Below are 72089 nucleotides of genomic sequence, written 5' to 3' on the forward strand. Positions count from 1 at the left end.
CTAAACCACTTTTGATGGGGTTAGAAGTTTCAGATTGCGCTGATTTTTTTTACGAAGTTGATATCCTTGCCATAGAGATCACCCTCCCAAAAAACCAGCTCATTCCAAAACTTTTAACCCAAATGAGACAAAGGTGTTGATTTTGTATTGTTTCCCAAACGTTGTCTGTTCAAATCCGACCCTATATATATAAAAGATAGCATTCAACAACTAAAATTTTGTCCTATATAGTTAAAAGTCTCGGAATGAGTTGATTTTTTGTGAGGATGATATATATGACGAGGAGATCATCATCACAAAAACTCAACTCAATCTGAAATATCTAACCTCATCAAAAGTGGATTACAAATTAACAGTAAAAATTTGATGGTTCACAATTCTTTAACTTGTAAACTATTTTTGATGAGGTTAAAAGTTTCAGATTGGGCTATATTTTTGTGATAATGACCTCCTCCACCATATAGATGGCCTTAAAAAATCAGTCAATTTCGAGACTTTTAATTCATATAGGACAAAACTTTTGCTATATATATATATATATATATGAGTAACGTTTAACAAACAATGTGGGAAAACAAAATTGTCTTATATGACTTAAAAGTTTCAGATTGGATTGTCATTTTTTAGAATATTCTCTATGCTGAGGAAATCATCCTCACAAAAAAATCAACCCATTACGAAACTTCTAACCCATATAGGACAAACATTGTCTATTGAACAAGACCCCATATATATAAAATGAATTTATTAAAAATCTCCCATACTAATTAACTTACCTTAGTTTCAAGTTGCAAAGATTCATTAAAGAGGAGGAGGCGACTCAAACTATAATATTTGTGATTAAATCACATGGAATAGATTTTATGTCGATAATTCTTTGAACAATTGATGATTGTAATGGTAATGTTTATATGATTTGAGCTCCTATCAATTCCAATTCTGATTCTCATATCGCAAAAGATCTCTTTGTTAAAACTTCATACATTCAAGTATAGTTGGCACTTCAAACATCCATGTATTACAAAAATCAGGATTTATGAAAGAGTAATTTTTTTATAATTATTTAGGAATTTAAATAAAATAAAATAATTTTATATCATAGTTTATAATTTAATATATTAAATGGATATTTTTATAATTTAAATATTAATACAAGTTCTTGGGCTCCCCAGCCCAACCCGGCGCATTACATATTGGGCACCCAAACCAACATCCTTACGTCCATGGTTTTGCCACGTCATCCAGTTTATAATCGTAGATATCCACACGAGGGAGGAAATCGGGCGGCCAAGTCGAAAGAATATGCGACTCACTCAAAGGTATCATTCGATTGGATATTCGAATAGAGGGTTTTAGGTGCGAATATACTCTCTTTGCACCACTAAATATAATTATTATAAAAATAAGACGTGCTGATAAAATACTCGAGATTTATCGAAAAATTACGAGCTTGCCATGTCCTCGTAATTGGATAAGATGACGTTTTTACCATTTTAACCTGCAAAGCTTTCGTCTTGGACACGCATGTTAAATTGGATGACGATATATTTGATAGAGATAGGTACGCCTTTGACAAAATTAAGATGAAAAACAACAGATTTGATAGATTACCCCCCAACCACTCATGTTTTTCATTTACATTTTATCCAACTGAAGTTCTTAGAATCAAACCTCTTTTTTTTTTTTTTTTTGCCACATAGATATGCCGAGTTCCATCTCTCATATGTTCATGCACTTTTTTTTTATTTTTTATAACGAAGGGTATTCGGGCCAGCTTGTCCGCACCAGACTAGTCTCTACGCCCCGCACTCAGACTATATCCCACTACGTGAAGCGATGCGTGGCCATCAAAGTTTTTTATGGGTAGTGGGATTTGAACTTGAGAGCATATGTTCATGCATTTTCGTGTATATGTGATCTTTTATCCTGAATAATTTATTATGGATCTCTAAGACAAACATATGAGTTCAATTTTGATGAGTCCATTGATCCCAACTATATATCTATTAGGGATATTTAAAATCGACAATTATTTTTACATAATCACTTGGACCCTATCTATTTTTTCAATATTTTCTATAATACTGTTAAATGTCGTTGAATCTTATAAAATGAAGGACATCTGAGAGATGTAACAATTGAGTTTAATTTAGCCTTTAAACATGTTCAAATCATCTGGATTATTTATTTATTTATTTATGAAGTTTATTGTCTATTGGAGTGACTCTTACTAGTGATATTCAAACTAAAAATCATAAATGACAGCTTTTACGTTGGCTCTTAATGCATCTACTCCTCATACTTTATCGAAAGGGTTATCAATGTGCAGGCTCTAAATTGGATTTGGTTGAGCTTAAATTAATCCTAACAAAATCGATCATGCCTTAAATTATGACTCTATTGGGATCAAGTTGATTAAGTCCAAGCTCAACCCTATTGGATTCGGGTGGGGATTAAGTATATTTTTAAATATTTGAATTTATGCACACTTTGAGCTTTTTTCATATTGCTTTTCATCAAAACATAGATTTTATCACCATCCTACTTGAAAAATAAATCGATAATGATTTTGTAACTAAAAAACTTTCACCGATTTGTACTCAATTGACTAACGTGGCAAGCGCACAAAATTATTGATATTTTTCTTGTATATCACGAAATAAAAGATCTGTGTTTATGTGCCCTTGTCATGTCAATTGCATACAAATCAAGTGAAAATTTTTGAATCAGAAAATACAACTCAAAATAAATTTATTATTTTATAATAAGCATTAATTACTATTTTTATAAAGTCACATATCAAGCCATTTTTAATATATAGCATAATCGTACATATACATACAAAATCAAGCCCAAAAGAAACAATTTTGCTGATGAGCTTACAATTGTAAATGATGGACATCACACACAGACTAGTATGAACCAATCTCCTTAAAGTCAAGCTCAAGAGACCTACCATGCGAGGCAACTCTTCCTAAACCACATACGTGCCATCCATGTCACTCCTCATTACCACTTACAAGTAAATGACATAATTGGACCGTTTCTTGTGGTCCAAGTTATAAGACAATTTTTTCACTCATAAATGTAAATTTTTTTTTTTTTTTTTTGCACTTTATGATAATTAAGAGACCAACAATTATTCTAATGGAATCTAACTAATCACTGGGGGTATAAAATGGGTTGAATATGAGTTATGTGCCTCGACACGACATTACTTTACCTCACCTGATCGATCTGAATCTAGTGATGATTTATCCGAATCCAACGAAGTTTCTTAATATAATTCAATGGGACTCGATTTATGAGTCTGATGGGTTTAAATATGGTCTTATTTAATATGATCCTACTTGGATTTGGACTCTTAATTTTTTATCTAGACCTGAATATTAATCTGTGTTTGACCCATTTTATGCCCAATTAATAATCATATTTAACGAACGTTTGACGGGGGGATTTTCGTCACTAATAAGACGCGTCAATTAAATGGTGAGGATATTAGACAAAAACTCGTCAAACGTCGTTAAATTTGAAGTTTGAAGTCAAATTTTAGTCGATAAATTAAAATTTACTGCTTTGAAAATAGTAAATATCACCTTGTCGACAACACGTTCTTATTGTGAAATCAAAGTTCACTTTTTGGTAATTTAAAGCCACTAACGAGGGTAATTTTGATAATTTAAGATTTTTGAAATTAATGAGCAACAGCTTTAAGAGTCCACTCCTGGGAAGGATTGAATTGGTTCGTTACGCTATATAGGAGAGAGAAGAGAAAGAAAAGAGAGAACAGAGAGAGAGAGATCAGTGCACGAAGGTATGTTCTTCTGAGATTATTAAGTGTTCTCTTTTACATTCAGATTCTCTTCAGTTAATTGGTTCTGTAAATCTGGTGGTTTGTATGTGTGTGTGTGCGTCGATGTGTGTTCTTAAGTTGTTTATTTAGTTTTATTTTTTGATGAAAAATTTTATGGGTATCGATCAGAAAGATCATTTGATGCAAATTTGATTTTTTGTTACTTTCTTAGACGATTAGATAATGGATTTAAGATCATGGGTTCATCTAAGATTGTTTGAATGATTTCTACTAGCAAGTAAAATTCGATCTTTTTTTTTTAATTACACTCGTTTTTTGTTTCTTTGATGTTTCATAAGTTTGAATCAAACGTAACTTTTTCTGTGATCAATCCATATTTTCCTTTATCTCTATTAAATATTAAATATATGATTTTGTTGTTTTTGAATTCTAATGTGAAAACTCTCTTAATCTAATGAACTTGCTTGCACCATTTATCTTCCCTGATTTTAAGCCAATTGAAAGACAGATAGAAGAACTAATCTCACCAATTAATTTGATTTTCAGATCTTCAGTTATAAGTAATTTCTCTGCATTTAAGCTTGGAAATGTTAATGGTTTGATATAAAGTTGGGAGATTGTTTATTTGATGAGTCAATTTTGAGAATTTAATTTTAACACCCAACACCCATTTTAAGGAATTTGAGGTACTTAGTGATCAATCTATATCTTTTTATTCCTATTGAGTCGTCATTATCGATCATATTTGCATCTATAATCCTCGATTATTCTGTATTAATGTTCATTCTTACTTGTTTCTTTGTTTCAGGTGACACACTTGGGTCTATAAGAGGAAGAATAATTAATCCTTGGTTCCATTCCATCTTTCTTAGATTATGATTCCACCCATGGGTCCATTAGAGGAATCGAAACCCGAAACAAGTTGTTCTTCTAAGCCCCTTGGAATTCGATTCATAGAGTACGTGAAAAACTCATCAATCTCCTTCAGAACCTACCAAGCAATTGTTCTAATTCTAACATTTTTCGCTTACACGAGTTACCATGCCACACGGAAGACTACTAGTATCGTCAAGAGTGTTCTTGACCCCGCAAAATCACAATCAAGATTGGGTTACTCCCCATGGTCAAGAAACTTATTCCTTAAATCAAACAACACCACTAAAATTGGAGTAAACCTTAGAAATGGTTGGGCTCCATTTGATGGATCAAATGGTAGTGCCTTGTTAGGAGATATCGATTTAGCTTTCCTATCGTTCTACTCTTTGGGAATGTACTTTGCAGGACATTTAGGCGATCGATTGAATTTAAGGATATTTCTTACAATTGGAATGGTAGGGACTGGTCTGTTCACCTCACTCTTCGGAGTAGGATATTGGTTAAATATCCACAATTTTTGGTACTTTTTGATAATTCAAATGTTTGCGGGTTTGTTCCAATCTACCGGATGGCCTTCAGTGGTTGCCGTAGTTGGGAACTGGTTTGGGAAGAGAAAGCGTGGTTTAATTATGGGGATTTGGAATGCCCATACTTCGGTTGGGAATATCTCGGGTTCTCTAATTGCTTCTGCTTTATTACAATATGGTTGGGGTTGGTCCTTCGTCGTGCCTGGTCTCCTTATTGCCTTTGTCGGGTTGGTTTTGTTTCTACTGTTGCCTGTTAATCCTGAATCCGTGGGAGCTGACACGGAAGATGAATTGACACCTCCCATGAAGGATAGTGAGGGAGTGACGGTGCCTCTACTTGATTCGAACACAAGTGTGAAACAGAACGCCATTGGATTCATAGAGGCTTGGAGGATTCCTGGGGTTGCCCCTTTTGCTTTGTGCCTCTTCTTCTCGAAATTGGTGGCTTACACATTCTTGTATTGGCTTCCTTTCTACATTAGCCGCACAGGTATAACTCAATTTCGAATGCTTGTTATTTGCATTATAGATTTGTAATGTGTTGAGTGTATATTTTCCTCCACTCTTAGGTGTGTCATACCCTAGTTAAGCCCTGGGACCCTTTATATTCATATTTCATTGCTTTGTGCCTCTTCTTTATTAAATTCTGTCTAAATATAGATGGATCTATTTTTGAGCTAAATCACTTGTTACATGTAAGTGGAAGTCGGAATCTAAGATGGAACAAGATAAGCATTGAATCAACGAAGGATTGGCCTTGAGTATGAAAGATTATATTACATTATGTAAACTAAAATCAGGATTAGGGGGTCTTCTTCAGTTAGTATTTTAAGTATTCTTAACAACCCGAAGAACCAAACTGTCTTCTGCTCCATTCCTAGTTTCGCATTTGATACTTTTTTAAGTCCATTGGTTATGGATGTGTTTTTGAGTCTGTTTGCAAAGATAAAAACATGAAGATTCTCTATTTAATTATGTTACATTGTCATCTTACAGAAATCGAAGGTAAATATCTATCCAATGAGACAGCCGGGAATCTATCAACAATGTTTGATGTTGGAGGGGTATTAGGGGGAATTCTAGCAGGACACATTTCTGATCGTCTTGATGCTAGAGCCATAACGGCAGCAAGTTTTATGTATTGCGCAATCCCAGCCTTGTTTTTCTACAGAATCTATGGTCACATCTCCTTATATGTGAACGTCGTCCTTATGTTAATCACGGGCATGCTTGTCAACGCCCCTTATGCCCTTATAACAACAGCAGTATCAGCTGACTTGGGCACACACAGCTCATTAAATGGAAATTCGAGAGCATTGGCTACGGTGACAGCAATCATAGATGGGACTGGTTCACTTGGGGCAGCACTTGGGCCGTTGTTGACCGGATACATATCTGCAAAGAGTTGGAACATGGTGTTTGTAATGTTGATGGTGGCAGCGTTAGTGGCAGGGCTGCTTCTAACTCGATTGGTAATGGCAGAAGTGGCGGCGAAGATCGAGGTGTTGAGGCCACGAACGAGTGGCCAATCAAGATCTGCAACAACAGAACTTGAAGTATAGTTTATTTGGGTCTAGAAGAGATGATATAATTAAAAAAAACAGGTGCTTATTGTTTCATTCGTTGAGCTTTGGTTCATTTCCTCTGATGTTGAGATGAAAATGTGGAATGAAATGTAGCAACTTCTTTTCGCCCGTGTTTGAAGGATGGGAGAGTTGGGTCCTTAGGGTTTTATATGTGTACATGTACATTATTTTGTAAGTTTATAAATGGTTCATTGAATTTGTGGTAGTGACCATTTCTTCTTTTATCTAATTTTATCGGCGAGGAAAAATTGAAGTTTAAACCATAAACATTATTTGGTTTTGATGGCTCATCAAACCTGTGATGGTGACCATTTTTTCTAATTTTACTGGCGAGGAGAAATCGAAGTTTAAGCATTATAAACCATAAACATTATTTGGTTTGGATGGCTCATCGAACCTGTGATAGTGACCATTTCTTCTTTTTCTAATTTTATTGGCGAGGAAAAATCGAAGTTTAAGCATTATAAACCATAAACATGTTTTGGTTTCGCCTTTTCACATCATCCCGAGCTTTATCTTTTGCCCTTTTGTCAAGGCGCGTGCCTTCGAATAATTAACTTGCTTTGAGCATTTCAATCGAGTTTTCTACTCTCAAAATCTAGAGAGTGTGCTCGTTTTTAATTATCTTTCAGAGCCTTTTCACTCATCCATCTCAACATTGTCACTTTTGTGACTTATTCTATTATTATTATTATTTTTTCTAATCGCACAACAATATTCACCTCCACAAAAATGATTGTTCTTATTCTTGTAATTGTTAAAATTTCCATCTTCATTTGGTTTGATGACTAGACATCAACTACATAATAATTTCGAAGCACAATCTTTACCTTAAGACTGCTTAGTACTAACTTTATAGATTACTTCCTTACAAATTTCTCCATCTTTCTAGGTAATAAAATCCTAACATTGAAAATGATTGCTTTAGCCCCCCCAAGGGTTAATAAGGTGGTCAAGACTCAAGGTCATGCCTTGGAGGCGGAGGTCTTGAGTTTGAATCACCCTTAAGAATTTATCCTAGAAATTACTAAGGGGGGAGGGGGGTTGATTAAGAGGCTCGAAACCTTGGTATTCAAGAAAAAAATGATCATTATGAGTACTAAACCTAGAATAACTAAATATAATAAGTTCTACTTGTAGGTGTCAGTTACCTTAGTTGGTAAAGTCTTTAGGTGATGATAGAGACGTGGGTTGAACTTCCGTCAGTCTCAAGTTTTTATTTTATTTTTTATGACAGTGGGGTTACACGTACCTACTACTTTTAGATATATTGATTAGTCAACAAAACATGGCAGGAATGGCTAAATTCCTCCTAATGAGATTATGAAAAATCATGTCCATCGCCATGTGAAAGTGTCGTACGTAATGGACTAAGGTCATATCCATGTTCAATTATTTTCCTATTTCACCATGCACGCTTATGTGTATCTTACCAATAATTGTGAAAACATCATCTAATCCCACATCACCATTTTGAATGATGTTATCCCACACAGGGGACCTGTCAATAATGTGACATTTTCCTAACCCCAATTTTTTTTTTTCAACTCTTCATGTCTATTATACCATGTCATAATCACTCAAAAGCATAGATCGAACAAAATACCATGATAACTAGTCGTTACTTTAATTCATTTAGGATTTTTGACTGTGCAATTAGTGTTTCAATACCTTTTGAGAGAAAATAGGAAGGTTGAAGACAAAGAGATTGATAAGAATTCTAAAAATTAAAACTAGAAAAATATTTGTCGATCATGTGTGGCAGACTCGACTCAGACTATTTATGATCCTCGAGATTAATGTTGTGGTACACTCTCTCTCACCTTTTGGGTTACTAAAAGGTGTACCTACACAACAAACACCAGCTTGACAAATGATACATAGTTATTAGACTTGGGCATTAATGCCCTGTTTCTTGTCCTTGGATTTGATTATGTTTTTTTTTAGGAAAGATAGGGAAGAAATGAGATACTGAGAGGAGGAGAAGAGTAGAAGAGGGTCAAGAGGCGAAGGGAATAAATGAAAAGAAAGGAAAGGGATAAACGTGATTGGACCCAACAAGAAGGCAGAAGGGAGCTTAATTGCAAGACCCACCCGTTGAGTAGGGATGAAAGTTGGCCTTAGTGATTCGATGGTGCCGAGTGGAAGGGCCTTCACTCAACGAATAAAAGTTACTTTAGGGATAACATGTCGATCATCCCCAAGAGTTCACATCGACGAGAAGGTTTGACATTTCGATGTCGGCTCTTCGTTTACAACCTTTTGTCGTTTGTTGGTATCTCTAGAAGGAGAGAGTGTTGAGTTTAGTCCCATACGGGACATTCATTGCCTTGTATCTCTCCTTATAAGCTCCTGAGTCTCTTCACTTATTGTCAATTGATTTTGAGTTGAGCTCCCAAATTTATCATGATATCAGAATGGGCCTTTATCTTCTCCACGTCACCTAATTCATATATACACGTGCTTTGCCCCAGTCCGGCCCACACGTGCAGGGGCGTGTTGAGTTTAGTATTGAATTGTAGGATCTTTGATAGAAAGGATAAATCATTCCAGGAGGTTATTATTAATGTTTTGGACATTTAGTTTAGGGTCGAGTTTCGTTGACTTAAGAAATGACACAAGATCTTGACCATGTGATCAAAATCCAACAATTGAGATTTTATACGTATCTTAACAATACATATTTTAGTGATATTTATCTCTAGAATAATTTTCAACCCTTGGATTTAACGTTTACATGGTTAAGATCTTATGTTATATCTTGAGTCAAACCCAATTTATTTATTTATGTCTTTGTGCAAGTTATTTTCTGAGTTTAGAGGTGTGTTTTTTAAGGATTTCCCCTTTAAAAAAGAATCGGTCGTAAGATGAGTAGCAAAATTTCTCTTGTTCTTTATTGAGGAAATGTGAATAAGGGATAACCTACAACATTGTTTAGATCTAATTGACACCATCCATTATAGATATAAATTTTAAAATATTTATTCATAAATTTTAGAAATTTTGCAATTTTTAAAAGAATTCTTGGGTGGAGTGCTTATGCACTCCACTTGTTACCGCTAAATGAAAAAGCCAGGAGCGGACTACTTGAACCATGAACCCCAGTCTTGGCAAGACTATGCTTTATCATTAAGCTATTTTCTCCAACGAGAGAATGTCAAATAGCGAAGCACTACTTAAAAACAAACGTATCATTTGACACAGATGACTGATTTTTATATTTTTTAGCCAACATATATTAGCATTCCGCCGATATGATGATAGGGATAATTACTCACAAACGTACAGCTCTAGATGAAGGATTATTCGTCAATTAAATCATGTTGTGCCATCTCCTTACCTCTAAATAAACACATCGAAAGTTGACGGCAATGTGGCAAAACAAACAAGGAACCATGGGTGAACAATTGCAATAGAATGAATAACATGGTTTTAAATCTTGTCCGAGACCGAGACAATTCATCTGATATCTCTCAGTATAGTCCACCAAGTAGACAGCATAGTTCATTTTTCTCATTGTTGAATTAGACGACTCAAGTGTATCGGAAAACTCGTTCGAGACGACTTGGTATCGTTTATAGACGAGATGAGATGTCAAAACGAGGTTTAAAACCATGATGGATAGTGGTAAGTGAAGATAGAAGAGGATGGCTAAACATAGGAATGCTTTGGAACCATACCAATCCCACGAACGCAATTAGAGATCGCTTTGCTATCCTATGGCATTAATGTTTCATATTGATATTGGACCATTAATTGATCCATTAACTTTAATGATACAATCACCTATTCATCTGTATTTAAATGGCTTGATTTAACATATGTAGCTTACAGTCCTTAAGATAAATGTTGGTTTAAAGATGGATGGTGATGTAACCTAGGTTGGGCTGGACCGGGCTTTGAAGAGTATCAGTAATTGATCTATAACCCGCCCACTAAGGGACCTCAGAGGCTGGGCTTATTTTTTTAAAAGCTTTTAGGGTATTTATTTATATCCTACTACATTCTAGGGAGTATTTGAGTTAACCCTATGTTTTCAAACTTGTAACACATCCCTTGACCTTGGTCCTCCAATAGGCTTATGAAAAGTGACCTAAAAGCCCTCATCTTCATGAATGGAAGCATACAAAAATCTTAGCTTCTGAATTTTCTTTTCCCTCAAACCAATCATAGGAAAAGTTTTTGGTAGATCATGTGAGTTATTCTGAATCACCCATCTAGAAGAAACTATTATATTATAACCCCTAGGGATTGGTTCAATGGTAAAACTAACGGAAAATTATTTGAAGGACCCTCGCATAAGGTTTTTGTTTTCTAAATAGTTCCTGAGTTTTGCGTATTAACTTGACAAGACATTTAATGGTCCCTCATATTGTCGAGTTCATAATATTTATTGTTGAACTCTACACTTTTTTATTTAGTGTTCAGTTCACATTTTTTACTGTCAAACTCACCACTATTTATTATCGAATGTGATGCTTTTTTAATTACTATTGAGTTCATCGTTGTCTTTTAAAAAAAAAAAATAAATAAATAAAATAAAGAGTGGTGAACTCGACATTAGTAAAACCCAATCATTTTCAATTTTCAAGTTTTTCTAACTAAAATACATGGAAAGATCAACTAAAAGCTTGAGATAGTGACTTCTTTAAATGATTTCAATCCAAAATAATCATTATTGATCGATTTTTATCTAAAAATTAAGAAAAAAAAAATGAAAAAATCCTAATTTTTTTACATGCAACTTCAAAATGTATGAAAAAACCCTTGAAAATAACTTCTTCTTCTTTCTTAAATCCTTTTAGATGAAATTGAATCTTTGAAACTCGATCAAGGTGTCAAAAATTTAATTTTTGGATGAAAACAATGAATTCAAATAATTAGGGCATTCATTCAAGAGAAATGTGGGAGATGATGTTTAGGGACCAATTAAAAAGAAAAAAAAGTTACTAAATGCCTTGCCAAATAACCTCAGAAAACATAGGGACTATTTAAAAAGAAGTCTCTCTGTGAAGGTCCTTTAAGTAATTTCTCTTAAAACTAACAACATAGGTTAGCTTATTGTGTGTTCCAAATTTGGTGGCTTCTTGATTTACAATGTTGCATGTTGGGAAATTTGGAGGGATTGGGACTTGACTATAAGGATTAGTCCCATCCCAATTAAAAGAAGAGATCTATTAACACATCAACTTTTACTTATAACACACAAATCTATTTCTCCATCAGCACCTCATTTCAAAAGGATTGGTGTGTTGTAACTAAAAGATGGTGTGCCAATAGAATTTTTGAAAGAAACGGGAAAAAAAGGAAGAAAACATTCCACGTGAGGGTCATTTTGCCAAAAAAATGACACGTTGAACCAGAAGATAATTTCCGGAATCTTTTTTTTTTCCTCCGAGGAGTGTCTGACATAGAACTTAGAAGTTATCGTCACAGCCCAATTTCCAATTGAGTTGTGTTTCGTGAGGACTGAGGAGTGGAGGAGACATTCGAAGGAGATAACCTGCAGAGTCGAAATCTGCAGAGAGAGAGAGAAGAGCGAAAATGTTACCAAATTAGGTCCAAAAACCTGGAATTTAATGGCTTCGTATCTCAAAATCGATCGATGCAACCTCATTCCCCTCTCTCTCACTTCCCTCTGTGCTTGTCAATGTCGACCGTCCTCAAAATACCTAGTTTTCCCTCGCAAGTCTTCCAAATTCAGTTTAAAATTGATTCTTAATGGATCGAGAAATTTTGTTAGGGTTCGTAGAGATCGGCGTTTCTGTGTCTCCACAGATGGTCAAGTATTCGAAGTTGTCGCCAAATCCGAATCTGATGATGATCTCAACGAAGAAGAACAAAAAGAGGTAAAAATTCGAATTTGCAATTAATCTCTTATAATTGTGTCTGGATTTTGGAATCTGTTTTATAGAGAATTGGATAGAATTCTTGATTTGATACTTATTTTAGGAAGTCAACAAAAGTCAAAATTCAGAATTGGTAGAGGGTTTGGTGTTGGAGGGGAAACAATCTGGGAATCAATTAAAGAATCGGGTAGTTTTCGGATTGGTGATTGGAGTTGGAGTTGGGGGTGTTGTTTTGGCTGGAGGATGGTATTTCACATTGGGATTAGCTGCCACGATCTTTATTGGTGCACGTGAGTATTTTGAGCTGGTTAGGAGTAGAGGTATAGCTGCAGGGATGACTCCTCCGCCTCGTTATGTTTCGCGGGCTTGTTCTGTTATATGTGCTGTCATGCCTTTATTAACACTGTAAGATTTTTCTTTTAGTGTTTGTTTTGTATACTTTAGTTTTCCTCTATTGAATTACAATTAAGAAGTTATTGAAATGTTTTCATCTGATGGAAATGAATCAGGGATGACAAAGATAAGTTATTTGCGTTATAGTGATGTGTGTGAAATGTACTATATCATAGATACGGTGTATCTCATCACATTCTTGAAGATTTAGATTTGCGTCAGTTAATGTGCGATGGTAACACTTCTAAAGTCTGAATGGAGGTGGTCCACCTTTAAAATTCAGACTTCAGAAGCTTTATTTCCGTTTGTTTCGTTTTAGATTTCAGACTTTAGAACCAAAATTCAGAAATTTTGGACCAGCAATGGGGGATGCTGGATGAAACTTCTAAAGTCTGATTTCTAGTTTCCAAACTTCAGATGTTTCCAGACAGCAGACTTCAGAAGTGTTACCAAACATGGCCTTAAGATCAATTAGTTATATTAGATTGGATTGATTGATCATATTTCCATATTGGTGCATCTTTTGAACCTATCTAAACGCAATAGGGTGATGATAACATTACTCAAGAATTTCAATAAAGTTCATTCACTAAATTATCCAATAAATTGAGAATATGAAAATCACATCTCTATGATATGGGCCTAAGGTTGAAACATTTAGAATAAACATTTTTTGTTCTATCACAAACAAGAACCTATGATCCAATTTTTGTGTTGCTCACATTGTTTTCGATATTTCCCCTTGCGTAGGTCATCTCCATCTTTAGACAGCCTTTGTTCTTCGAAAGTTTTTTCCTATAAAATTCTTTAAAAAAATTCAGTTCCATGAAGTGTGATTGCTCTAAGTAGGGAAGAATTCCAATTTGGGAGGATTCTTCCTCTTTAGATAATTACTAATTTGTGTGGGAGTAAATGTGAAAATTGTATTCTAACTAGGATTAGGGTTTCTTTTATAAGTTTTAGGGTTTTTTTCTATTTAAAGGGTTAAAGACCATTGTAAAATGGGGAGAAGGAGGGAGACAAAGGAGGGGAGATCATATAACAAGGAGATTCAATATAGTGGAATGACTTCTGGAGCCCATGGATATAGGCATGTTTGCCGAATCACGTAAAGAATCTCGTCTTCTCTATTTTATTTTATATTTTATGATTTGTGTGTGAGATCTTGACTTTGATCGAGATCTAAAGGTGGATGCCTAAAATCACATCTACAAATTTAGCGTCGTCCGTGGGAATGAATCAAGAACACTCACGAAAACCATGTTTAATCATGCGAGAACTCTATCATGAGTTGGGGGCCATCCCTCAAAATCAATTTCCATCTAATCTCCAATGCATGGATCTACGAATTTAAGTATAGATCGACTTGGTTCCAACGTGGAGAGGGATTTGAGGATTTGAAGGTTTTTGTTACAGATCTATTACGGGCTAAGAAATGATGTAAAGATCAAGACGGGCTGACCCAAAACCAGATAGAAAAAAGGTATAAGTTGCTGTGAAGACGCACCACGCATGCGAAGTGGCATGCGTGTAAGTTATGTGTGGGACACGTGGAGGAATTGAGGACGATTGTATTGTATCGTGTGGAGGAACTATTGGGGTAACATATGGTTGAAGGTATTGCAAATAAATAAAAAAAGAGGGCAAAAATCAAGAAAAAAGAAGAAAAATAAATAATATAAATAAAAAAAGAGATTGGAGGCGAGTTGGAGTTCGGTGACTCTTGGGTCGGAGCAAGTTTGAGTTGATGACTTGTGGGTTCTACTTTCTTTGGTTTTCTGGGTTTTGAAACGGGTTTTTGAAAAGGAGGAACATGGTTAGGATGAGTTGCCCATTGTTTTACATGGTTTGGGGGCTCTCATGAAATGCTAGATCTGAGTATGGATTTACAGGGATTGAGGACAAAGAACTTTGTGATTGGTCATTATTTTTTATTTTTTTTGATAAATATAAATTATATTAATGAAAAAAGCGAGAAGAGGAGGCTGAGGTAGCCCCCAAATACAAGACAAAAACAAAAAAGCAAGGAGAAAAACAAAGAAAGGAAAATCGTCCACTGAGGGATGGAACTAAACACAAATAGCTTCCCAATTAAAAACAAAATCTTGGAAGCACACTCCCTCAAAATCTCTACTCAACTTTGACCAAAGAAAAAGAAGCCCCATAATATCTAAAATCACTGTGTAAGTCGAATTCTCCTTGCTATGGAATACCCTGTTGTTGCGCTCTCTCCAAAGACCCCAAGCAATGGCTGAAGGAAGGATAGCCCAGAGATGCCTCTTTCTCAAAGAGAAGATATTGAAACTCCAACCCTCTAAAAGCGCAAAAAAAGATAAGGGAAGAACCCAATCCACCTGAAAGCGAGACAAGAAAAACATCCAAATAACACAGGAGAAAGAACAGTGAATAAGAATGTGATTGGCAGACTCCCCGTCCCTCGAACAAAGATAGCAAAAATTTGGGGTAATCCACCCCCGGCAAATCAAATTATCTAAGGTAAGGATTCTACCCAAAGCGGCAAGCCAAACAAAGAAAGACACCTTAGAAGGAACCAAAGCGGACCAAATGATAGAAGGAGAGAAAGAAACCTCATACAAAGGAAGCAGACAATAATAAAAATATTTGACAGAGAACTTCTTATCCTTAGCCTTGATCCATTCCCTTCTGTCCTGTTCGTTCTCTCTGACTTTGATCGAGTTAAGGAGATTAATGAAAGAAGAGACCTCCATCAATTCCCAATCATTGAAATTCCTCCTAAATCCCAGATCCCAAGAATCTGTGTTCCCGTTCCGCACCAGACACTGTCTTATCGAATTATTTTTTTTCAAAGAGCAAACATACAACGATGAGAATTGAGTAGACAGAGATGAAGTTCCACACCAACAGTCCTCCCAAAATCTAACCTTATCCCCCAACTCAACTTTGAATTTAATCTCCCTATCAAACTTATCAACTCCTTTCATAATCCCTCTCCACACACTACACCCGTAAGTTCCTCTAGCCTCATCACTATACCAACCATAGCCCTTCTCTCCGTATTTAGCTTGAACCACTTTCCTCCACAAGTTGTCTCTTTCTTCTCCGAATCTCCAAAGCCACTTGCCCAGGAGAGATTTGTTTGTTAATCTTAACCCTCTAATCCCCAAGCCTCCATTCTTCTTAGGAGTGCAAACCAACTTCCAATTCACCAAATGATACTTTCTATCACCATTATTATCATTCCACAGAAAATTCTTCATAAGTCTTTCAATCTTAACTTCCATTGACTTAGGCAAAGAGAACAAGGATAAGAAATAAATCGGCATGCTCGTTAAGGTACTTTTAATCAACGTAACCTTACCCCCTTTGGAAAGATATTTTGCCTTCCACGTACTCAATTTCTTTTCCATTTTCTCGATAACTCCCTCCCAAATGTATCTACTACAGTACGGAGCCCCTAAAGGTAAACCTAAATAGGAGGAAGGGAGCATATCACTACTGCACCCCAAAATAGCTGCTAAACCTGAAATGTTCGGCACCTTACCAACCCCAAACAACTTGCTTTTCTGAAGATTGACATGTAAACCTGAAATTGTTTCAAAGCATCCTAATAGAACCCGAAGGTTTCTCACTTGTTCTCTTGAAGGATCTAAGAACACAATTGTGTCATCCGCGAATTGCAAGTGCGAAATCAATGGGCCCTCATTGGTCACTCTAAAATCAGATAATCTTCCTATCTCAACCCCCCTCCTGAATAGTTTCCCCAAGGCCTCTGTCACTATAAGAAATAAAAATGGGGATAACGGGTCCCCTTATCTCAAACCCCTGGAACTCCTAAAATACCCTGCTGGGCTGCCATTGACCAAGATCGAAAAAGAAACCGAAGTTACACACTTCATAACCCACCCAATCCACTTAGAACCAAAACCCATCCTACCCAACATATACTCCAAAAAATCCCAATTCACATGATCATACGCCTTTTGCATATCGATCTTACCTATGAGCCCTGCCTTATTATCTTTGATCCTAGAATCTAGACATTCGTTGGCCATTAACACTCCATCTAGAATTTGTCTTCCCCTAATGAACGCACCTTGTTCCAAACCAATTAACTTCTTCAGCACTTCTTTCAATCTATTAGCCAACACCTTGGAAATTATCTTGTACACTGATCCCACTAAACTAATAGGCCTAAATTCATTCAAGTCAACCGCCCCCACTCTCTTGGGAATTAAAGCTACAAATGTATTATTAAGGCCATAATCCAAACAATCTTTTTCCTGTAACTCCCTAACCACCTTCATGAAATCTTCAGCTATATCCCAGCAATGTTTAACGCTTTGTTCCCACCCATGGATGCTACTACTGATCTCACTTCCTCCTCTCCAATCTGCCTTTCCAACCAAGTTCTGTCTTCCTGAGATAACATATTGAAGTCGAGATTGTCAGGACGAGGTCTCTTATCCTCTCTTTCCCTATACAGCTCTTTGTAGTATCCCACTACTCCCTCTCTAATCCCCTCTTCACCTTCCACCCTAATACCATTGATCATTAAGTTGGCAATTTGATTGTTTTTTCTATGATAATTTGCCACCTTATGGAAAAACTTTATGTTATTATCACCCTCTTTAAGCCACTTGATCCTAGATTTTTGTCGCCAACTTATCTCCTCCATCAAAGCCACCCTTTGGAATTCTAACTTAAACTCAGTTCTCTTCACTCTCTCATCTATTTCTAACTCCCCCACTTCCTCCTTGGAATCTAAGACATCAATTTCCTTGAGGATCTCCCCTTTTCTCAAATCTATCCTCCCCACTTCTTCCTTGTTCCACCCTTTCAATTTCTCTTTCAAATATTTGAGCTTGTTCCTGAAAACAGCCCCAGGGTCCCCAAACTATGTATCTTGTTATTCATCTCTTGGATGCTTCAACAATGGAATGCAAGGAAGAAAAGATGGGCTTTGGGTGATCAAGGAAGTGAGGCAAGGGCAAATTCTTTGGCCTTGGACAATTAAAAGAGAGGCAACATACTGCCGCAAAATTTAGTGATTTGGTGAGCAAGTTTACATGGTAACAACACCTGTAGGTTCATCTATGGTGTTGGGCAGAGGAACACAATATCTCCACTCTCTAGTTGATCATGCGTACTGTGACTAAAAGTACTCACTTTACTTTTAAACTTCTTAGAAAGGTTTGATGCGCTTCATGTACATCATTTTTTGATGTTCTTTAAAACCAACAATCCTTTGGGAAATCCAAACAGAAGCATCAAGGGGAAAAGGTAAGTATAACAAAAGATTTGATTGAGTGCATAATATGTGCATCATTCTTGATGTATGGTAACCCTTATTTGTCTGAGGAATAGGATTCATGAGAGGGTAATTGGAATTAGGTGTTGAGTATATACATCATTTTTGTTTTGTAATGTTGGTAAAAATGTGAATTTGCTATGTTATGCTATGATCAAGCTTTCATATGGAGGTAATAAGGATGTCATATAGCCATGATATATTACTATAACCTGGTTTGCAAATATTTTTAATGGCTGCCCCATTCACAAAGCAAACCAAGGATGGGTGATGCTGAATTTTTGTGGGCTTTGCAAATCAAATGGGGAATCTTCGAATCACATCTTTCTTCATTGCAACTTTGCCAAATATATTTGAGATTATTTCTTATCCATGTTTGGGATTGTTGGATGCCTTCCTTGCTCAGTAAGAAACTTGTTTGAAGTTTGGAATCAATGGAGTTTCTCTTTTACAAAGGCAAAGAGAATTTTTTGGAGCTTATGCTTCTTTGCCATTTGTTGGGTCATATGGAAAAAACGTAACAACCAAATTTTTGATGGGGGGCTCAAAGTAAGCTCGGTATGTGAGGTAAATTTATTAAATTTCTACTTGGGAGGTTCACAAAAGGAACCCCGTCTCGTTGTTGGGAACACAAAAAAGAACTTGAGCTCACTATTGGTAGGTCGGTGCACAAGGTGGAAATCTTATCCATCGAGTTAAATGGTGTACTTGGGGGGCTCAATGTAAGTCTGATTGTGAGGTAAAGTTATTAAATTCCATTTTGAGGCTCAGTTTAAGTCCAACCCATTAGGAAAAATGACTAATTATAATTTGGGGCTTAATCTGAGTACAATTAGGGGGGACTTGGACTCGGATGTTACCTAAAAAGGTACTATCAGTAGAGTTTTTAAGTTTCCAATAAGGTAAATAGAATCTCTATTTGTTATCTCCTTAATAAGGTAAATGAATGTTATTATGGTCAGTGTTATTAAACCCATGTTATTCAAAATATTTATCAATAAAATACTATTCTCTTTTGGTTCACTTTTATATGATTAAAGTAACTAAATAAGGTGGCTCAGTTCCTTCAAGAAAGATAAGTCTCGGTTCATTTTGGGAATTGAGCTCTACCCTTGAGGTTAAGTAGGTTCTAGAAGGTGAAGTTTCGGTTCATTTTGAGAGCCAAGCTCTACTCTTGAGGTAGAATAGGTTCAAGAAAGTTTTTTTTTTATCAATAAAGATGAATTTATTGAGAAAAAAGAAAACAAGGGGGTCGAGAAAACCCACCCAAAACAACGAAAGGAAAAATAAGCGAAAAGAACAAGGCAAAAAATAATAATAACACACGACCCAAGTTACCTACTTGACAGGGAACGCATTCTTTCCCATCTCACAACAAAATCTTCAAAGAAGATTCCCTTGAATTCCTTGTGAAGTTTGCACCAAGAGAACAAAAACTCCAAGTTAGATAGAATCAGGCCTTCCAACGATGAAACTTTCCCTTCAAAAATGCACCAGTTCCGATATTTCCAAATACCCCAACAGATTGCAAAAGGAGCCAAAGACCAAAGAATCCGCTTAGATAACAAGAAAGAACCTCCCCACGACCACTAAGCTTCCAAAGTCGACTTGACCGAGCGAGGAAAATACTCCACAATACTGAAAAGGGACATGAAATGGGACCAACCGAGATGAGTTACCCGATAAGTCATTGGGGGAATTGAGCCCTACTCTTGAGGTTGAGTAGTTTGAGAAGGTTAAGACTCGATTCATTGGGGGAATTGAGTTTTATTCTTGAGGTTGAGTTGGTTCAAGAAAGTTAAGTCTCGATTCTTTGGTTAAGTCTTGGTTCATTGAGGGAACCGAGTCCTACATTTGAGGTTGAGTAAGCTCAAGAAGGTTAAGATTCGGTTCATTTTGGGAACCGAGCCCCACTCTTAAGGTTGTATAGGCTTAGAAAGTACAAGTTTTTAAGCACGGTTCATTTGGGAACCCTTATTCTTATAAGTGGCTAGAAAAATAGGTAAGTCTTCAGGCTCGATTTAACTTAACCAAGTTTGACCTCTTTGTTGGTTGGTCAATACACCAAAAGAGAATCTGACCTCATTGTTGGTTAATTGGTACACAAAAAGGAAATCTGACTTCTTTGTTGGTCGGTTGACACATAAAAAAGACTTGGTTCCTCCCAAGGAACCAGGCCTGACCCCCCAAGTTGGTCAGTTTATTATACGAAAAGTCTCGGATCATTCTGAAATCCAAGTTCAATGTACAGGTTGGTCGGTTATTCTATTTATCAAAGACTAGGATCATTTTGGGATCTATACCCGACTTTCAGGATAGTTGGTTTTATTATTGAAGTCCCGACTTATTATGAGAGTTTAATCAAATGGAAAATCATATTTGCACTAAACAAAGAAGAAGATAAGCTTGGAAGCTTAGGGAATCATACTAGTTCGGAAATTAGGGATGATGCTCATTTATGAAGGATTGTTAGAAGCTACAAAGTTCTCAAAGGGGGATCTTGATACATCAATCTCCACCATCGAGAGGGGGCAATTGTGGAGGAATGAAATCCTCTCCCATCTAGACCGTTCATTTCACACCAATCAGTGAGAATCTTGAGGGGGGCATGTGGCAACGTTTGGGAGAAACTCTATCTAATTAGGAAAGAATCCCAATTAGGGAGGATTCTTCCCCTTTAGATAATTACTAATTTGTTTGGGGGTAAATGTGGAAATTATAATCTAATTAGGATTACTTTTCTAGGTTTTAGGGTTTTTTTCTATATAAAGGGCTAAAGGCCATTGCAAAAGGGGGAGGGAGGAGAGAGACGGAGGAGGGGAGATCATGTAACAAGGAGATTCAATATGGTGGAATGGCTCCCCGAGCCTGTGGATGTAGGTGCGCATGCTGAATCACGTAAATAATCTCTTGTCTTCTCCATTTTATTTTATATTTTATGATCTGTGTGTGAGATCTTGACTTGGATCGAGATCTTGGGTGGATGACTAAAATCGTATCTACAAGAATCATGGTTTTAAAACCTGTTGTCTTGTCTTCTTTTGCCCCTCAAGTATACCTAGTTGAATCATCCGAGTCTTCTCGTCTTAGATGGGTCAAACCATTAAACGTGGTTTACAAATATTTATTACCGCTTGCAATTAAGTGGTAGCATTGATGATGGTCCTAAGATAGATGCGTGGACATGTCACAATGTTACCACTTGATTACAAACTAAGGGATAGTTGCTTGAAATGGTTTGGTCAATTGCAATGAAGATTGATTACAACCCCGATTAGGAGCTTGGAAGTTGTAGGTTCTAAAATATATATATATATATATATATATATATATATATATATATATATATATATATATATATATATATAGACAAAATACATGGCTTTTGACAAGATTGGATGGAGGAACAAGATTCATTCAACCGACTCTAAATTTTTGGGACAAGGCTTTGGTGATATTCATTTATTGTGGCTTATGGCTAACCTAAAATAAGTAAAATCCGTATCTTTTATATATTGTCAATTAGGCTGACAACCTATATTTAAAAAAAAATTTAATAGACAACGTATTCAATCTTTGCTTTACGCTTTCATCATCCATAAACACTTTTATTTTTAACCCTATTGCAATAGAACTTTCCATTGCTGGTTGTTCTAGTCTGTTTAGTATGATATTCCTTTTAGAAGTGACTAAATACATAGATCGTATTTGTAGTACTGTTTCTAAGTTACAAACTTATATTTATTTTATACTTAAACATGTTAATCTAATTATACATAATTTGTTTCTAACATGTGTGTGTATCTGTTTTGAAGCTCATATGGTGGATTCACAATGCCATCATGGATATAATTTTCTTGTGGAGTATTTCACCCAATCTAATAAGATTTTGGGTAATTTAATGATTTAAATTTATAGAAATTAGATGCCTATCATTTATACTTATTTAACAAGGGCATTTCATTTTCTTAAATTTTTCCTTATTTTAGACACTGGGCCGTACTTAGTGTTGAGGCCATTGCACTTTTCAGCAAGTCTTAATCTTATACTATTTTAAAGTGAAAACACTACCTCACCAGATGGACTTCACTTTTTACGAGAAAAATGGTGCTTCACTTGCCTATATATGAATGATATTCGAGGTTTTAAATTTAAATTTTGATTATATTTCAGTCAGTTTGTTGTAAAGGTTAGTATTCCGATTAATGTCGAAATACTGTAGAATTTCAAAAATTATGGAAATATTATAGAATTTATTGAAAACATGGTTTAGAATTTTAAGAAATGATAAAACAGGCACAAGAGCCCATCCATAATACTACAAATTTTTTATTTTTATAAGTAAAATTGAATTAAAGAGCAAGGGAAATTGAGGAGAGACCCACCCAAGAAAGAACATATACAAAGCCAAGTACACTATGTCTATGCTACAAACCCAATCCCATAAAACTAAACTATCCTCAAAAATCACAACTTTAAATTCCTTCAAATGTTTATGCTGAAAAAAACACCACGTATTCAAATATTTTGTTTCAGAAATTATTTATATATTTTATATGATTTTAATTTATATTTGCTTCTTCTCTAAATTCGTTCTTGTTTTATTGTATATTTAGCATGAACTACCATGTTTTAAAGAATATAATTCTCAACATATATATGTACTGTATATAGAACATACTGGGTCTGTGCGGGTCAATGTGTTAAGCTCTTCATATGGTGTTGCATAAATTCGTACTGTGCTATGTTTACGAATTTTACGTAGTTCCTTAGATTCTTATTGTAGATCTAACTTGAGAGAGTTTTTTTTTTGTTTTTTGTTTTTTCTTTTAATGAGAAATCTGCTGATTGCTATGAAGCTACTTCATGAAATGCAACCACGACTGCTGGGGTGACCAAACCACTGAAACATTGACTAAATTAATAACCTCAATGAGTGATTGAGGTGTGATTAGACACTCAAGTTCCTACTACCTCTGAGATTCGTTGTAGCCCCTAGATCAGGCGATGCCTATTAATTGGTACTCTTATGGTTATTATGGGTATAATCTGTTGAGTGAGCAAGATATTCCTTTGCTTTTATCATGACATGCATGAATAAGTTAATCCAGATCTTGGAGGACTGTATTCCTGAAACATCTTTCCACTTGTTTTGGTCCATATACCTGGCAAGCCAAACTCTAGTTATGCTATCTGATTTTATTGTTCTTAAACGAGAACCTTAATCAAGTTTCTTTAAAGTATGTTTTGGATGTGTTATGTATTTTACTTTAAAGCATTTTGCATACATAATTTGGGAGTTACGTAATTATTCATATTGCTTACAGTGTTTTCTTGCTGATCTGTGTTTCTAATGAATGGCCAGGTACTTTGGCAACATTGATGTTTCTGTGACATCAGCCGCTTTTTTTGTTGCGATGGCATTGCTTTTACAGAGAGGAAACCCTCGTTTTGCCCAGCTGAGTAGTGCCATGTTTGGGCTATTCTATTGTGGTTATCTTCCTTGTTTCTGGGTTAAACTCCGATGTGGTTTGGCTGCTCCCGCCTTAAATACCAGTAAGTTGTCATCTCCTCTACAATATAATGAAAAATCCTCTATACAAGATGTAGCAGGACAGAAATCCTGTTAGATGATCCTGTCATTTGAATGGTTGTATAAATCAGATAGTTATTAGCATCTTTGAAAGGATTAGTGAATTATCCATTCTTCCTTGCCGACGAGTGGAGGAAAATCTTAAGATATATCCACAAGGAGAGGTGACTTAGCCTAAAAGATTTGCTTGGTATTGCAAACTCTCTTTTCTTTTCTTTCTTTTTGAAAATCTATGTACTGTTCTTGGACAATCCTCTCTTACTAGGCAGACAATTCTTAGCTTAAACAGTCTTCCATTATTTTCATGAGGCTGCATTCCTGGTGCCACACTTCTTATTTCCATCATTTTCTTTTAAAATGAAGCTTTCTGCATGATATTTTACTTGGCGGAATGTTTTCAATGTTTATCGTCCTTTTCATTGTCTTTTAGAGAGCCTTCTCCCAGCTATTTGGGATTAGCGACAAGAATCCTTTTTCTCCATTCAGTTCCATCTAAAGCTATATTTCTTTGAACCTATCCAATGTGTTTACAATATTATCTCATTAACCCAATGAGGAGTGAGCAATTTATTAGGAAGAGAAGTGAAGCCACAAAAAAGAAGAGTTAAAAAGGACTAATGGGATTGGGGCAAGGTCCAACTTTACTTGTGATAGAGGTTTCTTAACGAAAATAGTTTCTTTGGGGTATATCTTGCTCATCAATCTTAACTAATTTCTCATCACTATGAATGATGACGTTAAACTTGCGCTACATATATTTTGTCTTGGCCCTAGTTATTTTAAAACCCCACTTTCTTAATTATCGCATTTATCTCTTTTTAGTCTCATCAACCAGCACTACATCGTCATGTATACCAGTAACGTCCCCTTCAATATGAATAATTTTTTTTATAAGTATAATATATTGAAAAAGAGGGGAAGAAGATTACAAGAGGCCGAGAAAGCCTCGCAAAGAACTACACAAAAGAGAAGCAACACAAAAAAACAAAAGCAAAAGCATCAATGATTACAAACAGAATTCCATCTAAAGACAAAGTCATCAAAAGTAGCCCCTTTGAAATCTAAATTCTGTTTGGACCAAAGGAACAGCAAACCCAATATGAATAATTAATCCATTCATTACTACTTCAATAAGATATGGACTCAGGGTTGATCATTGATGCAGAACCATTGTAACTGGAAACTCACTTCTGTTATTAGACTCACCATCAACTCTTTTGTTTTTTAATAAGTATAAAATTTTATTAGGAAGGAAAAAAGGAAGCGGCCGAGATGGCCCTTTTACAAGAAAACGAAAAAAGTAAGAGAAGTTAAGAAAGGAAAAACAAACAAACACAAATTAGCCGGATCACAAGGGAGCTACACATGTCATAGTGAATCCCACTTAAAAACAAAATCCTCAAAAAGCACTCCGTCGAACTCTTTTGAAAACTTGCTCCAATAAAACATCCAACCCAAGATATCCAAAGTGACCTCTTGGAGAAACTTTTCCCTCTCCTTAGATTGCCCTTCTATTTCTCTCTTTCCAAAGCCCCCAACTCATAGCAAAAGGAAGAATGACCCACAAGTGTCTTTTTCTTTTGAAGAAGACATTAAAATTCCACCCAATGGACAAGGATAGAACCTCCAAAGGGAAAACCCAATCTAAATGGAAAAGAAAAAGGAAGTGTGCCCAAATTCGAACTGAAAAAGGACAATGAATATGTATATGGTTCCTTGATTCCCAAACCCTTTTGCGAAGGAAACAAAAATTAGGAGTTGAGAAACCCCATTTTATCAAATTATAAAGAGTAAGGAGTTTACCAAGGCTTGTCCAAATGAAAAAAAAAAAAACTGAGTTTTGAGAGGAAAATAGATAACCAAATTGCAAATACAGAGAAAGATGAAGTGAAAGAAGGCAAAAAAGGTTAGGAAAAGAGCAGACGGTGAATCTTTTGTTGTTACTTACAAGCCACTCTCTTCTATCCTCTTCATTCTCACCAACCTGGAAGGAGCTAATGAGATCAAGAAGTGATTCAACCTCATTGACTTCCCAGTCATTCAAATTTCTCCTAAAACCCAAGTCTCGGGACAGGTCTTGCCCATTGTGAATCAGACAATGATGTACTGTTGATAGCTTCTTTAGAGAAAGAGCATAGATAGTTGGATATCAAAGAGCCAGAGAGAAATTGGCATACCACTTGACCTCCCAAAATCTCACCTTATCACCTTTTCCCTCATTAAAGCTTATCCCCTTGTTGAACTCTTCCGATAATTTGGATATCCCCTTCCAAACACTACAGCCATATGGTGATCTTATAACCCCACTCCCCACCCGAAACTTTTTCCCTCATACTTGGTTGTTATTACTCTTCTCCACAAACTCTTTCTCTCTTCCCCAAATCTTCAAAGCCATTTACCCAAAAGGGCCTTATTTGTCCTTCTCAAACCTCTTAAGGCTCTAACCCCTAATTCTGCATGCTTTTTTGGGAAGCAAATAATTTTCCACCTCACCAAGTGATATTTGTTTTTCCCATCCTTATCATTCTATAAGAAATCCCTCATCAACTTGTCTAGTTTAACCTCCACCGACTTGGGGATAGGAAAAAGAGAAAGAAAATAAAGAGGGGTGTTTGTGAGTGTACTCTTAATTAACATTAATTTACCCCCTTTTGAAAGATATCTCGCTTTCCACGAACTCAACCTCTTCTCCATACTAACGTAGGGCACACCTAGAGGGAGACCTAAGTAGGAAGAGGGGAGAGTTTTTGAATGACAACCTAAAATAGTTGCCCAAGTTGGAAGATTTGTGGTTGGCCTGACTCCAAACAATTTGCTTTTCTTGAGATTAATGTACAAACACGAAATGGCCTCAAAACAACAAAGGAGGGCTCTCAAATATCTCGCCTACTCCTACATGAGCTATGATGCTTCGTAGCCTATCGGTTGATTTTATGTTTGATGTATGTATATATGTACACATACATACATTGGGAATGCTAAGCATTATCCACAATTTTGAATTTCCAAAATATGCCTTTAGCAGTACAAAAAATTAAGGGCATTCTGGTAATGGGATTATAGATATAGATATGGGAAGCGCTCAGAGGCCCCAAAGAGAGCTAAACATTGTGCCAAACATTTTTCAAAATAGGGGTTAGAAGTTTCAGAATGGGCTGATTTTTTGTGAGGATGATTTCTATGGTGAGATCATCCTTGCCAAAAATCAGCTCATTTCGAAACTTCTAACCCTAGTTTACGTGTTGAAGTATCGTGGACTGTTCGATTTTCGTAAACCACTTTTGATGGAGTAAGAAGTTTTGGAATGGACTGATTTTTGGTGAGGATGATCTCCTCATCATAAAGATCCTCACAAAAAAATCAGCCCATTCCAAAACTTCTGACCCATACATTGAACAAATGTTTGGCACTCTTTCGGACCTCCCAACACTACCCTATATATATATATATATGTGGGAAATGTTCAGCAACAAACATTTTGGCAAAACATTTTTCAAAACATGGGTTAGAGGTTTTGGAATGGGCTTATTTTTGGTGAGGATGATCTCTACAGTGAGGAGATCATCATCACCAAAAATCAGCCCATTCCAAAACTTTTAACCCCGTCAAAAATGGTTTGCAAAAAATGGACGGTCCACGATTTTTCAACTTGTAAACTGGGGCTAGAAGTTTTGGAATGGGCTGATTTTTGGTGAGGATGATCTCCTCACCGTAGAGATCATCCTCACCAAAAATCAGCTCATTCCAAAACCTCTAACCCATGTTTTGAAAAATGTTTGTCAAAATGTTTGTTGCTGAATGGGACCCTATATATATATATATATATATATATATATATATATATTCGTAAATATAAAAGAACTCAATGGTAATTTGGTCCTTAAGAAAAAAATGTTTTTTTAAGAATGCCATTGCAAATTTTAACATTTACAAAAATACCATCAATCAAATACCAAAATTCCTTTACTTTTTTGTACTAAAAGACAAGAAAAGGGCATTTTTTGAAAATCCAAGATTTTACCATTTGACTATTGAGGTTTCTAATGCTTAGTTCTCTTTGTTCCTTATTCTTATTTATGTTTTAGAATGTCGTGTTTGCTCTTCTTCACGAACTACATTTTCTGGTGTAATTTTGTCATGTGCATTTTACACAAATGTTGTTCTTAACAAATTTATGTTTGGAAGAAATAGGAGCGGCATGGCCTATTATTCTTGGTGGCCAATCTCATTGGACTGTGGGCCTTGTAGCAACCTTGATTTCTATTAGCAGCATAATTGCGGCAGATACATATGCTTTTCTTGGGGGAAAGGTATTTACTTCCAACTTTTGTCAGTGCAACTTGATGTCAATGTATGATTAGAGTTGCTTGACTGTATTTGTAGTTTAGAAATGGATCTTAGGGGATTAATATTTTACGGAAGAATTCAGATAAGCAATAACTTAAGTTTCTTTCTGCTTTCTAACAATCATTCTTCTCCGCAACACTTCCGGTTCGTCTCCAAACCTCCAATTTCACTTACTAATAGGGATTGATTAACATCTTTAGAATGCCTTAAATCTTAGCCTGTGGCCGTTTTGGAAAAAACAAATTGCTTCCCTCTCTTGCAAAGGATATTTGAACACACTAACTTTGACCTCTAATGAAATTCCACTATAAATTGTTGCAAAATGTCCATGAATATTGCGAATATCAATTACTTTTGGTTTGATTATTTAGAAACATCATATGCATCGATTTTACTTGGGCTTATTATACATTTTTTTTTTCATGTACATCTAGGAAGCATTAATTCATTTACATCAGGGATTGTGGTTGTTGTTGGTTTTTGTGTTCACTTTTCATACATAACCATCTTTTTTCATCGACACTTTTAAAATGATCTGCATGCGGAAGGCATGAGTGATTTCATTTAAGATACTCTTTACACCCTCTCAAATTACACTATGTGATCTTTGAGAGACTTTTGTTTTCCTATGCAGACATTTGGTCGGACACCACTTACTAGTATTAGTCCGAAGAAGACTTGGGAGGGGGCTATTGCGGGCTTAAGTGGTTGTATAGCCACTGCCCTTGTGTTATCAAAGATATTTCACTGGCCAACATCTTTACTAAGGTATCACAATGTTTGTACAGTATATGCTTGAACTATTGATTGCTTTTTTTTTTTTTTGTTTTTTTGTTTTTTTATTTTATCCAAATGATATTGGTTTAATTAAGAAACATATCTCATTCCTTTTTGAGTAACATTAAGGTGCATGCACTTATGGTCACGCTGATATTCTTTCTATCTATTCTATACCCGATAAGTATCAATAAGTAATGGGGGGATTGGTTCCATTTTCTATGAATGAATGCATAGATACCTGTTCACCATTCGAACAGCCCGACCCATTTGTCAGAATTTTCCTTTATTCATTTTTTTGTTTTGTTTTGTTTTTCACGAGACATCAAACACCCATTGAAATTGCAACTAGGAGAAGATTAGTTGACATGATCAAACATGTCTAAGACGTAGAGAACCAAGACCTTTGTATCATAAACCCACTTAAGAAAAGTCTTATGGCCTTCTCAGATTGCCTTTTTCCGACCAGGGGAAGTACTATTTTTGGCTTCATTCTCTTTTTTTTTTTTAATAAATAATTTCCAGTAAGTACTTGGAGGAGAAAAACTTCCTTTGAGTTAAAACACAGTAGTTTTCAGGTAAAAAAAGGTGATTATTTTATGGGTTGGACTGAATGAACAACAAACCCTAATGGCCTAATCCCACCTCCCTTGCATCTCTCTCATTGAGGGATGATGGAGTCCCAGGGGGGAAAATGACATTTTGCTTTGACAACAGAAACAATGTTTCAACAAAAAGAGCATTTTCAAAGAACTCCTGAAAACTCTTCTTTCATAGTAATTTCTCTTTTGAAATGTGATGATTCAAACTGACCCTTGGGCTTTTTTACATTCTTATGGTTGTCTCTAGTTGGTGCCATTGTAATTAACATGGGAAACTAGTATAATAACTCTAGTACAAATCATATCTAGAACTTTACAGTTTGAAAACTGTGGTAGTTCCAAATCCAATCATTATGTTGATTTCTCAAAGATTTAGGATTCCATCAATTTTACCCATCTTCCCTACCTTCCTCTGAGTTCAAATTCTAAGGGGAAGATTCATTTCTATTGCCTTCCAGATATCTGATGAAGAAATGCATTTATCACGTCTAGCAGATGCAAAATGGTCGTGATTTGTTAGCAACAATGGAAAACATAGCTTTCACAGGCTTCAACATAGCCACCATGTATTGTTACAGTTTATTAAGTAAGTATATCTGGGCCATGTCAGTGTGTATTGGGTTAATAAAAACCTGAGATGACTCCAACTAAAGGATGGTTTGGTAATCGAGTGCTGAATGTTTTGAAGTTCATGACTCATGAGGAACATATTCATTCCTGCTATCTCAAGAAATTCAATGCATGCATAAATTAAAGAGACAAAATCATATGGAATTTAAAAGACACTTGGTCTCCTGCATCTTTAGATTTCATAAAATAGATATCGCTTTAGAGATGCCATTTTTATAAATAAAAAAGTATCTATAACTAAGCAAAAGAGTGTATTGACTTGGAATAAAAAACCAAAAGTGGATAAGCAACTTTAATAATTCAACTTAAAAGAAACATGCTGCAACACGGCTTGGAAAGTTGAGATGATTCCTATTGTTAGTCAACAATAACACTTCCACCATAACTCTAGTAACCCATTTGAATTGTACAAGAACAACAAAATGCAGTAGACTATGATTGACACTTTCCTGATTTGATTGAAAAACTATAAATCACTATAACAATTTCGATTCCAGAAATTGGCAAAACTAGTAGAAGTTGATGACTGCTATATATTGCAAGCATTTATATATGTACTTTTGGGTTGGGATCTGTTGACTTCTAAGATTGACTCATGAAAAAAGCACATGATCCCAACCCTTTAAACACAAAATCCAATGGTTGAGATTTATGAGTATCTTGATAAAACATATCTCAGAGATACTTATCCCAAGGATAAATCTCAACCATTGGATTTTGCATTTAAAGGGTTGGGATCATGTGTTTTTTTCATGAGTCATTCTTAAGAGTCCAGGGATCGTGACCCTATTTTTTATTAGTATGTTACAAGCATCATCAGTATCTGGTATAGGGACTGTGATCACATGTACTAGTATAAGAGGCCTAACCACGCAAACTCATGTGACTGGATGCACCTGATTAAGAGGTTTCAAGGAAAAATAAGTAAGGAGGTGTAGTCATTAATTGAGGAATGATTTATTTAAGTATGCCCATACATATGTTGAACATTAGATCTAGGGATGGACAGATCTTGGAATGTTATAAAGAAAGCAGGCTAGGAATAAGATCAAGAAGAAAATAATGATGGAAAGAGATTTTTGAGGCCTTTAGAGCTAGATAGATGTTCTCAAAGGGAGAGAAGGGAGTGTGAATGGACCATCGTGGAAAAGGGCATGGCTTCTAAGCAGGCTGTTTCTATGCTGGGAGATGTTGTATTGTTGGGGAAGGTCCTATCTGAAGATGGTTCCAAACTTGAAGACAGCACACTAATAAAATTTTTATGGTCTTAAGGGCATTCAGTTAGTAGAAAAAATGGAGTATTAGAATGGAAACCTCCTGAGGATGTCTTAATTTAGTGGATTCCAAGAAGCAGAATGAGGACTATTTGCCTACTCGAGGCGAGAAACTGAATGGAGGGGGTCTGGTGTATGTCCTATCCATGCATTTAGGTAATTCATATGCCCCATATTTTCAGCGAGAAGGTGGTGGTCTAGGTGGGCCTACTAGGATGTCATTTCTTGACCCTACATGAACTAGAGTGCAGAATCACTTATGAGGAAGGATTCAGGAAGCATAGGTCGTGTAGTTATTAGAAAAAATCTAAACTAAATATCATGCTTTTACAGGGATTTCAAGTAATTGTGCCAGTGCTATTATTTGTGATGTTAGCTCCGTTAAGATTTGGTAGAACTTCATTGGACAAATCATATATGTTTGGGTACCAAGGACCTTTGACCTTCTTCCATCCAGATAGAGGTTTGTTCTTCATATCTTGTGTTATGGAGAAATTTTGATTTGTTTGCATGGGTGGTGGCCAACTGCTAACACCTTCTCAAAGTCTTTTAGATGAGTGTAGGGATATCTTTTAGGGGGTTTCCAGTTTATCTTTGAACAATGGGAATCTTTGAAGCCTTAATAGATTTTTGAGTATGGTTATTGATTATTCATGGCACCAACTGATTGCCAGGTATCATAGATCTCAAAGGATCTCCAGTCCTAACCTTTGATAATCTGGATTATTGTGTGATATGGAGTAAGCATGACTCGTCATTGGAGGCCCACTCTCTACATGTGCATTCAAATGATACTTGCAACTTAAAGTTGTGAGGTGGATCACACATAAGAAGAAAGAAACTAACACTTTGCAAGAAAGATATAGGGTATTAGGACTGCATGGTTATAATGTTAAGACTGTATTTCAAACATTCACAAAACCTAGTTTGTAACCGTTGATCTAATGACTCCTCTAGACAAACTAGGTCAACTGAAAAAATTTGATGGGGATGTCTCATAATGTTCATCTCGAGGTAGTGCCGAGAAGGACTAGGCCTATGATAGCCATGTATATAATTCTCATCATGGATGGATGAAAGAAAATATTGATAAAAGCAAGAACTTAGATCCTTCCCCCCAAGCTTTTCAATGGTTATATTTGATTTATCCTTTGCCAAATAAAGTCTTGGCTGTTTCCTTCTCCAAGGGAATTGCTCTGAATATTTTCTAGAGGTTTACCTTTTGGGTGTAGAAGTCTAAGACAAAGGCTCAATGCAAGAGCTACATTTATGTAAATTGCTCCTCTTCTTAAAGAAAACTCCCTCGTGTATAGTTGATCAAGCGACAACATTAGAGGTTTGTGCCAAATTAGTGCTTCACGAACAAGGGAATTGTTGCAACCTTTAATATGCACACTCAATGATTAAGGAATCTTAACAATGTAGGCCTTATGCATTCTTAGTAAGATGCACAAAATGTATCCTAGACATTAAAATAAAAATGCAACAAAGTGTGAATGAGTGCAAACTAGGGTTGACAATGTAGCATAACAAGAAGTAATAAATTATTTGGGTAGTCCCAAGGTTGAACCTCAAGGATTGGGGCTTTTGTGTTCAAGAATTAAGATTACTACAATGTGGGGTGGTAGAGAGCAAGGAGTGAAATGCAAGTGTAAGTGAAGTGCTATATGGAGTATGGAGGAGTGAATAATGCAAATGCAAGAGATAAACGAAAGAGTGCAAGAAAAATGTGCTACAAGTGAAAGTGAATGTGAGAAAATCAATAAGAAAGAAGTCTTGGAGCATCAAGATTTGGCTCACACCCTTTTTTTTTTCCTTTTTCTTTTAGGGGTATTCCTAGTAAAAGTGGGGAGAAGTAATAAGTTTCCCACTCAAGTGATCAAAACATTAAATTCAATAGAAGGTAAAGATTAGAGTTTCTCTCAACAAGAGAGATCTTAAGGCATTCAAGCCAGAAATTATAACTAGATGTGTTCTTAGTATATGTGATCACTAAGTGTGAACCCAAAGTATGTGAGATGCACGACATAACACATTAAAGAAGAACTACAAAGTTTCAAAAGAATATTAAATATAAAATATCTCAAAACTTCCATTAACCTTGTGAAGTCAACAATACAATATACATGGCAGTGTAAGAAGAATGTAACAAAAGTGTGTGTGAGGAACCCTAGAAATGAAGCTCCAAATGTAATGGAAATACACCCATGAGATCAAAAAGAGGGGTGGAAGCCTTCTCTCTTAGCTACAACAAGATGCTTTAACTACTTATGGTGAGGGATATTATGAAATGACCAAAGGGAAGAAGAGAAAGCAAAGGAAAATATTTGAGATGAAGAGTGGAGAGCTCTAGGGATGTCCTAGTGTGAGTATCCCTTAGATGATGATCAAATAAGGGGAGAAGGGGGTTTAAATGGTGAAAAAAGTGTGTTGGTGGTGAGTGGTGATGTGTGAAGGGATGAGGGGGACAAGAGACAAGTATGGTCAAAGGTATTTGTCTCTGTTAGAGTTCTTATTTTTCCTGTATGATATCCGATTGATACGGTTTAGTATCCATCGATCAGATAAGATCCCAAATTCAGGAGACAATTGTGGTCATGGGTATTTGTCTCTGTCTAACTTCTTGAGAGCTCAAGATCAAGATCCCAAATTCCCGAGAGTGGGGATAGTGGGTGCTGAGTTCTTACTCAACGAGGACTACTACCCATGGCACCTCAAGCATGTATAGCAAACTTACAGGTCTTTTCTGAGATGTAAATGCTGTCAAGGAGTCCCCTGATGGATGCTGGTATTTGCACCATAATTTTTAGAGATGAAGGGATAAGGTTTGATCCCTGATGTTTCATCGTTAATTTACTGCGCATCTATGGAAATTCTAAATATAGAAACTGTCCTGAGAGCTGAGGCACGGCTTAGGTTCCAAATTAATATGACATCGAGATGATCCTGAACTCCGGATGAAACCTAGATGCTAAATTATCCAACGAATAAATAAAGAGAGATTCAATTGCCACACCAACTTTTGCTAGTGCCACCCAATTCATATTTAAATCACCAAAGAATTAGCACACATCATGGGGTGGCGTTAGCAAAAGTTAGTGTGGCAATAGAAGCTCTCTAAATAAATTGTTTGGACCTTTTTTCTGACTTCCAAAGCATGCAATACAATGAATGTTGGAATCACCTGTCTGGATCCATGTGTTTTCTTGACTTCGATGCATGCGTGCCATGTGGATGGCACGGGGAAGGCACTCTATTTTCATCTATCTACCGACATGAAAGTATTCCCCTTATCATATTTTCTCATTCAGTAGATAATACTCATGCATCTTTGTTTAATGGAATTATTAATCTCTGTATTTTTCTTTCTAATTTAGCCTTATGCCCCCTTTTGCCTGATGACTATCAGTGCAGCAGCATTTGGATTTCTGAATTTCATGGGATCTCTTTTCGGTGACCTTATTGAATCAATGATTAAGCGAGATGCTGGTGTCAAGGACTCTGGGTCCCTCATACCTGGTCATGGTAAAATACCTTTACTCATATCTAATTCTGTGAATAAGGAAAAAGAAAAATCTAATCTAGAAGCTTCATTGATATGGGGAAACCTACTTGCCATTACTCTTTGGTATTTGCCATACCTTAGTTCTCCTTGATCTTTTCAAATTGTTGTTAGATAACTTGATAGCAAGTAATTTTCAAATCTAAACATCAATTGGTTTGTAAACTCAAATTGTTTCTGAAATTCAGAATAAGAAAATGCCGTTAGTATCAGTTCTTTAGGCTGCAGAGAGGAGAAAGAATACTGCACTGAGAGAAAAGACGGAAATGGTGATATCTAAACACCAATTGACTGCAAACTCAAATCGTTTCTGAACTTAGAATAAGAAAATGTCGTTAGTATCAGTTCTTTAGACTGCAGAGAGGAGCAAGAATTCTGTACTGAGAGAAGAGACCGAAATGGTGAAAGCATTCTTCAATGCTTGATCATTAGGACTCCTTAAACAGTGAAGATTATGTCTTACGACTAAGGGTGTGTTCGGAAAATGAAGGTTAAGTGAGAGTTTTGAACTTTCAAGAGTTCAACTAGTGGAAGTTTATTGTGAGAGTTAAAAATAACTATCTTGTTTGGTTGCTGAAAATCCGCCCACAACAAAGAGAAATCCTGCAAGACGTATACACACAGAGATATCAAGATCAAAACCCAAAATTAAGGACAAGATCAAATCCCTAATCACATACACACAGATAATCAAGATCAAACCCCTGGTATCAACATCAAGATCAAACCCCAAATCACACTCACAGATAATCAAGAAGAAGAGGGAGAAGGAGAGAGAAGTTTTTGTCAAGCTTCAGTGGTGGAGGAGCAGATAACAAAGGCCTTCCCTGTAAAATAAAGTCTAAACTCCAAATCAAAGAAACCCTTATCAACTCCAGAATTGAAGTACTGGAGACCCTTCAAAACCACCCAGATTTCCAACCCTAATCTACCCAATCAGATTTTGGGTGTTCCCAAATCCTAAATTTCGTCCATGTAAGAGGGAGGGAGGGAGTTGCAAACTTTTCACCTCTTAGGGTGAACGTTAAAAAGAGTCTTTTGCGCTAGTTGGCAAGTTGCGCCTTTCAAATACCAAGTGTTGAGGTGACTCTCACACGGTGAACTCGTGTTTTTCAATCACCCTAAGTTTGTATGAAGAAATTGAAATCTTGTACATTTTGCGGTCTTTTTCTTTCCTTGGTTTTCTTTTTAACAAGATCCTAAAAGAGGAAGATTGCATGGAGTGAAGGTGGTAGTCTTTGCTTCATTAGACGGGACTGATCTTCAAACTCCAGAAAGTTTACTTAATGTGGAGGGCAGAACTAAGTATTTGACTCGACATTAAACTTTCTATGAATTTATCGTTCTTTATTATTCTGCAATAACAATCATCACTGCTTGAGAAAATTTTTACTCATCTACACTTTTTTGCACTAAGGGCAAAAATATCACAAAATATTGGTTAACCTGTTGAAAAATGAAGTAAACTGGTCATTGCCAACATCTATTTTAAGGAAAAATGAGAGATTGTCATTCGATATCTTATGAGAATTGTTATTCATCACAAGAAGGATAATTTGTTTGAGACTGCCTTGTTCATGAGTATCTATAATAGCTCGTTTATGAAGTAAATTTTAAGGTAGTAGAGTATTGAATGCATGTTGAACCTCCTTGTTTGAATGGCCTTTGAACCTTGGGTTTAATAGCATTCTCTCATCAAATCCATCCAAAAATTTTGAAAATCGAGATTTTCCGTTATTCCCAAGAGGAAAAGATGGAGATTGTTATGTCTTCCTCTCCCTTCACCAAGCCAATTATCTTAGTCCTCAAGATCCTGATAGCTCTTCTCTTGGCATCGACCATTTAATGGAAAAAAATTCGTGTAATTGTCGCCCTCATTACGCTTTAAGATTCCAGACTTCTATTTCCAACTGTTCTCCAGCTTAATTATCTTCTGAAATTCATCTTTAAGGTTATTTTTCCCATTTTTTTCCCTCTAAAGAAATCAAGCTGGTTTCCTTGTTATCAATCAAAGAAATCTTCTCCAGTAGAACATTTTTCCTCAGATAATTCAATTCCAAATTCCCCACCATTCAATTGTTTGATCCTTTCTTTAAAAGCTTTTAATTTTCTTCCAAACTTCATACCCCTCCCCATTCCATTAAATACACCTTTGTAGCAGTATGATTTTATTTATCAGTTTATGTAATTTTAATCTCTAATTAGAATAAAATCGTTCTTGTTCTTTGTTCTACATCCCCATTGAAGCAAAGAGCATTCTCTCATTTTGTTTATGATAAAGAAATGATCCCTTGTTTGCAGGAGGAATACTAGATAGAGTGGATAGCTACGTGTTCACAGGTGCACTTGCATACTCCTTTGTTAAGACTCTCTTGCCACTTTATGGGGTTTGAATTATAAAATTTGGTCACCACCACAAGAAAATAAGAAAGGTAAAACTGTCTGGTATCTCCTTTTTGGAAAAGAAAAATGGGTAATTACAAGCATATACACAAATTACTTGGGAGGAGAAGGTGAGTAAAAGAAAGTCTTAGTATGAGTTCTATCATGTATTTACAATCTCAGAGAAGGAAATGAGTGTATTCTTATCCGGTTTTGGTGGTTCTTTCTAATCGTTGTTCAATAAAATACTTGTTGGATATGCTTATTCTTGAATTATGAGATCAATTACAGTTGGATCGTTGAGCAAAAACAGGGACCTGAAACTGTATGAATGTGTGTATACATATGGGTTGCTGGAACAGATCCACTGTCAGCTATGAGTTCCCAATATTTGTTGCAAAGATAACGCACTAATTGTGGTAAAATTAATTTGCAGCAAAATCGTTTTGTAAGAAAATAAAAAACATAAAAAAAAATTGAGCTATTAATTCAATAGATTGCCCTGGAACTTTAAAATATGTTATTTTATTTACTTAATTTTTTCTTTGAACATTAGACAAAATGGATCAGTTGTATTGTAATTATTGTTGATTTCCTTGTGAAATGGTATTTGTGGAAAAATAAAAAATAATAATAACAATAATGTAATCATCATTCCGTAAGCTTTACGTCATCAAACTAATAAATTGGCAACATGAAACTATTTTACAGTTTGAACAACTGTATTTAAGTACTTATTCTCATAGTTGTGGTTGGTCTTTGTTGTACAATCTCAAATGATCTCAACGGAAATTTTATGCCTTAGGAATACATGTATATTTTCTTTGATTTTTTTTTTTTTTTTTTTGTCTTTGCTGGTTGTCTCACTCATCCAACAGTCTACTTTATCGAGCAATATGTGGTCTTATTATTCAGCGAGAATTGCGCCCACACCCAACTCGAAATTTATGGGCAATTGTGTTCTTCAAGTCCTTTTCATGGATAATTGAACTTAGATAATGAAGATGTATTTCTTGTCCATCAGTCTTAGTCAATTGAGCTATTATGAAAGGAAAAATGGAGCATATTATCTGTTTTGGATACCATGCCATGTATGATAGTTCTCTTGAAACAGTATCAGCTGTCTATCAGATGGTTATTTTGGCAGTTAGAACTTGATAAAGGGGAAAAGTTAGAACATCACAAGAAGATGAAACTTGGTCAAATTCATTTGGGTTTGTTTCCTGCTTGAAGGCGATATCTTCTAACTTATTGTGTAAACATTCTTCATTAGAGGACTAAACATTCTTCATTTGATTTCTTAATGGATCTCCATTGGCCTCAACGAACTAGATTAGAAAGGTTGAACTTGTTTTGGGGAGCACAAGTGCCTTCTATTTTTTTGGGCAAAATCATTTATATTTAACTAGTCAATTATGGCAATAAAGTACCTGGCCGACCTTAGCATTTTAACGCTTAAGGGGGATGGGTAACGATCATTAATTCAAAACTTCTTAGAGAATTCAAGACCACCACAAACAGAGATTTAAGGATTTAGGAATTAGGACACCCATGCAAAATGTTGGAATCCCATTCTTCTTCCATTCATTTCTGAATATTTATATGTAACTTCATCATCCAATTGTTAGCAGAATATAAATATTTTGAAGGTGTCAACTCGGTAACTGAGTTCGATATTTGTCATTAAACCAGTCGCTCTCTCTTCTAATTTCTGAACCCATTCAATAATGGGGCTGGTTGAGAGGCTCAAGGGATGCACAAGTTTTCATTATCTGACATCGAATACCCAATGGACCCTGTCATAGGTGGTTCTGTTAAGGTCCAATTTTGGACCCAACAATTAAATGCGTTGGATTTGAATATACTCTCATCTCACGGTCGCCATAATCATCAAAGCCTTATCTTAAGATTTTTTTTTTTTGTTGTCTAAACAAATGTTGTTAATTATACTCTATGTAAAGTCACGTCTTCTGTTATTAAAATACCTTCATATCCACTTTCACAATCTCACACATGTCCTTTTAGGCCTTTCTTTTGATTGAGATTATAATCAATTTGCTTAAATTCTTTATAGGAGTAACGTTTCCATCCACCTTAGACCAATATGACATGTTTGCGGTCTTGATGAGTTTGCTCTTGTGGTTGCCACTATAATGGATCCTACATACACATGAGAAAACGAGACAACAGACGAACACTTAGAAAACTAGGTGATGACTTAGAACCCTATAGTACAAAATCAAAAGGTGAGTCGGCGAGAACTGGAACGTTGAACTTGTCCAAACCATTCCCAGTAGGTATCAAAATGTTGTATTATTAATTTAGTTATCTTTGAATTATTATTTGATTATGATAATCTTTAATTTCTTTGAAGCGTGAGAGACTAATGGATGAAACCCTCTCAAGGTTGTACATTGACCATGCACGTCCACAGCTCACTGAGTGAGAGAGAGAGAGAGAGAGAGAGAGAGAGAGGTTACCAAGTCGTTCAAAAATAAATAATTATTTCTCTAACAACTCCACGTGGATTTGTCTCCCTAACTTCTCTTCATACCTTCCAATACTCTAATATGTGTCTATATACGTGCATCATTGCTCAAAATTAGTGTGAATTATTAGGACATTGACTTCGAAAAGGAAACAAATAGAAGGAAAATAAAAATAAAAAAACAAAACCGACCTAAGTTTTGATTTGAAGAAGAGGACATAAAAAAAACTATGAAAGAGACATAAGTAGTGAATGTTGGGTTGACATTATAAGGTCACATAAAACTTAAAAATAATAATAATAATAATAATAATGAGATAAAGAGAAGAAAAGAAGGAAGACAAGCCTGATTTGGAAGCTACCTAAGTTGTCCATGTCAGGGTCCCCTTGATCCATACATCCACTAAGTAGTTAATACGGTCCAAAACTGAACAAATAAATACCCCATATTGTAGGGCTCAAAATAAGAAAAATTAAATTGTAGGTCCACTTTTACATTTGAAGAGTGAGGGTGTCATGGTCATTTTAATGTGCTCTATATGATTGTTCTCGGCTGACTTGACGTGAAGTGGTCAAAATTGGTATAGTTAGTGGTAGGCTCATATGATCTCCTGTGTGGCTCACATGTTTAGATAAGTCGTGTACAATCTGTCCCTCACCTTTGATGTGTTCACTAGACAAATGTAACTAATATCAGATATCATGGGACAGTTTTATCTCTCTATAAACGATTTAGGTGTCCCTAGTCCGAGTTGGATCATCGTCATGTGGGGTGGTAGAATAATAGTTTAGGGTGACAAATTGGTATACCATGAAGTGTGACATCTATGGTTTGATTGGATGTGCGATAGGTGTCATGTGACCTTCCTAGTTTCCTTATTACTTGGGTAACAATTCAATGATAATGTCGTGAGTTTCGAAGTCCTCACTATAGTATATATGCATGTTTTCTCCATGTATCAAGCTTGTCTGGTCCTTACGGACTAACTTGGAAAGTAAAATCTATAAATTCCATGTGAAATGGAATGTAGAAGGTGTTTATCCTTTTGTTCTTGGAGGAATAATCTCTCATCATATTGGAGTAGGGACATTGGACATATTAGCGGGCCTATTCCATCTTAGTGTTCACTCACGTCAAAATCTATTGTGAATTGTGCCATGTAATTGACGTACCCGAACATTTTAACCTTGTATTAGTTGGATCGTTACTAGTGCGCCACATGGTCCCTTTGTCCCTGCCGTCAAATTCTCGAGCACCATGACTTGTGTCCTTTACATTTGAAGAGAAAGATAGAGAAAGTTGTAGTAGATGGGCCTACACTTGAATGGCTTTTGACACGCATGAGTGCTTACTTTTGGGTTTTGGTATAAAAAGGAAATTGTGTGTGAAGGGTAAGAGACGCGTTGTTTCTACGCTCACTTAATAGATAGAAAATTAAAAAGAGAAAGAGAAAGAGAAACAATGAAGGAAGCTTAAAGGGTGTTGAGAGGATATGGTGTGGCAAAGCATCTATAAAAGATGGGCAATCAAAAGTTTGCGTGATGACAACCCTAACTTTTCTTGCACACGCACACGCACACCCACACCCATATTGCCTTCCCTCAATCAACCCTACCTTTCTCTTAGCCGTTGCCTTGGATGCTCACATGCTTTGTCTTGGCTTTTTTGCCTTGGTTTCATCTTTACTTTTATCTTGTTTTATTCATCTTTTCGATGGGGTCTTGATAAAATATCTATTAAATGTAACCTACAAGGTTGTGCCCTTATGTTATTTCCGTATGATTAAGACTCAATCGATCAATTTTTTATTTTATTTTCTCAAAATTCAATTTTCACTATGATACGGATGTTCGAGATAAATCAGAGGATGTGATCATTTATACACTAGACTAACAAGAACAACAACAACAAAACCTTATCTCAAATATTTGGGGTTGGCTAAAGAACCCTGACCTTCCACTCAATTTTCAATATAATACAAATAGAATAGGTGAATCGAGGATTTGAACATTTACACAAAGGAGTGTGACCAAAATAATAATAATACAAAAAAAAGGGACCGACTAGTTGTACATCACTAATTGTTGGTTGCATTCTAATATTAAAATTTTTTTTTTAAACCTTGTTTTTAAACGACTAATTGCACTTCATTATGGTAATATTATATTTTAGGGGCTTGTTCATCTTCCCATGACTTTTTTTAATTTAGAAATTGATAAAAGCTTATACTTGAATCTTATCTCTTGAAATTCTATGATCATTAATTAGTTTGAACTATCCACACGGATTCCAACAAGTTCTTTTAAGCCTTGCAATGACTTTAAAATTGTCAAAACCAATGCTTTGGTTTGTCATTCAGGATACATGACTACAAGGAATTTGATGATGTTTGCACATAAATTAGACCATACAACAATGATTGAACCATCAATAATTTACGTGGGCATGGTTGGGGAAGAAGAAGAAAAGGAGTGCAATATTTTTTCTATATTTTTGGAGTGTAATCATCCAAATGAAGTTCAAAGGGGAATTTTTAAATTCAAAGGAATGTAACTAGTCGGTCCCTAAAAAAAATCTTATTTAAAACATTTGGGGGTCCGCTCAATGAGTCCCCTTTTTCCACTCCCCTCGGTTCAAAGCCACGTAGTATGTTATTGACAGTGGGCCATATGTACCTTTTTATCATCATCATCATCGTCGTCGGCGTCGTCATTGTCATCATCATCTTTAAATGGGTAGATGGAATGTACCATATCAACCCTTATCATTTTATAAGTTTTGTTAAAATAAGTGGTGGCCCACTTATTTTTTATTTTTATATTTTTTTTTAACTTTAGAATGAGCTGATTGGTGAAAGAGGGGGGAGATGGGGTTGTGCAAGTAGTAAGGGTTGATTAGTGAGTGACTTACAACTTGGTTGAATAGTTCAAAAGCTGACTCATGTCTCATGAGAGCATCTATGTTGTCTAAACTAAAAGAATCCCTCAGTCCTAGGAGGAGGCTTCACAATGACAAAAGCACTTCCACCATTCCTTAATGAAAAGTTATATATCATTATACTTTCCATGGGTGGGATTTTTGAGGTTGAAAAGTGTGTAACTTTAGGGTTTCTATATCTAGAAGATGATCAGGTGTTACTCACTCTCACCATATCTCTCTCTCTTTGGAATCTCTTTTCACCTGTTGAGGTGACTAAAAACAATGGCAGGTTCAAGAGAGAGAGGGGTGAATTGGGTTGTGTGAGAGATAAGAGGAACCCTCTTTTCCATTTATTTGCCCTTTTGATCATGATCTTTCCTTTCTACTTTTCTTGATTTGAAATGGATTGGTTGGTATATTTAGTTGGGTACATAGAATGCAAATAGAGAGTGAGGAACATTAGTACTGACACTTGTTCTTTAAGACTTTGAATTTAGGCCATCTTGGAAGTTTAGAAGGCAGTAGAAAAAATTTCCTTTAAAATATGAATCTTGATAAAATGACTACCTCACGTGGCATACTCAATCAACTCTCTTGATGTGACATGTTCGGGAAATGTAGATCTGTATTCCTCGGGATGAAGGGCCGTCATACATAGAGACCAAAGCTTACTCAATCGAAGTGATAAAGGTTGAATTATTGTACATGGGATAGGGGATAAGAGCCATAAAATCACAAATTCGAGGTCATAAAACTCGGTAACTAGACCCATGGCCCTCTAGATTTGAGACATTGCAGTATTATTCATGTTTACATTTATAATTTTATTTTCCTTTTTGTTAACAAATTTTCGACAATGCATAAAATCCCGAGTTATGGCATAAATTTTTGTTACCAATGAACTTATCAACAATGAGATGATTACGCCTATCCAAAACTTCCGAATTTCAACGCAAAATAATAGGATTTTCAAAGATTGATTTATAATCACCACTTCTTGTTGGATGGTGGGAAAATTATCTCATTAAACCTTAAAGAGATTCGATTGAACAAATTGTTATTGACATGTATTTAATTAACAAGGTAAATAAACACTAGATCTTATTTACAAGTATAATAGAATATTTGTAGGTGCCATTTAGTTTAGTTGGTAAAGTCTTTGAGTGATGAAATTAGAGACTGAGTTCAAATCCCACCAGCATCGACTTATACCATAAATGATTTTATTATATTTTCAGTCATTCCCCTCTTTTTGTTGAAAGAGTAAGATTACTCAAGAGTAAATATTTTAATTATTTTAAAATCATTCAAACTATTTTTAATAAAGTTTTTATATTTTTAGTTGACTGGTCCAAGTTGACTCGCAACTTGTCGACTTGACTCCACTCCATGGACCTTTCGATCGAGTTTTAAAACTATGACCCAACTTATGGTCTCCTTCAGCCACACTCTTTTGGGTCATTGACTCCCAAGGCCATTAAATAAAAATAAAAAATGCTCAAATCCAATGACTAGAAATCAAATAAGACTGATTTTCAGTGCATAAATGTAAGAAAAATGGATCAAAACATTCATCGGTTAGTGGGACTGATGGACCACATTGCATGTAAAGGTAGCCTACACTTTGATTGCAACCCAACTTCAGAGAGTACAAATTACAGAATCTACAATCTGTAAAAGTGGTGCACCAATTCACCTTACATATATGAAAAAAAAAAGGTGGGTTTGCACTATTTACCAGAGAGTTCCAGCTTTTTTTACTTCTAGTAGTTTTTAGTCCTTAAGTTTGAAAATGACTCATAACTGCCTTTAAAATGGATAAGAAAATTCCTTTATACCTTACCCTTTTTCCCTCAAAGTCCTTGTGCTTTAGGATAAAGTGCCCTTCAATTAGGTTGAAAAAGACTTTTATTTTAAGAGATTAATTTTGAATTTTAAAACACAAATATTAATTTGACCATAACATAGAGGACTAAGACCTAACATGATGTATTTTAATGGGATGATCTTTTATCTTTGTATCTTGTGTGGCTTCTGGCTTACATGTGGTATATATTCTGATTTCAATCAATAATCGAGGTGGTAGACCATTATCCAAAAGTTTCATTGATTTGAAAGTGCATCAGATGATTGTGATTGCCAATCACTAAAATTAATAGACATTTTACATCAAAAGTGACACTCGACACTTGGAAGGTTTAGATTTATGAATACACAATAAATATATAGGATTCTTACCTTCATCGTAAAGTTTCGTGCCATTTCAAAATATTTTTTGGTTATCATCGGAGAAAACAATAAGGGTTGATTTGAAAGTAGAGAGGGGTAAAAGTTGGCAACTCACAAAAGTTGTTATATCTGTGTATTTGGAACACCCGACTGTACAAAGTTATAATCCTCTAACTCTTCATAATTCTAAATTTTTAGGAATTACAACTCTGATGACGAGCCAAAACTGTAATTTGTATTAGTCGCCATTTGAGTTACGATTGTCTGTTATGGCTTGTGGAGCCTAATCGTGATGGTTAGGAAGGAGTGTTGTTCATCATTTAACACAATTAGGTTTATTTCATTGGAATTTTTCAAGGGTATTTTTATAATTTCACTAGTATTATGTAAAACTTTAATTATGTTTTCTCGGATTATATATATTTTCAGTGAAAAGGAGTAATTTGTAATTTCAAATTTTCTCTTCATAGTGAAATTGGTGCGATCCATGGATATTCCTCAATCTTGAGGGAATCACATAAAAATCTGTGTTTTGTGTGTGATTGCATCTTACTTTAATTTCTTTCTTTATTGTTCTTGGCTCGATTTCTCTATATTGTCTATTTTCTTATGATTATATATTCATTTAGGTGAAATTGAATTTCCTATTCAATCTTAATGTAAAGCGGTTCTTCAATTCCTAGGTCATCATTTTGGCATTTTGATTTCTTTTAGAGGGTTTTTATAGATTTTTTTTTAGGGATAATTTTGTATTTTTTCATGGGAACAAAGTTTTGCTCCTTTGCCTTAGTCTTTAAGACCTCTTTTTTACATTTCTAAAACTTTTTTCTTTTCCAAAATTGTAAGAAAGAGTTAGGGTCTTTCACTTCTTCCAGTTTCATCTTGTTTAGTAATTTTACTAACATCAAAGTCTCTACCTATGAGGTGAGAGTTATAACTTTTTAAAGTGAGAATTGATAACTCACTTTATAACCTAATATAAGATAACAAATGATGATGATGACGATGATCATCATTATTCAATTATATCCCGATATAGAGACGGAAATTCGAATGGAATTTCTGTAAAAACATATTTTATTCCACAAATAATAAACCTAGAACTCATATTAGTAGTCCATGGATCTGTACAACTCGATCTTGGTGGGATAGGAAGCCTACTGAAAGTATCTATGCATTGAAGTTATAATTAACTCTCACAAGCAATTAAACATTGAAGTTATGATTAATAGTCCTGATAATATGACTCTCCAAGTGGCATACTCAATCAACTCATTGACGCGACAATTTGGGGAGCCATTGATCTGTATGCCTTGGGATACACTTTTTATGGGGAAGTGCAGTTGTGTACTTGAGTTGTACAGATCGACGGTTCCCAAACTTGTCATGTCAGACAGTTGATTGAGTATGCCACTTGACAAGTCATATTGTCACAATTTTATAATTAACTCTCATTATTAGAAGTTCAAACTTTCTAGAGTATGACCTAGTGAACCAATCAAACCCTAAGTGGTATGAATTGTCCAAGATTCTCCTAACAAAGACATTGCCCCAAGCCAATATTTTAAATCTTACTCATCTAAATTACCTGAATCTCTTATTAGAGTCTTGCTCCCTCTTGATATGGTGTGTGGGGAGTTAGTCCTTCTTTGAATTACACTTTCAATAATATTGGAACTTCACTCTCAAAATATTGAACCCCACTCTCAATCTAGGACATTTTACTCCATCTATTTGTGTTGATCACTCTGTCTTTTATTTGGATCATCGTACCTGATAATGAGTCTATGGAGAAATCATAAATTTCGTGATCAACCCTAATGGAGGGTGAATGCAAAAGTTAGTACTTTTGATTTTTTTATTATTAATTTAAGTAATGAAGGAAAAAATATATATATACAATGTATTCGAGGTATGACATTGAATATGATAAAAAAAAAAAAAAAAAGAATCATGATAATCTGACTACCCCATGTGACAAACTCAATCGACTACCCTGATGTGACAAGTTTGGGAAGGGTAGATTTGTGCTCCTCAGGATACACTACTCCACTTCCCCATAAAGAAGTGTATCTCGAGGGCACCGTGTATCCCAAGAAGCACGGATCTACGGTTCCCATACTTGTCATGTCAGATAGTCGATTGACTTGGCCACGTGGGGTAGTCAGATTATCACAACTCTAAATAAAAACAATGCTAAGTCAAATGAAGGATGCAGAAGAGAAATAGAAATGCAAAAGTATGGAAGTACTCTAAAAGGCTTATTATATTTTTTTCATTTCTTATTTCCTATTTTAAGTTTCATCCATTTGAAAAATAAAAAAATTAAATTAACTAACCAAGCATAATTAGATGAATAAATAACCAGTTAGTTAATAAGAATTATTTAAATTGAATCACTTATGCCATGATAAAATTCACCATCTTGTAAATTTGATATTAGTATTCATCCATGTGAACTTAAATTAAACCACGATTGTTTCTTTAAAGTACGACTTGATAATAAAAAAAATTGGATTTATTTTCTTAGAGTTACTATTAATTTTTTTAATCGTGCAATCGTATTGATGAGATCAAAATGATCTCATAATTGTATTTTGGATTTATTATAATGGTTTTAATCCCTTTAAAGGCATTTTCTTGGTTGGGAGAAAAATTGAAACTGTCTTGAAAATATATTAATATTTTATTTTTGAGATAGTAAAAAGTTTGAAATTTGGGAGATATTGATATCAAGTAGGGGAAGGACCTACAAATTCTTTGGATGGGTTACTAAGAACAGAAGAATTTCCTAAGTATGGAAAGAATCTCAAGTTGGAATTACAAACCAAGATGATTGAAACCAAATTGACAAGAACCAAGAAAAATTGATCCCCCCAAAAAAGTTAAAAAAGTTGGAGAAAGTGAGAATCAAATCCTCTTGATTTGTTAAGTAAAGTAAAGGAGAGGAGGAGAGATTCTACACTGTCAGATTTATGATTCACCTTTTCCATTAGAGTTTATATGATTGTTGGGAAAATCAATTTTCAAGAAAATATTTCCTCAAAAAGTAGATTTTCTATGATAATATTTTCGACATGGAATAAAATCCAAAGGGACTTGGATTTTAGGTTTGGAGATGAGGTAACCATAGGCATAAACAGTAAAAAAAATTGTAAGAAAATCATTTATCTCAGGGGTTGTTGGTTCAGAAAATATTTTCCATTCTTGAGATGAAAATTGTGATAAAAAGGCACATGAAAATTCACATGAAAATTCACAGAAAATATAGATTTCACATGAAAATTCATAGTTAAAGTTCAAGCATTAACATCAAAAGGCACCAATATTTCCTTTCTCTTTTTGCAATTTTTTTTTTGTTTTGAATAATATATTTAAATACATATATTGTATTATTTCTTTAAAAAAATTAGGAAAATTAATTTTCTCAACCCTTTAAAACCAATCCCAACCCAATTTTTTAATTAAAAAACTAGTTTCTACATGAATTAAGATATAAAGTATAATAATATTATATTGAAAATAATAATATTTTATTAAATAAATAATTTAAAATAGGTAAAGATGCATGAATTTAATAGTAAATGATTCTTAGAGCACCTAATGTACCTGAAAAGAATGTGATTGTAGAGCTCCCAAACGGACAAAATAGCTATCAAAAAGTGAAAAGTTAAAAAATAAAAATTGCAAGAACAAAAAACATCACGAGAGTGTAATGTTAGAAAATGAAATTGACATAATTAAGGTAGGTGACAACTGATGATCAAGTGTGTAAATCAAGATGACAGAATGATTTTCGTATTGATGAAGATGGCAATACTGATCTCAATTGTACTCAGTCACGACGGAAGCGTCTCCTCATATTAACAATCAAGTTTGATGGGCAACACAACACTGAATTGACGTGTATGTCATTTTCGATAGATTTTTCTATAAACAACTTTGATTGTAAAGATGAGGCCTAAGAAATCAATTTCTGCTATCGTTTTATTAAGAATGAGGCTTTTCATCTCTCTAGGCATCACGTTTCATCGACTTTAAATGATCTTTTTTTTACTTTTACAAAAGTGCTTGTAAGTTTAAATTATTATTATTACCTTTTTCTTTTTAAGTGGGGTCAAAGTGTTATTTTATTTGGTCTTATATGGGTTAAAAGTTTTGGGATGAATTGATTTTTTGTGAGAATGATCTCTATGACGAGGAGATCATTCTCATCCATTCCAAAACTTCTAATCCTATCAAAACAAATTTAACTGTAAATTATCATTTTCTTTTGTAAATCACTTTTGATGGGATTAGAAGTTTCAGAATGAGCTGAATCACCTCATTAAAAATCAGTCTATTTTATAACTTTTAACCCATGTATGACAAAAAATTTGACTCTGGTGTGAGGGCATCCTAGTAATAATTTGAGTGCCTTTAACGCTACCCTCTTATAGGGGTATTGTTAATTATTTGTTTATTTTTTATTTATTTTCCTGTTGAAATCAAGGGTTAAATCTTGAAGGGATTAGTCTAAAGTGTCATCCATGAATTTTCTAAATATTTTGTGTATTTTTATGAGAGAAATAAGGGACCTCTGTATAATTTTCAGGATTTTGGTACATAGGAGACTGGGAAACATGATTTTTAAACTCGGTATTTCATCTCGTCTCGTTCAACTCTGATACCGAGTCATCTTGGACGAGTTTTCCGATATGTTTGAGATGTCTCGTGAGACAAATTAATAAATTAAATCTCAATCAAAAAATGACTTTGTGAGTTGGTCTCGTTCAAATCTGATACCGAGTTAACTCGGATGATACGTCTCGATTTCGAACAAGTTTAAAAACCATGGTGGGAAGGGGATTTAAGGGGGATGCTCTATTTCTCCCATTACCCTGTCTTCTCCAATAATTTATCTTTGTTGTTCATCGTTAATATACGGTAATTTATGTTGTATGATGAATGGTACACAAGTGTCCCTGTGTGGGCCCAATTTACTTTTTTTTGATCGTAGATCAGGTAATCTAAAGACCGACACCGCTGGTGATCTCTGGCATGTTTCGACAAATAAGGTTAAAATTTCAACTTGAGATGTGGTCCTCAGCTCCATTTATTTAAATTGAAATATGATGTGGCACGCATCACGAGGATTTATCATTTATGATCCCATTATGTCCATTTAAGAAGTATGGACCACACTTCCTATTTCTCTTCCACGCTCTTTAACACATTTATTTTTATAAATAACTTTTGCTCTCACTTCTGAAGAATGCAGATGCAGTGATGCAATGATGTGTTTTGGCCACGTGTACAGCAGGGTCAGTGTGCACAGCTTATTCCCATGTTTCTGCTCAGTATTATATCATGAACACCAAAATCATTTCTCTAGTAGTTTGTTTGCAAAGATATTAGTCCAACATATTAACACCAAGGTCTGATTGGACAATTATTTCTCGCGCAGGGGGGGGGGGGGGGGGGGGGGGGGGGGGGGGTTTGAAAAAATTTGAAAATTTGATGGGGATTATGCTGGATCGACTAGTTGCACACCACTAACCTTGAAAAATAACCATTTCTTTGTAACCTCTATTTTAATTTACTAATTGTACTTCATTATTGTTAATGTTAATATTTAGGGTTATTTACCTTCTCATGATTTCATCTTCTTTGTTTGTGTAAATTGTAAGTATGTTTGTCGTACACTACTAGTTGTTGGTTGCACACTAATCTTGAAAAGTAATCATTTTTTATTTTTTTTATAACCTCTATTTTAATTTACTAATTGCACTTCATTATTTGTTAACGTTAAGATTTAATGTTATTCACTTTCTCATGATTTCATCTTATCGTGTAAATTGTAAGTATGCTTGTCATACAACCAAGTATTTTTTACAAAAGTTATTGAACCAATTATAATTTATGTGAGTATGACTGAAGAACAACATAAGACAAAGGAGTGTGATATTATTAGAGAGCTCTCATTGCCACACCAATTCCTATGTAAATCACTTAAAGAATTGCACTTAGTTAGTGTGGTGTTGGTAAAAGTTGGTGTGACAATTGTAATTCTCTATTTTATTTTAGTTTTGAGTGCAATCATTCAAATGGAGTGCAAAGGAAGAATTTTAGGTGATGGAGTGCAATTCATAGTGGGTGGTGTGCAACTAGTTCCTCCCTTGTAAAAAAGATGTTTCGGAATTTTTTTTCTTTTTCCAAAAAAAATTCCATCTTCAACCTACTTGAAAATCATTATTTTGTTCTTAGATTGTGAAGGTTGAGAAAGACAAAATGTTGAGTTTGAAAAATACTATTTTTATCTATGGACTTTTAGGGGGAAAGAAAATCAAAGATAAATATATTTAATAAGATTTTGAAAATAGAAGAATTTTTTTTTTTTTTTTTTAAAATTTAAAATTAGATGGCGTTTCTCCATACCCTTTTACGATGGGACGAGTCGCTATGTGGTCTGACCCCACGAAAATTACGTAAAGGTTGAAAATGATGGTATTGACAATTAATTGGTCATAGAAAATTGATCGATCGATCCCTTATTTGATGAAATATTTAAAATTTCTAAAAAAGGAGGTTGATATTGTGACAATACCATGAAGTCGTCAAATCAACCATTCCATGCAAAATAACCTATATAAACTGTCATACTCACAGTAGTCTTGATCCAATAATACTACTACAGGGACTCTATACCATTCGATCGATTGATTGACAATGCGATTGTACCAAAGTATTTACGATCAGATATGGATCATGAGATCACTCACATGCAACTTTTAGGGTAAGACAATAACAGGAAAAGGTGGGGGCCATCCATTTGAATTTGAAGATTTGGACCACTATTACACCAACCATAACCATGGGTGGGTCCCACTTCTTTTGCAACCTAAGGCTACACACAAAAAGTTCAGACCCCAGCCTTGGCTGGGCCAAAAAAGAAACCCTACCACCATCACTATGACCTAAAGAGACTCCTCATCTTAATCACATTTTTAAGTTTCTCTTACCAACCTTAATCAAATTACTTAAGACTTGTCTATGTGTGTAAGAGAGAGAGAGAGACAGAGACAGATTATTTTAATAAACTTAATATAATAGAGGTTGTTGTTTTCTAGTATTTTTTAAACTTTGATATTCAACAAAACTGACTAGTTATATGGTTTTGTTGCTTTAAACAAGCAACAAAAGGGAAAAAAGAAAAAGAAAGGAAGAGAATAAGATATTATAAACTTCCATTCTTGCCTGCAACATGGTCTCTCTGTATTAAGTTATTTTTTTTTAATATATATATATATATATATATATATATATATATAAAAGAAGAATTAAAAAAACAAAGACTTTAAGCTAATCATGTTGGAGGTCCAATGGAACAAGAACCATGTGGGTTTGATTAAGAGAAATTATTAAAAAAAATATTCAAGACAATAGCAAGTTCAATGAACAAAAGTACAAGGAGGAGTTAGCATGCAATATATACTATAATACAACTTAAAAACATATAATCCTAAGTCCCCACATTATTAGTATTATAAATAAATACATTAATGCAATCTACAAACGACGACTACTTACATGTTGCCTACACACAAATGACTACCCTTCACCATTCGATTCTTTAAACCTCTTGTGATCGATCCATCGAATACCATTTGATTTATTGACTATTTTTTAAAATAATCATCCAATGTGTTGGGATGTAGAAATCAAGTATATTTTAAAGTGAAACTAGAAAGGATGCAGGCATAGCTCTATTCCAATTCTATTTTTTGGAGAAATATACTTCTCTAGCCCAAAAATGCATTTTGGAATAAGATGGTAATCCACATAACACCATAATCCCTCTAAAATTGAGGATAAAAAATGGTACTCTTAAGTCATTTGGAACAGAGTAACGTGTACGAGACCATGATAACAATCAAAATAAAACACAAATAAAAAATAAAGAGAACATGACAACAAAATGATCTGAAGCCAAGCAGTTCTGTTTTCTAACCCAACACCTCGGCCTTCAATTTCTTTATCTTTTCTTTTTCATAGGTAAAGAAAGATCATTAGAAAAGAAAAGGGGAGGACAAAAGAAGAAGTCAAGAATGACATAAGTACAATAAAATCCAACTCCTACCTCAAAAATAACTCATATCACCTATCTTAAGCCCAAATAGAACAGAATGAAGTCATTTTTATCAACAATGGGATTCAAATCAAAATCCTTTGATGTAAAATGATGTACTTCGACCCAAATCAATGTCCACGACAAGTTAGAACAATGCTTCCCCCAGATTATGGTAGTTGCAAAGCTAATATGTACACTAGTAAAGCAGATGAGATGACAGGACATGGTGGAATCATTGTTCTTTTAAAAACAAGTCTGATTTCATTAAAAGGACTAGTTCCAAGACTACCCAACGAAACAAATCCAACCTTATTTTCATTTTACCATATATTAGAAGATGAACTGAGACAAATGCCCATTGATCACACTCCTATATGTGTATTTACCAAGCCTAACTAGCAACATAGTGAATTATCTAAATGAGACCATGAAACCGCAGGATTAAGAAACAAAACGATCCACGTGTAATGGTGATGACTGCCAAAAAAAAAAAAAAAACGTATTCTTTCCTTGGGTTGGGTCGGAGACAGAGTATGCATAACAAGGGTAGCACTTAGAACAAAATAAAACCTCTATTACAAGATGCTATCTAATGGACTTAGCAACATTGACACAAGTTCAACCCAATTGGGAGGGATTGATATATGTGTCAGTATTAGAACTGATAACTAAACATAATAAATGAACACAATATGATGTTAGGATATCGGAGCAAGCACACATTCAAAACAATAAACCCACAACACCATCAACAAAATAAGATCCAATTTTCTTTCTTTTTCACTTCTGTTTTGTTTCCTTGTTATCAAGTGTACAACAAACCACCACCATCTTAACCCAAAGCAAACGCTACTTCTCAACAGAAAGATAAAAACACCATAGTAGTAATACCCATGTCCAAATGTTTCGCTTTTACTAAGAAATAATATGTCTAAACCACATGAACAATAACAAAAGTAGGAATCAAAGGCAAGAAAATGCACAATAGTCACAAAATTTATGCCACAACCATAGTTTTAGATTTATTAAGATAAAAGTGAAGGAGCAGTAAATTATGTGGCACCTTTGTGAGATAACTGAATCAGTACAACCCAACATTTCTTGCTCAACATTCCTCTTCTCAGCAACTCCAAGCTGATACCGAAACAAGCTCCCGACGCTGCCAGAAGAGCACAAGTGAAGCTTGGTGTTTCTCTACGTGGAATCCCCTCACTTGAAGCCTCTTCAACATACACTCGGCCTGGGTTTCAGTGAAATTACTGAAATTAAAGGGCGCGAACCCAGCCGAAGCAAATAGATTCCTCCAAGGTGGCATCTTTTCAGAGAGAAGATGGCGTCTTAGAACCGAGCTTTCGATCCTTGGCTGGACTAAGTACCTCTCAATCTTGTTCACAGTATCCGAGTTTGTGTTTATGGCATCGAGTGAATCCAACAAGATCGAATTCAAATGAAGGGCGTGGTGGAAATGATGCACAAATGATAGGTTGTTGCGTTCGCATCCTCTATCGACAGACACCACAATCTTTGGTGAAAGTTGCTTCACGAGACGAAGCAAAGAAGGGAACGAAGATGGGTGGTTTAGGGGAGACCCAATTGGGAGGTTCACTGCGACCGCCTCACCGTTGGATACATGGATAGCCAACGACCACGAAGCGGGGTCAAATGAAACAAGGCTAACTATTTCAATCCCGAATGAGATTCCAAGTTCGTTGGCGAAGTGTGATAGATTCTCTCGTGTAAGAGCGAGTTCGAGTGGGTGGTCTTGTGAAGATGCAGAAGTGAATGTAGTAATTTTGAGAGATGGGGCACCACCAATCCTTACTGCAATCTCTTGCATGAAAGAAGCCCATTGTTCCCCGAGCCCAATTTCGAAATCGATTATGTGAATGTGATTGAAACCATCTAAAGCTTCAAGAAGGGCTTGATTACAAGTGAAATTGGTGAATTGTAGGATAGGAGACATTTCAGAAAAGGCCTTGTAGGAGCCAATCTTGAGAAGGACATCAAAGGGTGTAGAATTTGAAATCCTTTGAGGAGGAGAAGTCACCACATTGTTGTTAGTAAGGAGGAGCAATTGTAAGGCTTCCTTGAAGTAGAAAGCAGCCCTTTGAAGAGGCTTTCCAACTGGTGAGACTAGTTGGTGATTGAGCCGCGCCAATATCCCTCGCGCGTGTACCAAATTCCCTGTTTCGATCAGCTCCGCGGCCTTGAAGAGCTGATCGATCAAAACCTGTTGTTGCTGCTGCTGATGTTGGTGGTGGAGGTGGGCCGCTTCGTCGCTGGACCCTAACACCTTTGGCTTCGTCACCAACATCGTCGGCCTCTGTTGAAGATGATTCGGAACCAATTGATGAGGGAACCCTTGTTGTTGTTGCTTTCTGATGAAAATCTCTTGGCTTGTATCAGCAAATGGGTTCTTTGGAATCTGAGAGGTCGGGTCGACATGTTGACGCTTGGATTGCTGTTGCTGTTGCTGTTGCTGTTGTTGCTGCAAGAAGAGGTGTTGTTGATCTTGTTGGGTGTAGGGTAAGGGAAGAAAGAAAGATTGATGTTGGGTAGGATGGTTTATTAGAAGCTGAGGATTCAAAATCTGAGGTTTCTCCTCTGATGATTCAAAATGTTGCTGTTGTTGTTGTTGCTGATAAAATGGTGGGGTGGGTGAAGAAATTGGGAGACGAAGATTGTTGGTTTGAGGAGAGAAAATGGGGTTGTTTGAATTTGAACCAAAGTTGGGAAATTTATTGAAATTAGAAGAAAACCCAGCTGTTGGAACAGCTAAAGAAGGACTAACAGACCCTCCAAAGCTCACATTCATGGCCGACCCAGACCCAGAACCAATGGAATCAAACCCAAAACATGGATCAACAAGACCAAACCCACTATTTCCTTCAAACTCAGAAGGACCAACATCACCCAACCATCGAAGAAGAGATTGTTCTTGGCTTGGAGATACAGCTGTCTCAGATAACATACTCTCCCAATCTTCCAAACCAAGTCCACCACTTTTTTCTAAGCCTGTGGTGGTGGTAACCGGTTGAAGCTCTGAAACCCATTCGTCTTTCCGGTTACCACTGCAAGGTGGCGGCTCACCCCCAACAGCTGAGCTGTTGTTGTCCTCTTGGGTAACCGGCCATTTCTGAGAGGGGTTACCGGAAACAGCCGCCACACCGGCTGTGTCGGTTGAACCGTTGTTACCACCCAATGAAGAAGACAGGGTTGAAGAAGATGTAGTAGGAGGACTTGGACTCCTTATTGTATCCAGAACAGATGTGGGTTCTCTTCCAAGAGAATTAGATTTTATTTCTTTGTTCCACTTCTCTACAGATGATGATGATGAAGAAGAAGAAGAAGAAATTTTCGAAATTTCAAGTACCCCCTTGTTTCCCTGGAAATTAAAGGGCATCCCTCTCATAGATTTCTGATCAAAGATGAAGAAATAAATGGGTTATTGAAACAGAGTTGAAAAGGTTGATAGATTGAGGTAATTAATGGGAACCCATATCACCAAAACACCTGTAACACACACTTAACTGCTCTTCTTCATGTTCATCTCTTTTTTGGTCTCTTTGGGCCCCAATTTCTCTCATCTTCTTCTCTTCTCTTTCTGCAACTCCATGGATTCTCTCACCTCTATATCTTTCTCTTTAAAACACTATTCTTTGTTCTTCTTCTTCTTCTTCTCTCCTACTTTGTCTGTTTTGCCGAAATGGGAGTAGTACTCGGTACGTTCTTTGCTCTGCCATGGATGCGTGCAACATAAAAAGGTTGTAAAGTGCCAGCTACTCTCACCCTCTCCTCCCTTTCTCTCTCTAGAATTTTTATTTTATTTTATTTTTATTTTTGTGATTTATTTTAGATTTATCTCTCTCTCTCTCTCTCTCTCTCTCTCTCATGAGTTTCTGTCAGTCCACGCTACAGTATAATAGCTTCCTTCTTTTTTTTTTTTTTTCTTGCAAACTAACAAATTAAAAATCCGAAAAAATAAATCTCAGATCCTGCACTACATGGTACTTATAATTAACCTACTCCTGGATCTCCATTTTGTGCCACTCAGTAGTTTTTTTTTCCCTCTTTCTCCCCCACCACACAAAAGAGATTTAAAAAAATGTCTAATAGATAAGTTTTAGCCATTGACTTAACTTAGATCCAAGCTAACAAAAATATTTTTTGCTCATAGTGTTAATAGAATTTAGGATCTACCAATCACACGATCTCGTATGTATTGAATAACATCTCCAATTTACAAAATTATCCTTCATAAAACTTGATGTTGCACACATTAAAGAATCCAAGAAATTTATGAGTAAAAATCACTCCAAACTAATTAATGAATGTTGGATGTAGTAATCAGACCCTCCCTTCAAAAGAAAGAAACATTTTGAATTCAAACCCCCTTGGTGGCCACTCATAAAGACTAATATCGACTTATCGACTTACATGATATGTGTGATTTGTGGGGGTATTATATGTTCTTTGAGCGATATATGATGTTGAGAGTGGCCAGTTGGCTCACCTTGAATGGAAGGTGATTGGACAATCCAATCGAAGAAAAAAAAAAAAGGTGTGCCACGTGATTTATAAAGAAAAATTGAGTGGTATAGCTAACTAACTTCCAAAAGTTTCTGTGACGTCATAAAAATGAAAATGGGATTAAATAATAATAACGGCATAATAGTGAAAAGGGTTAACCGAAATATCGTTACTATTTAGTATTAAAATATCCTTATTAATTTTACTTTATTTAAATACTATTTATATAGGATATTATTCAAGGGTAGTTTTGGAATTTCAAAAGGGATTGTTTTGATTCATTGGGATTTGGGAATGAAGAGGCTTGAAATGGCGAGTAATTGTGTAGATAGAGATGTGTGGCTGTGATTGAGAGACGAACTAGTTATGGTTTATGGTTTTAAAGTAATCATTGTTGACACTTGGCAGTTCATGAGTTCGAGTCTTCTCGACCAATGGCTGCAACGTCTCGGTTTTCTATTTATCTCCTCTATAGTCTTTTAGCCCCGTAAAAGTAAGTAATAATTACAAGCAATAAAGTATGGTCCACGATGATAAGGAGGACTCTCTTGTCCTTTTCAAAAAAGAAAGGGCTTTTTAGTCATTTTGTATATATTTCTGGGGCCTTTTCGTCCCATCAAATCCAACTATAGTACATTTTGATCAGGTGGCATGCATGCATGAGTATATACGGAGATACGGACCATCATTCGATATGGGTTTCGTCTAGAAGATTTCCTGTAAATTTATTTCAGAATAAAACTTGATCTTGATCGTCTGATTATTCAAAAGTAAAGTATTAACGGTCTGATTCTGATCCTCTGATAGTATTATGTAACTCCTGTTGTACTATATCATAACTCCACCTCAAAAAGACAAATATTTAAAATTACATATCAGCGACTTGGCAGGAAAATTTCTGAATTTTGTCTTTCTTTTTTAATTATCTATTTATTGGTGTAGTTGGTCGCTGGACCCACTGTCTGTTGTACAACTGCGCTGGACCGAGACAAACCTGTGCATACATAATGGGATTCAACCCTCGTCCTCCCCACTCAAGTTTTTTTCGCGATATTTTATCAAATTCTCATTTAATGCAAAATGATTGGTAAGAAGGAGAGAGTTTGATGCGAACCACTCGTATAGAACAAAACTATGTAAAGAGGTGACAAACGGACACGTCAGTATAACATCCTTCCCTCTATCAATGTAGATAAATTTTCTATTCTTATACATGTAAAACTAGAAGGTGACATGTTCAAAGCACACATGTATAAAGGGCTTATTGTAATTTAAAATATTGATTAAAAGATTTTTGAAAATTAATAGTAAAAATGAAAAAATACTTTTGTACTTGAGTAGAAATTCAGAATGGTGTCCTGTCCCTATGCCCTCGAACGATGTCCACATGGCACATTTGTATTGGAGAATATACATATTGGACTGCGTGCACACTTGATTAAGAGCTCGAAGTGTATTAAATTTCAACTGAAACATGCCACATAAACGTCGTTCCTATTCTATAAGAATAGATTCCGTATTGGATCCAAACTCTTTTTAATTTTGAAAACTAAACAATGTTAGGGATGTAATTTTCTTGATTTTTTTTTAATTTAAATGACTTTGATTACATTAAATTTAAATATAAAAGTGAGGGTATTCAAGTATCTAATGAGATGCTGGTCTTAACTTGCATCAAACTCGAACATATCGACTATTTTATTGACAATGGAAGGAATACATATACACATATTTAATACATATTATAATTGCATTTAAAAAGGAAATTTATTAACTTTTGTCGGAGCAAAGGTATGAGAACTTGTCATATACCCCATTTCAAGAACTCGTCTCCTAACTTCACTTGTGGCTTGCATCTTAATCTTGGAATTATCTTGAGGAGTAAAACTTGTGGAATAAGAAGTCAGGAAACATGGTTATGTGCATTCCAAGTAACTTATTTTGACAATGTACGCAAAACATGTCTATTTATATAAAGAGGAGGTGTCACTGATAAATATATTGACACATGTTCTGCATGCGATAATGTAACATAGTAAGGAACATATGGTGACGACATGTGATGATTGCAGTCATACGGATAAAAATGATTCCAACAAGCTTGAGTTTGATAGAATCATAAATAGAAAGGAAAAAAAAAAACAAATACCATCCAACTTGAATTGTTTTTGATAAATAGTATTGTATTCGAATAGCAAAACCAAGTCAGTCGAGGTGACCAACTTGGGAAGACCTTACATTACAGCACTACACCTGAATATAATAACAAATCCTATCCCACTTATACACAAAATCCTCGAAAAATAACCCACTAAGCTCCTTATGCACTTTGGACCAACAAAACATAAGACCCAAGATAGACATAATCGTATCTGGACAATCCTTTTGTTTTTCCTCGAAGATGTGTCTATTCCTTTCAAACCACACCCCCCAACAAATAGCGATGGGCGTAATATTCCACAGCAACCTTTTTGTACCGTCGAACGGGTGACCGATTGACGACCAACCCATGAAGATGTCCTTAACTGACTTCGGCAAGCAAGTTGAAACCCCATATAACTTTAAAAAGTGAGCCCAAATGCCATGCGAGAACTTACAATGAATTAGAAGGTGATCCGATGATTCTCCATCATTCATACATAACACACAACAACTCGTCCCGCACCATCCATGCTGCATTAATAAGTCCGTCGTTTGTATCCTTCCTAAAGCTGTCGTCCACGTGAAGAAGGAGACTTTGCTTGGCACTTTTGGACTCCAAATTGAAGCATGAGGAAATAATGAAACCCCATGATTGCACAAGGATTGGTAGAATGAACGTATCGTAAATCTCCTATCTTTGCTTGCTAGCCATATTCTCTCATCTACCCTTCTCGTACGTAGCTCGATGCTAGAAGCGTCACCGACTAATTACCAACATCGTGAAGTTCTAACTCATTAACGCCCCTTCGAAAACCAAGATCCCATATACAATCTCCTCCCGTAACTCGTCGAACGGATGTGATTGTTTGCCATTTCTTCGAGGATATGAAATACAAGATTGGGAATACTTCCATTAGAGGTTGATTGCCACATATAGGATGAAAATTTCAAATTTCAAAATTGTGAGAAGGAAAGAAGTAGGATTGCGCTACCAAAAAAAATTAATACCCAACAATTTTCCCAAAAATTTAATCATTGAAGACTTTTGCTATTTTAAAGATTTTTTATTTTTACTTTTTACATTTTAACTTTTGTTTTAACTAGTACAAAGGACAAATAGATTCACTAAATCACTTATTCTAAACAAGTTAGAAAAAAGTGGGAGGTAGTGCTTAAACGTCGTGAGTTCGATACTCAGTATAAGCATTAGTTCCTCAACGGCAACCTGCGAGGGTGCACCTTTACTTACTTGGTACGTGTGATGTATAACCGTTGCACGTACACTGGGACTAATCTTTGGACAAGACCATAGTCTATAGATTGGGCAAAGTTTATATACGAATTTGATTCGTGCTATTTACAGGGATACCCGATTATCAAAAAATTAAAAAGAAAGAGTGGGAGTTGCTTAGTTCTCAAAATAATAATAATAATTTTTTTAAATAAAAGGAAAGTTACCTCGATTAAAGAAAGAACCATAGTCTGAATTATACAAACTAAAACTTTAGTAAGGAAATATAATTATTTATGTAATAGAGGTGTGTGAAAAATATGAAAATAAAAAAGTTGAAAATGGTCCAGACAAACTACAACTTGTTTTTGAACCCCCCCTCCCATAAATGCTTGTCTTTCTCTTCAAACTCTAGGTATCACTTTGACGCAAATTGACATTTGACCTATCGCATAATCCATTGAAATCTTGCGTTCGTTGTAAGATATCATGTTAAATCAAAACTTACAACTAATTAAGCTCAAATTATGCTTCAATGATCCCCAAATAAACTATGTTGTTAGTGGGTTCACGTGATTAATTAACATTATTAAGTATTTTTTATTAATAAAAAATACATAATCAAAGTCTTATCCCAAAATTTGGATACAAAGTCAAACACTAAATTTGTTAGTTTGTAAAACACCTTTTTAATTTTTATTTTTTATCGTCAACATGTATGTACCATGTGTTCAAGGAATGTTTGAGATGGGAAGAAAGTCCCAAAACCTGATTTGGAAGATACTTGTCTTTGTCCCTTATAAATTTGTATTTCTCTTTCCATCTCAGCCGTTCATTGAATAATTATCAATGATTTAATTAATTATATTTCATACATCTTATACATACGTCACATCTTCGATTACTAACGAATTTTAATTTTGTAACTTACATTAGAAATCCATGACAAGCAGTTGTAAAGCTTAAGACAATATTTTTATAAGTCAAACTATAGATTGGTCATTTATAAGTGAGTTAAAAAAAGAATGTATAAAATCAAACTCTTTATTAAGTTGTAGTTTTCTCAATGTAGATAAATTAGGGTGAGGAATTGCATTCTAATAAGTTGACTACATTTCAAATGGAGTTGAATTTTGAGAACCCAGAATCCACTTCAAAAATAAAATATAAATTTCACACGACAAAAATTAGAATAATTCTGAAGTGACCTCAAGATTGGATCTCAAATCACAAACTCTAATGTGAAAGTGTATGAGAATTATAGATGTTTTTCCTCTAGATACAAGTGAAAAAGCATCTATAATTCCTATCCATTTTTACGTCAATATGTGCAATATGAGGTCCTATCTTGATGTCACTCTAGGATGACTCTAAAAATTATAAAATTAAGTTCTCTTTTCAATATTTATCTAACTGTACTTTTTCCATTTCCTCCCTTTAAGAATTTTCTCAACTAGTGTATTTCGAGTTCTCTTTCTAACATTATATCAATCCATTAAGTGCATAAGTTAGAATCTCATATCGTACTTCTTGGTGTGAAAGTGTATGGGAATTGTGGATGCAAAACTTTGCACTATCTCGAGACTTCTAACTTTTGTTTCAAATCATTCCCTTTTTATGCTCTTAGGTGTGCCTACAACATAACTTCTCTAACCCTCAAGTCAGAATCTTGGTCAGGAAATAAAATAGTATTGAGTGTTTTAGAGGGTCGAAAGAATTATCTTTTTTTGTGTCTTTGTCCTCATATTTATAGATGTGGAACTCTAGGATCTTCCTTGATCATCTTTCCTCTTTTTTCATTCTTTTTGTTTCAGTCGTTCCTCTAAATTAAGAATTTTCCTTAATATCTGTTATTACGGTCAAATCCCAGATTTTCAAGGATTCGAATTAATCGACCTCCTTTCTTGTGTAGTTAAATGATCAGATCTTTCGGTGATTTTTCTCTGTGTGACATGTGTCATGTTGGAAAATATCCTCCACAAACTCCTTACTTAAAGAGATTGGATATTCTCAAATTTGAGTTATAGGTTCTTAGAACTTGGTTAAAAACAACGACTGACCTTTCTTCTTTTATGTTGGTTTGGGCACTTGGTTAAATTACCTATGGAGTTCAGACTTATGGGATTTTGGATCTTGATCCGAGGTCCCAAGACATTATTTTCTCGAGACTGCTACATGTCAACTTTTCCGAAGGCTATTCTCCACAAGAATCATATATGCTTTTCATTGAGATACAAGTGAAAAACAATCTATGGTTCCTATCAACTTTTACGTCAAGTGTGATATGAGGTTCTAGCTTGAGGTCACTCCAGTACGATTCTAAGCATATACATCATTCTCCCATTTTTATATCAACCAATTTTGATAGTGTCTAAGAATATGTTTATATCCTACTAAATGTTACTTCTAAAGCAATTGTAGACAAAAGAACTATTAATATATCTTTGATCATGATAAAATGAATAAGAAATCGATCTACTTTTTTTTTTAACCATTCCATATTGCCAAAATATCGAATTTATCATCACCATCGTCATTCATATTGACTTGTTCAAATAGTGTTTGGGTGAATTTCTACTTGTTATCGAACATTTTAAATGAACCCTAAGTATTTTCCATGCTCTATCGGATTTGTGACTAGTTGGAAGCAACTTCACTTCTTGATCATACATTAATGCCTCTTTGTGACTATTAATATAAAAAATAGGGTGTTAATGTTGATTTAATTTCATTTATACATTCAATGCCAACACTATTATCATTATCATCAATATATTCTATAAAAATTTATAATCCTCTTCATTTAAATATAGGGTACATAATAGTGACCAATTAAGAATTAAAATAATTTCTTAAGGTAATTAACTAAATCTTCATTTGCTGTAATATTATCAAAGTTATTAAAAATATATATTATTGTATATATCCCCAACCTCTATGGTGATTAATGATGATAGAACCATTAACTGCCCTTTGTATGGTACAAAGGGGGTAGGGATAGAGCTAGGATTTTGCTCATGTGGGAGCAACCAAGAGTAGAAAATAATTTGTGGGGACAATTAAGAGTGAAAAAAATAGTTGTAGGGGCACTAAGAGTGGAAATTTTTTTTGTGGGGGGCAATAATGATAGATTTCTTTATTCGTCGTTAAAATTCTAAAATTTGTTTTAATAGCATACTAATTCATAGAATTTGAAAACTCTTGTGGGGCAAGTGCCCCCACTCTAATGAAAACTCGAAGTAGATGGTCTCTATATTATATTTACATGTTTTTTAATAGAACCATTGGATTGGTTTTCAATCTAATGGTTAAGATAAGTTCCACTTTTGGAATCTTAATATTATCAGATTTTTAGATTATGATTATTTTTTATTGTGGAAATGATTTTTTAATTATATTAGGATAGTGATAACCAATTACTATCCCATCGGGTTCAGAATTCCACTCCACCCTTAATTTGAATCTTATTTGATATTTAGTTTTTTCATGATTGGGTATTGGGTTGTACTTTGTACAAAATCAATTCTTATAAGATTTGAGAGAGAAAGGGAAAGGGGTTTACAAGGGTTTAAGGACTTGGGTTTTGAGTTAAAATCTTAAATAATTATTTCTTGTATTGTTCTTCTTTGATTTCTTAATAAAGAAGATTGGATCTATCCATAGACATAGACATCATTGTCAAACCACGTAAATCTTTGTGTTCTTTGATTTTCTTCGTAAAAGGACTGAACTAAGATCTTCAAATTCAAAATACTTTATGGGTCAGTCTTGCCTACTTGGATTTGTGTAGTATATGTATGTGACATTTTTCTTTCAAGTTCATCATTTAATACGTCTAATAAGATGATTATTGCAATATGAAGAAACAATTATTCCTCATAAAAGAAAAGTGGCGACGTGTTTTAATTAAAGAGTTGCAAATGCATTGCCACACCGATTTTTACTAATGCCACACCAAATGTGGTGATTTATATAAGAATTGGTGTGGCATTAATACAAGTTAGTGTGGTAATAGTATCTCTCTTTAATTATCATATATCTGAGATCTGACGGGTTTCTTCAGATTGGACTTTCCACTGTGTCAAAGTTGGCCCATACTTACATTTTTTTGTCCTTGAAATGCTTCATCCATTTCTAGTAGGAAATCAATAGCATTCATCTATTGTTGGCCATCCTATTGATTTAAATGATGGATCGATCCTCGATTAATAATCCGAGGAAGGGAAAATTTTTCCCTATCATCTTCTAAAATTATGGTATGCTTAGGATCCATTGTTTGAAAATTAAAACCCGAGTGAGAAAAGATATTAATTAATAAATAAAAAAAGGGAAAATATGATACCAACCCTGTAATGTGGTTAAACATATGGACCCCTAATACATGGAGATTTATACGAGTCTCGGGCCCCAAATATCATTAATCCACCTAGGTTCGTTAATTGAGCTCAAAATTATTATTTTTTAGATGTGAATGCTCTCTTGAGAATTATCGGTTTTGATTAAATTTGGCAGAATTTTGTTGGAGAGTAGAGAGAAAGTTTATAATATTTGTTGATTTTGCGAGATAAAAATGAGATTTAGGAGAATTTATAGAAAAAAGAGAAAATTACTTAAAGGACTCTTGTGGAGGGATTTCTTTTTATACAGTTCCTAAGTTTTGGGTGGTAGTTTGATGGTCGGTAATAAACTTTTTATTTCTTAATAGTCCCTCAAACTTAGGGTTGTTAATAGATCAAATCAAATCTGAAATATGATCCGATAACTTGAGATTTGGATTGATGTTTTGGATCCTGATAAGGTTATGATATGATATTTTATTGGATCAGATTTGGATCGATCGTGTCCTGATTTGATACTATGTTAGAAAATATATAAGTTATATTATATTTTTGTTGAGATTAATGAAGTTTATTTATATTTTGAATAGAAATCTGGTTTGGTCCTATTCGAACCCAATCCGATTGTTAATGAATCAGATCTGGATCTTCTTTATATTGAGTTCTGATAAAAACCCGATTTGATAAGGATCTGATCCGATACTCATTGGATCAGTCCTAAATCTGGATACTTATTACATTGGTACCAAATCAACTCCGATTTGATCCATTGACAACCCTACTCAACCTCATCTCACATTTCTATATTTTTGAAATACCCAAACTACTATTTTCTCATATTCTGCACATACTTAGATTTTCCAATGGGGATTGAGATCAATTCCAACGACTTTTAGCCTTGAAAGACGAATAGAAAATTATATACTACTAATTTTGAACATTTATATTTATTTTTTAATTTATTTCAAAGGTTTATAATAAAAAATGAAGAACGAAACTAAGATTCTATTTTTTTTTTGAAGATTTCATTGTAACTTTTATCTGATTGTCCATTCTACAATTATAATATATACATTTTAGGTGTTTCGAGATGATTTATCTAGTATCGTAGTCAAAAATTGAAAAAAAAATCTAAATCACATTTACAATATCGAGTTCACGAATTATTAGTGTCAAGTTCAACATTTTTATTATTGAGTTTGATATTTTTAAAAATTGTTGAATTCAACAATAAAAAATATCAAAGTCAACAATAAAAAGTAGTGAGCTCAACAATAAAAATGTTGACCTCGAAAATAAATAAAAAGTAGTCAGATCAATATTGTATAAAAATTTTGGAATCTCAATTTCATTCTTCATTTTTTATTATAAATTATTAAAAAAAAAAAAAAAAGAATATGTAAATATTCAAAATTTGAAGTATATCATTTTCATTCGTCATTCACGATAAAAAATCATAGAATATGATTGCAATCGCTCTTGGAAAACCTAAGTATGTGAAGAAGATGAGAAAATGGTAATTTAATTATTTCAAAAACATTAAAACGTAAGATGAGACTGATGACCATTAAGAAATAAAAAGTTCAATAAATGAACTATCAAACTATCCCCCAAACTTAGGGACTATTTAGAAAGAAACCTTTCTATCAGGGTCCTTTAAGTAATTTTTTGCAAAAAAATATATGGCAAATGGCCTCAATTGCCCTTTCAACAGCTATAAAATCGAAGTATTTAGGTCATTTTACCTCAAAATGATGTTGTTAAGATCACAGTTGAATCAAGAAGCAATCAGATAAAAGGGTTTTATGTTCCTTTCAATCAAATCAAACACTAGGTGGTGGTGGTTGGCAATAAGTAATGACCCCATTAGGGTAAGACAAGGCCTAGGGCTCTCGTAGTCATTGAAGATTTTCGTGTCCTTTGGAGTAGTTTGGCTCACTCCATGACAGGCTTCATCAATATTTTGTTCACAGTGTTGCTATCTATTTACTATGTTTTTTTCACTTGGACATGTTTGGGTGCGACAATAGATCAACAAAGGGCCCTACATGTCATAAGGGTCGCTAGTAGGGCACTATCAATAGTGTCTTGCTTTCTTCACCAATAAAAGGGCATTTATGTACCGCCTTAGGAAATTGGGTATCAGTCTTAAGACCTTGAAACTTTCTAAAATTATAAAGATCCCCTTGACCATAGTCAACATTATTGACTCTATGGAAATTTATTCATGAATTTCATCAACAAGTCATTAAGGTCTTGATTTGAAGACATGATTGGAACTACCACTCTCGTGATTCAACTTTTTGTATTGAGCTTCAAATTGGATTGATCCGATCCGAACCCAATCCAATTGTTATTGGGGTGGGTTTGGATCCTATTGAGATCCAATAAAAACCTGATCCGATAAGAGTCCTATTTGATGTTTGTTGGATAAGTTCTTATCCTTATCAGATTGACTCCAATCCAATCCAGACCTGATCCATTGACAACCCTAACTCGTAGGGGTGCAACTTGGTTCAGTTCAAACCGAGAACATAACTAAACTGATAGCTTTGGAGTGATTTGGATCGGTTTGGAACAAGCTGCAATTCAATTTTGGGTTACGAAAATGGAGAACCAATAAATTTGGTTTGGTTCTCGGATCAAGCTTGTATAGAACTGAACAAAATTGAGAACTGAACTCTTATGCAATAAATAAATATATATGTATATAATAATATTATGAATTATTTTAAGAGTTAAGACATAGATTAATGATCTTTTATGATTAAATTAATGATTTTTTATGAATAGATTAGTGATTTATTGTATGAAAATTTATGTTTATTATATATTATTTTTCATTAAAAATATATTATTTATAATTTATAGAATACTGGCAACTCATAAAACCAAACTGACTTTAGTTCGATTTGGGTTGGTTTGATTCCAATGGAACTTGGTTCAATCTTATTTAGTGGGAAGCCCTTTCTGACCCACACTAACATTGAACTTCTAGGCTGGGTAACATGGTAAGATGAATCAGTTTTAGAAACCCCAAGGGCATTATAGTAAATAACTTCAGTAACAAGAAACACCTTGTCTATGCTATAAAGGAAGGAAATATATGGAAGGGAAGGGGGGACATGCTTATGTCTGGTGTAAATTGTTTTAGAAAACCATGATTTGGACTTGTCAGAGATGTATAAAGCTTTGTTTATCCCAAACCCCATGTGATGGTTAAGCCTAACCCACACCTCTCTCTCCTTTATTTTCTATTTTATGAAGTGTAAAGTGTTCCAACTCAACCTCCTTCACCTTGTTTTGTTTTTCCATTAATTTTATTTTTTAGTATCTTTTCTCCCCTTTTTTGGTTAAAAAAAAAGAAGGGTCTCCTACTTGTTCTTTTCTCTCCTCTCAAGACTTCTATACCTCAAGCAATATAACACACACAAGCCTCATTAACCCTAAAAAAAGCATTTTCAGAAAAAAAATAAATTGTTGTTTGGTTAGATTGAGAGCAACAAATGTTTGAAAATCACAGCTAACAACAGTAAGGTTATTAAAAAAAATCCAAAAACATACAAAAAGAATAGAGAGAAAAAACAAAAGAGTGTAGGCATTTGTTGAGTACTATTGAAGTGTACTATACATACATGCATACATCCCTATCGAAGTCTACTTTTTTGATGTATAATTAGGATAAGATCTGGATCAATCTGGTTATGGTCCAGTCTACAATTAGATCTGATCTGAAAGATGGACCCCAAACTAGCCAATTCAATTGGCTCTGTCTTGGCTTTAGATCCAAAATGATGGGACCAACCCATTCTTCTTAATCATTTATATCAAAATTTTTATGGCTATATTGGTAGGGTTGTCAATGGGTTGGGCGGGACTGTAAATAGTCCAGTGATAATATGGTCTTGGGTCTGAAACATGGTTTCAAAACTCATTCAAGACGTATCACCTGATTCATCTCGGTATCAGGCATGGACGAGATGAACATACAAGTCAATGTATTGGATGAGATTTAAAACCCCACGTTCATTTTTCTAATTGTTGAACAAGACCATCTCAAACGTATCGGAAAACTCTTCCAAGATGACTCGGTATCTGGCATGGACGAGATGAGATGTGAAACCGAGTTTTAAAACCATGGTCTGAAAAGCCTATCCCAAGCCCAGCCCATCACAAATGAGGGCTGGGACAAGTAAACATACCTGTGTCCAAGCTGGTCCAGCCTGTAAGTTTGCGGGCCTATGGAAGGATCAGGCCAGACATATAACTATGATAATATTCTAAGAGTTGTCCTGGAGTAACATTGAAATGTACATCGTGGGGGACATTTTTCTGACTTGTATATGGGTCAGAACTATAGATGCATTTCATCGATGAAAAGCATTATGGTTCTTACACACATCCACGTCAAAAATGTCTCCTACAATGTACATTTTAATGTTACTTCGGCATTATCCATATTCTAATATCAGTTATTGGGTTGGGCCATCTAATGGGCCTAGTTTCCAAGCTTGAAATATGACTAATACACTGCCACCCCAATCCATGCCAGGATGGGTCGGGCCAAAACCCCACCCATTGACAGCCCAGTAAGCCTAATAATCATGCATAACGTAGAACTATACGTTTGCTATCATGTTTACAGGCTTGTCCATGCCAACCTCTCATAGATTCAGATTAATTTCTTCCCCCAACACTTTTTTTTTTTTTTTTTTTATAGCTTATATTGCCTTTTGGAATTTCTTTTCTTTCCCTTTTTTGTTTTTGTTTTTGTTTTTTTAATTTTATTGTTTGTTTGATGTACCACTCCACATTTTGATGAGTATTTGAGATCCTCAAGCTTTCAAAAGTGATGGCATGCCTCATTGATCTTGATCACCAAAAAAATATGATTTAAATACCCTCATCTTCAACCTCTAGCAAGATATCATAAATCCCTTGTCTACTCCCAAAAATTTGTTATCTTCAAAGTGTTCAATATTTATGATAAATTATTTTTAATCCATTAATTCTGTGTTGTTAGGATAGAAAAGATAAATAAAAAATAAATAAAATAACAAAAAAATGAATAACAAAGAACTACTGATTGGACACAATTACTGATTTGAGCAGAGGGAGGTTAGTATTGAATATAATAGCCTTAAAATAGATTTTGCCCCTGCAATGTGCTCTAGTAGTATCTGGACACTCCACATGTGTACAAGATGACACTCCACACGTGAACACTCCAAGTATACATGTATAATTGAACTTGTACTGTGTTTATTGAATACTATAGTCTTAAAATAGATTTTGCCCCTACAATGTGCTCTAGTAGTATATGGATACTCCACACGTGTACAAGATGACACTCCACACGTGGACACTCCAAGTATACACGTACAATTGAACTTGTATTATGTTTATACTCTTGAGGGTCTTTTGCGTGCATGTAAGCTCTACACATGTACAAGATAGCACTCCAAGTGTACATGTACATCGAACTTGTACTGTGTTTATACTCTCAAGGAGGGACACACACCCCATGTGCCCGCGCACACACACGCACTAAGGTTTTTCAGACCAATGAGTTCAAATTCCTTTTAGAACTCATGTGCGTGTGGGCTTTACCCATATATCTCTCACACTTATTACACTATGTGAAAGTTTCTATATAAGGGTTACACTCTTTAGTTGTTCTATTTGGTGTGAGATTAAAATATTACATCACAACTTAAAAACAGACCACTTAACTCTTACTTTCATTTTCACTTTAACTTTTAACTTTACTTCTACTTTCACTTCCACTTCCATTCAAACATTAGGATAAATCCTACATTTATCCAGCATAATCTGCTTAACCTTATCTTCAATCCATTGTTTCAATCTCTCCTTAATTCATTGTAGAAAACCCTTTATTTTTCTACTCAAAATTCCTTTTTTTCTTAATTCCCCAAAATTCCTATCTTTATAGCTCAATAATCAAACACGTTCAATTAGGTATTCTCAACCATTTACTTTCTTTATTTTTAATTGGAGTGTTCCAAGTAAAAGCTGGGTGCCAATAGCAACTCTTATATATATAATGAGAAAAGGCAGATTAAGTGGTTCCACACCAAATTTGAGTGTACATAAATGCCCCCATTTTTATATTTAAACTTAGGATATTAACGCTGAAGTAACATTAAAATGTACATCAATTGTACATTAAAATCATAGATGCTTTTCATCCAGATACGAGTGAAAAACATCTATGGTTATGTGTGCACCACCACATCAGAATGTCAAAATCGATATACATTTCAATCTTACTCCAACATGACTCTTAAATTTAATATAATCAAGGTTATTTTAGAGTAAAACCCAAGAAATTGCAACCCACGAGGCTAGAATCACATTGCTTAATTTTTAAAATTACAAAAATATATATTTTTATTATCTAATCTAAATTATCCTTCAATCAGTATTTTAAATTACAAATAAATCCTTTTGATACATGTGTGTTTGCACATGCCACCATCAAGTATATTTAAATAGTATTGAATTGGATTAGGATCAAGTCTAATAAATTTCCGCTTTTTTTTCCACTTATACCTTCTAAATATTGAGCGATATAACCAT

At 34.9% G+C, this 72089-nt stretch overlaps 3 protein-coding genes across 4 annotated transcripts; 2 read left to right on the plus strand and 1 right to left on the minus strand.

Annotated features, from left to right (window-relative positions):
- The first annotated feature begins 3721 nt into the window (after nucleotides 1-3721).
- LOC147393439 (putative glycerol-3-phosphate transporter 1) lies at nucleotides 3722-7032 on the plus strand. The gene is made up of 3 exons (XM_086456336.1): nucleotides 3722-3814; nucleotides 4623-5707; nucleotides 6214-7032. Exons 2-3 carry the CDS (start codon nucleotides 4690-4692, stop codon nucleotides 6777-6779), a joined length of 1584 nt encoding a protein of 527 aa, XP_086312462.1. The 5' UTR covers nucleotides 3722-3814; nucleotides 4623-4689; the 3' UTR covers nucleotides 6780-7032.
- A 5174-nt stretch (nucleotides 7033-12206) lies between these two features.
- CDS5 (cytidinediphosphate diacylglycerol synthase 5) lies at nucleotides 12207-37767 on the plus strand. Of its 2 annotated transcripts, none has more exons than XM_086456880.1 (7): nucleotides 12207-12652; nucleotides 12756-13057; nucleotides 23701-23891; nucleotides 28120-28238; nucleotides 28910-29043; nucleotides 34968-35083; nucleotides 37422-37767. In XM_086456880.1, the coding sequence occupies exons 1-7, from the start codon at nucleotides 12383-12385 to the stop codon at nucleotides 37511-37513; spliced, it is 1224 nt and encodes a 407-aa protein (XP_086313006.1). In that variant the 5' UTR covers nucleotides 12207-12382; the 3' UTR covers nucleotides 37514-37767. The 2 variants fall into 2 exon arrangements, with proteins under 2 accessions (XP_086313006.1, XP_086313005.1); XM_086456879.1 differs by having other exon boundaries at nucleotides 12210-12652; nucleotides 28114-28238.
- Nucleotides 37768-53802: 16035 nt separating this feature from the next.
- Nucleotides 53803-57025, minus strand: LOC147393441 (uncharacterized). The gene has a single exon (XM_086456384.1). It carries the CDS (start codon nucleotides 56659-56661, stop codon nucleotides 54370-54372), a length of 2292 nt encoding a protein of 763 aa, XP_086312510.1. The 5' UTR covers nucleotides 56662-57025; the 3' UTR covers nucleotides 53803-54369.
- Nucleotides 57026-72089: the final 15064 nt, after the last annotated feature.

Source organism: Akebia trifoliata, chromosome 10, assembly GCF_017979445.1.
Source record: "Akebia trifoliata isolate Shusen 1 chromosome 10, ASM1797944v1, whole genome shotgun sequence".
Classification (NCBI taxonomy): Eukaryota; Viridiplantae; Streptophyta; class Magnoliopsida; order Ranunculales; family Lardizabalaceae; genus Akebia; species Akebia trifoliata.

Coding starts and splice junctions, on each gene's coding strand:
- LOC147393439 (XM_086456336.1), top strand. CDS start 4,690: ATGATTCCACCCATGGGTCCATTAGAGGAATCGAAACCCGAAACAAGT. Junction 5,708..6,213: donor TTTCTACATTAGCCGCACAG/GTATAACTCAAT, acceptor GTCATCTTACAG/AAATCGAAGGTAAATATCTA.
- CDS5 (XM_086456879.1), top strand. CDS start 12,383: ATGGCTTCGTATCTCAAAATCGATCGATGCAACCTCATTCCCCTCTCT. Junction 28,239..28,909: donor ATGCTTTTCTTGGGGGAAAG/GTATTTACTTCC, acceptor TTTCCTATGCAG/ACATTTGGTCGGACACCACT. Junction 29,044..34,967: donor TGGCCAACATCTTTACTAAG/GTATCACAATGT, acceptor GATGACTATCAG/TGCAGCAGCATTTGGATTTC.
- LOC147393441 (XM_086456384.1), bottom strand. CDS start 56,661: ATGAGAGGGATGCCCTTTAATTTCCAGGGAAACAAGGGGGTACTTGAA.